At 41.2% G+C, this 53,868-nt stretch overlaps 3 protein-coding genes and 1 long non-coding RNA gene across 7 annotated transcripts; 1 reads left to right on the forward strand and 3 right to left on the reverse strand.

Annotated features, from left to right (window-relative positions):
• Nucleotides 1-11,368: 11,368 nt before the first annotated feature.
• LOC136694924 (uncharacterized) lies at nucleotides 11,369-13,023 on the reverse strand. Its single transcript, XM_066668754.1, has 3 exons — nucleotides 12,579-13,023; nucleotides 12,130-12,443; nucleotides 11,369-11,998 (listed from the first exon to the last, which is right to left on the reverse strand). Exons 1-2 carry the CDS (start codon nucleotides 13,021-13,023, stop codon nucleotides 12,151-12,153), a joined length of 738 nt encoding a protein of 245 aa, XP_066524851.1. The 3' UTR covers nucleotides 11,369-11,998; nucleotides 12,130-12,150.
• Nucleotides 13,024-15,163: 2,140 nt separating this feature from the next.
• On the forward strand, nucleotides 15,164-22,941 carry LOC136695127 (uncharacterized). Of its 3 annotated transcripts, none has more exons than XR_010802254.1 (5): nucleotides 15,164-19,070; nucleotides 19,184-19,748; nucleotides 19,850-20,145; nucleotides 22,083-22,740; nucleotides 22,836-22,941. It is a non-coding gene; the product is annotated as an uncharacterized lncRNA (long non-coding RNA). The 3 variants fall into 3 exon arrangements; XR_010802255.1 differs by having other exon boundaries at nucleotides 19,188-19,748; XR_010802253.1 differs by having other exon boundaries at nucleotides 15,164-19,748.
• Nucleotides 22,942-28,090: 5,149 nt separating this feature from the next.
• Nucleotides 28,091-29,983, reverse strand: LOC136695619 (uncharacterized). 2 transcript variants are annotated; one of them, XM_066669810.1, is made up of 3 exons: nucleotides 29,809-29,983; nucleotides 28,591-29,143; nucleotides 28,091-28,455 (listed from the first exon to the last, which is right to left on the reverse strand). In XM_066669810.1, the coding sequence occupies exons 1-3, from the start codon at nucleotides 29,953-29,955 to the stop codon at nucleotides 28,163-28,165; spliced, it is 993 nt and encodes a 330-aa protein (XP_066525907.1). In that variant the 5' UTR covers nucleotides 29,956-29,983; the 3' UTR covers nucleotides 28,091-28,162. The 2 variants fall into 2 exon arrangements, with proteins under 2 accessions (XP_066525907.1, XP_066525906.1); XM_066669809.1 differs by having other exon boundaries at nucleotides 28,092-29,143.
• Nucleotides 29,984-47,855: 17,872 nt separating this feature from the next.
• Nucleotides 47,856-50,332, reverse strand: LOC136695519 (uncharacterized). The gene is made up of 3 exons (XM_066669640.1): nucleotides 50,181-50,332; nucleotides 48,570-49,481; nucleotides 47,856-48,438 (listed from the first exon to the last, which is right to left on the reverse strand). Exons 1-2 carry the CDS (start codon nucleotides 50,325-50,327, stop codon nucleotides 48,591-48,593), a joined length of 1,038 nt encoding a protein of 345 aa, XP_066525737.1. The 5' UTR covers nucleotides 50,328-50,332; the 3' UTR covers nucleotides 47,856-48,438; nucleotides 48,570-48,590.
• Between the last annotated feature and the right edge of the window lie 3,536 nt (nucleotides 50,333-53,868).

Here is a 53,868-nt window from a genome sequence, read left to right on the forward strand (position 1 = left end):
AAGTTGTGGGTTCAACTCCAGGTGGCAGTCTGTGAGGAGTGTGGTGTGTTCTCTCTGTGTCTGTGTGGGTTTCCTCCAGGTGACTGTCTGTAAGGGGTGTGGTGTGTTCTCTCTGTGTCTGCGTGGGTTTCCTCCGGGTGACTATCTGTGAGGGGTGTGGTGTGTTCTCTCTGTGTCTGCGTGGGTTTCCTCCGGGTGACTGTCTGTGACGGGTGTGGTGTGTTCTCTCTGTGTCTGCGTGGGTTTCCTCCGGGTGACTGTCTGTGACGGGTGTGGTGTGTTCTCTCCGTGTCTGCGTGGGTTTCCTCCGGGTGACTGTCTGTGACGGGTGTGGTGTGTTCTCTCTGTGTCTGCGTGGGTTTCCTCCGGGTGACTGTCTGTGACGGGTGTGGTGTGTTCTCTCTGTGTCTGCGTGGGTTTCCTCCGGGTGACTGTCTGTGAGGGGTGTGGTGTGTTCTCTCTGTGTCTGCGTGGGTTTCCTCCGGGTGACTGTCTGTGAGGAGTGTGGTGTGTTCTCCCTGTGTCTGCGTGGGTTTCCTCCGGATGACTGTCTGTGAGGGGTGTAGTGTGTTCTCCCTGTGTCTGCGTGGGTTTCCTCTGGGTGACTGTCTGTAGGTGGATTGGTAACTCAAAAGTATCCATAAGTGTGAGTTTGTGTGTGTGTGTGCGAGAGAGAGTGTGAGTGTGTGTTGCCTTGTAAAGGACTGGCGCCCGCTCCAGAGTGTATTCTTGCCTTGCGCCCTGTGATTCCTGGTAGGCTCCGGACCCACCGCGACCCTGAACTGGATAAGCAGTTACAGACAATGTACAAATAAATGAATGTACTGTTCAAGAATCCAATCAATGCTCTTTTAAATGAAGGTGCTACAAAAGGAAAGTAAAAGTTTCATATATGTTGCTTCCATGTTATCTATTTTTTTCTGGATGTTAAATACACTAAAACATATTTCTAGCATGACTTGTACAATTTTAGCCATTTAAACATGTTTATGAACCATTTGGGCTCAACTCACCAGTAGGACGTTCTTTAAATGTTTTTGTATTTGTTCTTGTCTTTGTTTATTTAAAGCTTTGATGGCTAAATTTGTACATGTGATGCTATAAATATTTAAACTGTATTTGGTGTGCGTATAACAGGCAGAAATAAATAAATAATGTGGAAGTTAGTCTCAGGAACGTGCTTAAAACTTTTCTTTTCCTTTAGTAGCACCTTCATTAGTGAGAGCATTGATTGGATTCTTGATCAGTGCAGCAAAAAGTAAATGAAAGAAGTTATCAGGCCCTTCAGGGTTTCTGTAGTGCTACAAATGTCCGCTCGTTCTAATATCTGTCATTTAACTGTCAGGTTTGAATTTCACTTTCGTAAATAATTATTGACTGCTTTTAATTGTGCGTTTTCTCAGTTGCGTTTCTCTGTCTCACTTTCAGTTCAAAAACCTGTTACTTTTGAGTTGTGGCCTTGTTATGATGGAGGTGAAGGGTTTCACAAAAGTAAATGATATGTACCCGAATGTTAGCTGCCACTTGAAGTGGAATTAAGATTTAGGTGTCAGAACGTTTCTGCTGCATTGTTTAAGGTGCAACGGAAAACTCAAATTCAGAATCTAGCTCCTAAAATAGAATGTTTTATTCCTTGAATATGTCTGTTCTCAGTTAAGGACGTTGCATTGTGTAAGACGTACAAAACGTACTGTAAGTACACGATGTAATAATATAATTATAATACATTTACTCCATTTATATTTCAGTTGTCAACAGTTTTCATTTTGTTTTCTGGCTGAGCTGTAAGTAAAGCGAAGGTAATGAGAGAGCGTAAAATTAGTTCAGAGTAGACACAAAATGATATGCAAATTAATATCCCGATTGTATTGGCCAATACCACTGTTTATCAATAACAGTTTTGGCTTTAAGTTCATTCATTGTCTGTAAGCGCTTATTCAGTTCAGGTTTGCAGTGGGTCCGGAGCCTACTAGGAATCATTGGGCACAAGGCAGGAACACACACTGGAGGGAGTGCCAGTCCTTCACAAGGCAACACACACACTAACACTTACGAGTCACCAATCCACCTACCGACATGTGTTTTTGGACTGTGGGAGGAAACCGGAGCACCCGAAGGAAACCCATGCAGACACAGGAAGAACACACCACACTCCTCACAGACAGTCACCCGGAGCGGGACTCGAACCCACAACCTCCAGGTCCCTGGAGCTGTGTGACTGACACGCTACCTGCTGCACCACCGTGCCGCCCCTTGGCTTTAAGTTGAACAAAGTAACTGTTTGAACAATGGGAGCTACAAAAAAAGTTGTAGGGCACAGTGTGTGTGACATGAAATAAATTTCTACACCCAAAATGGTGCAGTGTATATATGAATACATTTGTTGTTTGTATATTTTAATGACTTATTTATGAAATGTTTGTATGATAACTGAGTGGGCGGTCTTGCCCTCTCTCTACAGCAGCATTGGTCAGTTTTGGCCATGTGTCCGCATGGGTCTATTTCTCCATAGGATCCAGGAGTTTTTAGCTTTTTGCAACCTCCCATCCATGGCTACAGTTTGGCAGTCTTCTCCACTTCTGTCGGATGGGACTGTGGTTGGTGTCGACCGAGGGAGTGTGTCCTAAGTGCTGTGTCTTCGTGCTGGTGCGCTGCTGTTTTCAGGCGTTGCACTGCTTCTGGTAGACTATGACCTGTGGACTCTGTTCATATTATATATATATATGTGCTCTTGAAAATGAACCCATTTACCCCATGTGCCATTCATACTGAGGTATATTTAGAGCAAAACTCATGAGCACATGTGACAGTGGAACTTTGGGTTGTAGAAAATTTCCTCTCCCACAAATACCTCTTCAAAGTTATACCTTCACAAATTCTTGGTGTTTAGCAAATTTACTGATTATTTTCTACAAATTCCACTGTGACGATTGCTCAAGTGTGTTTCTTGGAATGTACCTGTCATCACTTTCTTTGCTATTTTCAGCCAGAGATATGTTTTGATTTTTCTGAACTACGTGATTTAGGACATTTTCTTTCAAGTGGAAAGAGTAGTTTGAGGTAGTACACAAAGCTAATCTGAAGTTGAACACCATCTTCTTTAGACAAACACTGCTAAATATTTAAACTGGTCAAGTTTGTACACGGAAGGTTTTCTGATTTGTTGTACTTTAGTTTACAGATCATTGTAAGTTCTAAACAGATGAGTATCTTTAAAAATGGGCTTTCTTTTAATGTGGACACAACAAAATGGGAATATATTATGTAGCAGTCCCTCAGACCCAAGAAAAGACGGAGAGCTTCGACGGGTGCAGTAGATTCACGTTTACTTCTTTCAGTCAAATATTACAGTGCATTAAATACACCGTGAAAACTAAAGGAAAACAAAATACATTTACTTAGGACCATTTGACACAGAACATGAATACATTGCATAAAGTGCAAACTTCGTGAACTAATACAGCTCCAAACATGTACCTCGCTCCGCTGTCTAAGGGCTGCAAAGTGTTCACATTAAAGTCCGTGCTGTGCTGCTAGTAGTCCTCATGAGCCGCGTTCTGACAAACATGCGCTACCTGTCTGGTTCACAAAGATGAAGCGCGTTCTTCTCTCCCAATTGTCTGTCGCACAGTCCAGCTCTGAGTAGCGACTGCCAAGAAATGCGCCAAAAAACTTCCCTAACTCTTGTTTATTGGTTCCGTGAAAGCACAGCTCGTTACAACTACACTGCAGCACCCTCTACTGTGCGATACATGTAACAGCATGGATTCAACACAAAAAAAAACATAGACATTTACACTCCCACCAAATCATGTATGACGAGAACATGTTAACAGTGATTCATGCATGATTTTTCATAAACAACATCAATTAGTGACTTTCTAAAAGGACTACAAGTTTTTGAACAGGTCGCTCAATGATGTGAGGTTTGTGTGTTGTACCCTGCTTCTTTGTTAGATTTCGATCACACACTTGAAGCTTGACTCGGCGCACCAAACCATCCTCCTCTTGTGGTGCTTCAACAACTCGACCCAGTTGCCACTGACTTCTGGGAAGCATGTCGTCCTTTATAATGACAATGTCATTGACATCAAGATTCCGACGAGGACGGTGCCATTTTTGTCTTGTTGATATGTTCAGAAGGTACTCCATTTTCCACCTGCTCCAAAACTGTTCAGTTAGATATTGCACCCTGCGCCACCTTTTCCTTGCATAAAGGTCCTCATTCACAAACTTTCCAGGGGGAGGTAATGCAACCTTTGATTTCATTAGTATGAGGTGGTTTGGAGTTATAGGTTCAGGTGACTTAGGATCATTGATTCCATCAACACTTAGTGGTCGGCCATTGATTATGGACATTGCTTCATAAAATAATGTTCTTAGAGAAGTGTCATCCAGCCTGCCTTGTGATTGCACCAGAGTGGCATTGAGAACATTGCGGATGGTTCGAATCTGTCGTTCCCACACACCTCCAGCATGGCTAGCAGATGGGGCATTGAATACGAACTCACACTGCTTATCTGCCAGGAATGCCTCCAGGGCATTTGTGTCACATTCTTTGAGAGCCTCCCTTAGTTCATTCTTGGCCCCAGTGAAATTTGTACCTTGATCACAGTACAGCTTACAGACAGCTCCTCTTAAACTGATAAAGCATCTCAGGGCATTAATGAAAGAGTCTGTAGACAGGTTCTCTAACATTTCAATGTGGACTGCACGAGAAGAGAGACAGGTAAGAAGGAGTCCATACCTTTTTTGCTCTTTGCGACCTTGCTTGGTGGTGAATGGTCCGAAACAGTCCATTCCACAGTAAATGAAAGGATCAGAGACTTCAACTCGATCTTTTGGTAACTCAGACATACGTTGTTCCTCTGTAGGCCGCCGAAGTTTCCGACACTGTACACATTTTCTTATTAGCTTTGCAACTTCTTTGCTCCCACCAATCACCCAAAACCCATTAGCTCTGATTTCCATGAGCGTCTGGCTTCTGCCTTGATGACAAATCTTTGCATGAAAGTGAGATATGATCAGCATTGTGATGTGATGGTCTTTTGGGAGGATAATAGGGTGTTTCAGTCCTTGGCAGAGTGTTGACTTCTTTAGTCTTCCACCAACACGGAGAAGTCCCTGATCTACAATGGGATCCAGTCGGAAAAGGGGGCTTGAGCTTGGGAGGCTACCTTTTGCCTTCAACACTCTCAGCTCTTGAAAGAAGGCTTGCAGCTGGAGGAGCTTTATTACTATGTCAGCAGCTCCTTTGCGTTCATCTGCAGTTACAACATTGCCATATTGGGTTTTGCTTGGTCTAAGTCTTTTTACTCTTGCAACCACTTTAAGAAGCATTGACCAACTAGAAAACCTTTCAAAATGACAGAGGAAGGTTTCTTGTCCGCTTGTTTGAGTTGTAAAGGTTTTGGCTGCCTTAACTTCTGGATCTCCTACCAGCAACTCAGCTGAGGGTGTGGCTGAGTAGGAAATCTCTTGTTCCCACAGAAACTTTGGGCCAGACAACCAGCAGGTTGTCATGATCTCTGATAAACTAAGGCCTCTGGAGGCATGGTCCGCTGGATTCTGAGCCGTGTCAATGTAGTGCCACTGTTTGGGATCTGTAGTTTCCCTAATCAACTGTACACGGTTTGCAACGAAGACGTGGAATCTTCGTGCCTCGTTGTTGATGTATGCCAAGACTACTTGGGAGTCAGTCCAAAAGAACTCCTCATCAATGTTCATCTCAAGCTCTGATTTTAGCATAACGCTCATTTTGGCTGAGGTGACTGCAGCTGAGAGTTCTAGTCGCGGGATGCTTGTGACCTTGGTAGGTGCAACTCTAGCTTTAGCTATAACCAGGCTGCAGTGTACTTTGTCATCATTGCCTTTGCACCTAATGTAGGAGCATGCACCATAGCCTACGTTACTGGCATCAGAGAAGTGATGCAGTTCCACTTTAACAATGTCCTTTAGTTCTGGTGGATGGTAGCATCTGGGTACTATGACTGATTTTAGCGTTTCCAAACCATTTTTCCAGTCCTCCCACCGTGAGCGCAGAATATCGGGAAGGGGTTCATCCCACTCAGTGCCTCTACGGCACAGCTCCTGCAGGATACTTTTGCCACTTAAGGTAAAAGGAGCTACAAACCCTAGTGGGTCATACAGAGATGAGATAATTGAAAGTATGTTCCTGCGAGTAGGGGGCTGGTCCTTTGTGTTTACATTAAAGTTGAAGGTGTCATGTTTGATTGACCACTGGATTCCAAGCACATGACCTTCAGATGTGGTGTCAGGTTTGAGGTTGAGTGACTCTGTTGTGTTGGCTCTTTCTGAGGGTGCAAGATGAGAGAGAGCATCACTTTGGTTAGAGTTGAATTTGTGCAGACGTAAACCTGCAAGTTTGCAAAGGGCTTGCGTTTCAGTGATGAGCTCTTGAGCCTCTTTGACTGAAGGGACACTTGTTAACCCATCATCTACATAAAAGCTCCTTTCAACAAAGTCTGAAGCCTTTGGGTAGTCAGATCTGTGCTGTTGTGCTAGGTACTTAAGGCCAAAATTAGCACATCCAGGGGAAGATCCAGCACCAAACAAATGTACAGCCATTCTGTACTCTTTGGGCTCTGTGTCTAATTGTCCATCTGGCCACCATAGAAATCGTAAATAGTTACGCATTTCAGGGCTAACGAAGAACTGATGGAACATTCTTTCGATGTCACAGATTACAGCAACATTCTCCCTTCTGAAACGACAGAGCACTCCCACCAATGAGTTAATCATGTCAGGACCTGTGAGAAGGGTATCATTCAGCGAGATGCCAAGAAACTTAGCGGAGCAATCAAAGACGACTCTCAACTTTGTTGGCTTTTTGGGGTGGTACACCCCATGGTGTGGGATGTACCATACAATCTCATCATCAGTCAAAGGAGGGGCTGGTTCTGCATCACCACTGCTGATAATGTCATTCATGAAGGCACAGTAATGCTCGTTGTACTGTTTGTCAGCCTTTAGCCTTTTCTTTAGGTGGTGCAATCGAACTGTGGCTAGCCTCTTATTGTTGGGAAGAGCTGGTGGCTTATTGTCCTTGAAAGGAAGGGGCATCTGGTAGTGTCCATCTTCTCTTTGCTTTATGGTGTCACTGAGGAGTTGTAAAAAGTGAACATCATCCTGAGATACGTACTTGTCCTCATAGTTTCTCTCACTGAAGTCTGACTCTAGGACTTTAAGCACATCAGCAGCTGAGGGTGTGGGCATTTCTTTGACTGTAATTCGGTGTACATAACTCTGATTTCCCTCTCTATCTAAGTAGGGATTACCAGCCCCAATGATGCTCCAACCAAGTATGGTTCTTTGTGCAAAAGGCTCGTTTAGCTGTCCTGTGACAATTTCTAGGGGAGCTAGTGCTGATGGACAGTCATAACCGATTAGCAAGCCCACTTCACAATTCTGTAGTGGCTGTAATTGGTTGGCTAGCCCTTTAAGGTGTGGCCAGTGAAGTGCGGTTTCTCTGGTTGGAATATGGGACTTATCAACGGGGATAAAGTCACGTGAGTATGCTTGTTTTATTCTGACATGGGTGTCAGCGTCAAAGTTACGCACCCTCAAGTCATTAGTAAGTTTACTCGCCACAACTGAATCAACAGAGGTCATTGTGCTGAGTTTTAAATGCACTGGGTGAGCATCCACGTTCAGCTCGGTAGCTAAATCTTCTAAGATAAAGGAAGAGTCACTCTGAGTGTCAAGTAGGGCGTATGTGAGTATTTCTTTCTGTGGCTCAGATGCAGCTGACACAAAAACTGGTACTATGCTGGATGTGGCAGATGTTTCTCTTGTAAGTACATGGGTCATGACTTTATGCACTTCCTTGTTCACATTCTCAGCTGGGGGCACAGAGTCCTCAGTTCGCCTTCCTTCTGGTTCCTTTACTCTTTCTGTGTGCAGACAGGTGGGGTGACGTCGACCACACTTACTGCAGGAGTGACGTCCTTTGCATTCTTTATTTACATGGCCTTTTCTCAAACATCCAAAGCAGAGGTGATTTTCACGGATGAAAACTTTCTTTTCATCATTGGTTTTTGCTGCAAAGGTAGGACACTTGGTTATGCCATGTGATTCATCCTTGCAGAACAAACAAGGTGGTTTAGGTTTATGAGTAACCACTGTGGGTAAGGGAGACCTTGTCTGGACCATTGTACTAAGTGCTTTAGCTCTTTTAATGTGTCTCTCCTCTGATTTTTCACTCATTAGGAATGGTGAGGCAACAGGATTGCAAGCTACTCTAGCTTCCCTTTGTATGAACTGTGTGAAGTGAGCAAAGCCAGGGTACTCCTGCTGTTTGTCAAGCTCCTCCACTACAATGCGACTCCATCTCTGTATTATCCAATCAGGCAGTTTCTTAAGAAGCTTGTGATTTTCCTCACAATCATTGAGGATATCCAGGCCCTTGACTTGGGGAATAGCCTCTGCACAGCTTTGGAGAAAGTCTGCAAACTCTCTCAGTGCTAGGGGATCGTTAGCAGCTATTTTGGGCCATGTTGCAAGCTTGGTTCTAAATGCTCGTTGGACAATGAATGGGCTGCCATACCTTTCGTGTAGAACATTCCAGATGCCCTGGTACGCCTGCTCAGTGTTACGGAAAAAATATCCCTCTACTGCCTTTCGTGCTTCACCTGCAAGATAACTCTTTAGATACAACATTTTCTCACATGCAGGTAAGGGTTTGTTGCCAATTAGTGCCATAAAGGATACTTTCCAATCAACAAACTTTAGAGGGTCACCACTAAAGATAGCTGGCTCAGGTACAGGAAGCCGGTTTAAGGTGAGGGAATTTGCAAGAGCTTCAGCCAAGCTAAGTTCTTCTTGTTTTGCACTAGTGTAGCGATGCTTAAACGATGGAGCCAACGGATTTAAAGAGGGCTGTGGTACATTGGCGGGGTCATTTAAAATGGTTTCCAGGTTGTGGCAGGATGCTAGATTACAGCTTTCAAGGTCATTTAAGGTACTTAAAGCTCTTACTCGTGCTGCTGCTATTTTCACTTCACTGTCTGCCTTTAACTGTTGCAGTTTAATTTTTTCCTGCTCAAGCCTTGCCTTTGTTTCCACTTCTTCTTGTTTTAACTTTGCCAGTGCCTCATTTTCCTTTAATATCCAATCCTTCTCAATTTGGTTGACTTTAGTTTGCTGTGCAAGTATTTCTTGCGTGGCCTTTGCTTGTTCTATTTTAGCTGCAAATTCAGCTTCTGCCTCACGACAGCTTGTAGAATCTATCTTTGAGCATGCAGCTGAACCATCTGGGAATGATGTTTCAGTTTTTGTACCACCAAACACAGAGCCATAGTCAATTTTGTTAAGCATTACCCTTACTCTTTCCTTTTCAAGACGATCATTAAAGGGTTGATCAAGATCTTCTTGTCTTTTAGCAATAAGCTCACAAATGTCTGTTGTAAGCACAGCACAGGCATCCATTTTTTTGACTATGTCTGGGGTCATAGTTTGGTTGCGGCGAATGGGCTCATAACATTGTTGTAAAACTGCATGCTTGTCCCTTATGTCATGACTGGCACTGTTTAAATCTTCGGGTGAGCAGAAAGCCTTTAGCTTTGTTCTGATTTCTTTAGCTAACTCCTTCCAAGTGTTATATGCTCCATGAAATGCCTTTTCATTTTTCTTAGCATTCTGTTCATGCATTTCCTTGCCCTTTTCAGTTAGGCATCTTTCACGATTACTGGATTTCACCTCTTGCTGCTCTACGTTATCAGGTTCTTTAGCAGGGCATGACATTTTATTACTTTAATGTGTGTGTGTTTACTCTTTGTGATAATGACTGGACTTAAATTTGAATGAGTGGTGCTTTAACTTTAAGACTATTTGGGAAACAACACTCAGATCAGACAATTAAACCGTGTAGTTACACAAGTTAACGACCACGCCCATGACTGTAAACACTGCTGATATACCACAAGTTGCTTTAGAGGATAAAAGATCCATACAATTAAGGAAAGGCATTTACCTAGTGCACATACACTGTAGCTTTAAGATAGCAAATCACAATGCATTTGAGGCATTAAACTCTGAATCAGCATGCAGGTAGTTTAATTTTGTTATCCTTACGGTGTTTAATACCTGAACCTTTGTGAAAAACCAAGTCAGAGTTCAATATGAAAGACGGTGATGAAGGAGTGATGATAGAGGTGTAATCTTTCTCAGACGAAACGAAGGCCTCACTTGACTGACACGTGGGTTGCACTCGTCTATGATGGAACTAGCTTTCACTCAGCGACGAGTTTTCACTGTAGCAGTCCCTCAGACCCAAGAAAAGACGGAGAGCTTCGACGGGTGCAGTAGATTCACGTTTACTTCTTTCAGTCAAATATTACAGTGCATTAAATACACCGTGAAAACTAAAGGAAAACAAAATACATTTACTTAGGACCATTTGACACAGAACATGAATACATTGCATAAAGTGCAAACTTCGTGAACTAATACAGCTCCAAACATGTACCTCGCTCCGCTGTCTAAGGGCTGCAAAGTGTTCACATTAAAGTCCGTGCTGTGCTGCTAGTAGTCCTCATGAGCCGCGTTCTGACAAACATGCGCTACCTGTCTGGTTCACAAAGATGAAGCGCGTTCTTCTCTCCCAATTGTCTGTCGCACAGTCCAGCTCTGAGTAGCGACTGCCAAGAAATGCGCCAAAAAACTTCCCTAACTCTTGTTTATTGGTTCCGTGAAAGCACAGCTCGTTACAACTACACTGCAGCACCCTCTACTGTGCGATACATGTAACAGCATGGATTCAACACAAAAAAAAACATAGACATTTACATATTATATTTCTGTATGTGGGCAAAATAATATAATGGTTAGACCATATATTTAATCTTTAATGATTTCATAAATATATATTTTATTTAGGAAGGGATAGTCTTTTTTCACCATTAATCTCTAAGGGGCCAATTAAGCCTAGTACACTCCATTAAAGCCCATGTCAGACTTTTGACACAATTCATAAAATACCATTATTTACCTTATATTCTAATATTTACATGAACTAATGCATACAATTTGAAATGAGAGGTTCATCTGGCATTTTATAAACAGATACTCCTTAGAAAAATCATTTATTAAAGACACCTGAAAACAGATGTCAGTGGGCTTCAGTACACACCCTCATAAAAATAACATAATACAATTTAAACTGTGCTACAGTGAGCACTTCAGATGAATATCTGCCACTTTAACCATTTTATCATTTCTAAAAATATTTTGTGCAGAGATGTTTAAAGTAAAGCAGTGAAAATCCAGAAAACAAAGTACAAAACCAGATAAACATTGAATTTTTTAGAAAAACCTTTTATTATAAAACATATAAAATGTATATAAAAAGGTATAAAAATATATAATCTGGATATAAAAATATATAATTTGTATATAAATATATATAATCTGGATATAAAAATATATAATTTGTATATAAATATATATAATTTGGATATAAAAATATATAATTTGTATATAAAAATATATAATTTGGATATAAAAATATATATAAATCCACACGGAGAACTCCACTGTGCGACTGTGCTTCATGCAGAGGATTATCAAATTTGTTTATATAGCCCCTTTTACAACTTAAGTTGTCACAAATCAGCTTCACATAGTTAGTGTCACAACACAACATTTAAATCAAAGCCCAATGTGAGCAAGCCGAAGGCGACAGTGGCAAGGAAAAACTCCCTCGAGCCTGGAGGAAGAAACCTTGGGAGGAACCAAGACTCACAAAGGGGATCCATCCTCCTCTGATCAAACTACAGATCGGATTTTAAATGACCACCAACTAAGTGTACAATAATGATAATAGTCTGGGGGCATAATAATAGTGCAGCAGATTGGAAGTAATTTTTTACCTCAACGATGTTCCCCACAAAGATGTAGGAAAGCTGTTTTTATAATCTTACCCACATCCTGATCAAATGAGAGATGTGAAGTTCATCATCGAGGCATCACAGTCGCTCATCTGTGGAAAAATTCACTCACTCAGTCAGTCCACTGTGTTTCTGGATTCCCAAACCAGGTTTTTTTCAGCGCCAGTTACGCAATGTTCCTCCTTCATTTTTCTGCTTATAAACAGAAGCTGACAGAACTTACCAACACTTCTGTGGACTCTGCTCATCTCCGTTTGTGGAACAGCCTCCTCAGGAACCCTCCAGATCTTCGAGGCGTCCTGGAGCCCTGGTTCTGATTGGGCTCGTCCTGAACCGCTGGTTCAGGTTCACTGTTGCTGTCTCTGGAGGCAGAGCAGCAACTGAAGGCTCTCAATGCCTTCCTCAGACGGGAGCCAATCTTCCACCGTCTGCTGTTTGTGGCAGGAGTTGGAGCACACTGCTCTGTGCTGGTGCTCTCAGGGTGGTCAAGAACTTGAGCCACCACTACTCCTGCCGATGACACGCTCTCTTCAGCACCTGAGGCACTGCCTTCAATGTCCTCTTCACCTGGCTGTGTGGCAGGAGTTGGAGCACACTGCTCTGTGCTGGTGCTCTCACTGTGGCCATTACCTTGAACCACTTCTCCTGCCGATGACCCGCTCTCTTCAGCACCTGAGACACTGCCTTCAACGTCCTGCTGCCGACTGGTTGAAGGCATCTCCTCCTTGACGCTGCTCTCAGGCTCTTCATCCAAGAAGATAAAGGTCCGTGCCTCTAAGATCTTCGGACCTCTCGCACGATAGGTTCGACCTATGAATGTGGTTTCGTCAAACCTCCGCACCATCTCCTCGTACTCCGGGTCATGAATGACCACAATATGACACTCCACTTGTGGCCTATATTTCCGTGCCTCCAGCTGTCGTTTGTGCACCCCTGTAGCGAGAGCGTAGGCTGTGAGGGGCTTTGTCGTGCAGCCTCTTTTTGATAAATCGTACCAAGCGGAAGTCCTCCTGGCGGGACGCAGACTGGTACCAGGCTGCTCAGAGCTGACGTTGCTGTCATCAACCTCATTGGATCCAGAGGTTGATGCAGCTACTGAGGCATTTTTTTTTGTCATGGCCCTGTGAACATAGCAAGTGACATGATGAACATGTGGAAACATGAACTTTGGGGTATATGTCCTATGGCATTTTTATTTTTGAATTGTCAGATTATCAAGAATCTGAAATTGATTTTACAGAAGGTGTAGTACAGATATAATATCCCAAAGTGCAGAGTTTAATTCATAAAGTTTCTTTAAACACTGAATGTCTGTGTGTGTATTCACAATGTCTGGTTATTTCTAATATTATAAATATTTATATAGAAATTTGTGATTGTAGATTATTTATTTCTTGTAACAGTGTTTCTTGGCAATAAATCTTATACCGTTGAAAGGCCTGTACATTTCTCTTTTCAATGGTCCCACATTTGTAAGGAACATGCATTTGTGGGAGGAGCAGTAGAGCTGAGTGTGTGGGCTACACCCATGAAAATCCTCTCTGCCAAACGCCAATTACATTGTACAACCAATGTTTATAAGTAATTTCTTCAGTTTTATTTGTTTAAGCTCCATTTCTTAGTGCTGTTCAAATGAAGGTCAAATGTCCATATGTTTAAATATGTTCAAAAAGACAAAGGTTTCATGGGGTGTCCTAATTTTCACACGCGTGTATCCCCCACAGTTCATGTTTCCACAGATTCTGTCATATCCCATGCTCTGTTCACAGGGCCATTACAAAAAAATCTCCACAGTAAAATGTCTTCATCTTCAGGACATCAATAGTCTGTTATATTGTGTCTTTAGTGAGACTTTCAGATTTTTGAGACACTTTGAAAATAAAGAGATAATATCCGCTGAAGGAAGCTAAAGGTGTAGTTTTTCCACGGTGTGGAAGTTGTGTTCGTATTTCGCCATCTAGCGGCGACAGAATGCAACTACTGCACCATTTAAGGTGAAAGAGAAAATCCTAATGAATCGATTGCTCATCCTTTGTGTCCCGCAGAGGCGATTGCTCTAAGACTGCAAGTGAAGCTCAGCTTCCCCTAAAATGTCAAAAAATAAGTGATCAAATATATACTGTTGTGTGTACATTTCATTGAAGTAATTTGCACTACAACGCGCTCAACTTTTGTTCAGAATCAGCTTCTTATCACTGGTAAAAACGTGGCTTTCCTCTCAATCATTTCCGCAGCTTCACAGTTCTTTAAACAGTGAGGACGCTGAGCGTCCACAGAGTTCTTTAGTGAAGCAGCAAAGTGTCTGATATGTCTAATGATTCCTGATGACATTTCTGGTCACCCTAAACTGGTCACCGTCACAGGTACGTCACTTCCGGCTGACTACTCGCGTGCTTGATTTGAAATTGTTTGCCGTTTGTCGCTGTTTTAGTCCTCTAGACGTTTATTTACAATCTCTATTGCATATTCTTTGGCATTGCTTATCCTAGTGTGCTGTCTTCATCGTTCCTAACCCACCGTGCTTCTTAACTTCATTTTTTTTTTTCGTACATATTATTTCTCATTGTTTATTTTTTTCTCTTCATGGCGCCTGCCGAGGAACGAGCCCTTTCTGAGCTCGGCGCGGAGCTCGAGCAGCTCGGTCGCCGGATTCAGCGTCTCTTGGAGAAGCAGACGGAGCTCCAGCGGGAGAAGACGAGACTCGAGGCAGCCCGCAACGCCTCCTACGTGGCCGTCGCCTCTCCGGCTCCTCTGCTGCGGCGGTTCGCGGGGGTACCCATCTACACGCCTGCACCGGGATGGGAGCGCCAGCGTGGGCGTGGGAAGCCGAGGCCGTCCCCCCCTCCACCGCAGCCTGTCTTCACTTCTGCCAACCGGTTTGAGGTGCTCAGCTCCTGGCCTTCACCTGCTCCAGCGCCGAAGACTAAACAGGACGGTGTTATTATTGGTGATTCAATAGTTAGACATTTAAAAGTGCCGGGGATAAAGAGTAATGCAACCGTGTATTGTCTCCCAGGCGCACGTGTCCTGGACGTTGCCAGGCGGCTTCCGGCGGCGCTTCGGCAGCGCGAGGACTTCCGCACCGTCGTTCTCCACGTGGGAACGAACGACATCTCCGCCCGCCGCAGCGAGGTCCTGAAGGAGCACTACCGTTCGCTTCTGGATACCGCTCGGAAGGAATGGATAGCGAGCAGGTAAGTAATATTAAAATTCCTAATGTTCCTCCTGACCATCTCTCTACTGCTAGTATGATGAGTAGCATGTCCATATCACCCACTCTGATTAACGCTAATAAATTTTTCAGCATTGAGACTGTGTCTGTTCCCCGCAAAGCTTGTTATCACAAATGCCCAAAAATCAGTTTTAACAACCTAATTAGAATTAACACCAAGGCACTGCAGCGAACGCAATATTTCAGCACTTCCAGCATTAAATTAGGGCTTTTAAATATACGATCTCTAACATCCAAAGCACTCACTGTCTGTGATATTATTACTGATAACAAACTCAATGCATTATGTCTCTGCGAAACATGGGCTAAAGCCAATGAATACATTGCCCTAAATGAGTCCACTCCCCCTGGCTTCAGCTATTACAGTTGCCCACGAACATCTGGTCGTGGTGGTGGTGTAGCCACAATCTATGACCCTACCATTGACACAACACAAAAATCTAGTTATGATACTAAATCCTTTGAAGTACTTACTCTTAAAGTCACTGCATCAAAAAGGCAGCTCTCATTTATGCTCATCACAATCTATCGTCCTCCTGGCCCTTATACAGAATTTCTTTGTGAATTTGCTGATTTTCTCTCAAGTGTAGTTATCGTATCAGAAAAGGCCTTAATTGTTGGTGATTTCAATATTCACTTTGAGAAGGACCATGATCCACTTAAAATTGCATTTGAATCAATTTTGGATGCGCTAGGGTTCACTCAGAATGTTACTGGGCCCACTCATCAATGCAAACACACATTGGACCTAGTGTTAACACGGGGCATTGAGATAAAGAATCTATCCAATCTCTCGCTACATGAGACCATCTCTGATCACCATCTAATCATATATGAAATTGCGTTAAACTTTGATATTTGTCCACAACCACGCTATATTAGAAAGCGCACTATAACATCCTCAACAGTTAGTGATTTTATCAACAACCTTCCAGACCTTACCACCATTTCTTCTCCAACTCACCCAAATGACCTTGAGCTCATTACAAACAACCTACAACACTTATTGTGTACAAACCTAGATAGTGTTGCACCAGTCAAGAACAAACAATTTAGAGAGAAAAGGCTTGCTCCATGGTACAGTGACAGCACGCGTGCATTAAAACTGGCTGCTCGTAACCATGAACTTAAATGGAGACACACAAAACTAGAATGTTTCCGAATTGCATGGCAGCACAGCCTCACCGACTACAAACATGCCTTATCTAAAGCCAAATCACAGTACATCTCTTCCCTTATAGAAAACAACAAAGACAACCCTAGATTCCTTTTTAGCACTGTATCAAATCTAATTGGAAACAAAAAGGAAATCAACCCCATTGTTCCCTCTGATTTCTGTAGCAATGACTTTATGATGTTTTTTAATGATAAAATTGATTGCATTCGCCTCAAAATCCAAAATCAGTCCAAAGTCACATCGGCTCCCGTAGATGAACTCCCCGCCAGCTCTGAGGTGCACTTAGACTACTTGAATTCTGTCGATGAAAATGACTTGCTTAGTTTAATTAGCTCATCTAAATCAACTACATGCTTACTGGATCCTGTACCAACACAATTATTTAAACAAATTTTACCTAAAGTCATTAGACCATTGCTCACAATAATAAACTCATCCCTCAACATTGGATATGTACCAAAACCTCTGAAACTAGCGGTAATCAAACCAATTATTAAAAAACCCAATCTTGACCCTCTCGTACTCGCAAACTACAGGCCAATATCAAACCTCCCTTTTATTGCTAAGATTCTAGAAAAATTCGTGTCACAGCAGTTGTGCTCTTATCTACAAAACAATGACATTCATGACATATTTCAGTCTGGATTTAGACCAAATCACAGCACAGAAACGGCTCTAACAAGAGTAACTAATGACTTACTCCTTTCACATGATAAGGGCTATATCTCTATTCTGGTGCTGCTTGACCTTAGTGCAGCATTTGATACCATAGATCATGTGATGCTTCTTGATAGGCTGGAAAATCTGGTAGGAATAAAAGGATCTGCCCTCTCTTGGTTCAGATCTTATTTATCCGATCGTTACCAATTTGTTTATCTGAATAATAAATCCTCTAATCATACTTTAGTTAAATATGGTGTTCCACAAGGATCAGTGCTTGGCCCTGTATTGTTCACACTCTACATGCTGCCACTGGGTCGACTAATCCGTAAGCATGGGATTCAATTCCACTGTTATGCTGATGACACACAACTGTATATATCAGCCAAACCCAATGATGTTGCTTGTCTACATAAAATAACAGAATGTCTAACTGAAATTAAAGACTGGATGATGCAAAACTTTCTCATGTTAAATTCTGATAAAACTGAGGTCTTGTTACTAGGTAAAGATACTCAGATACATTCACTCAGAAATGCTGCTATTAATCTTGATAATTCAACAGTAAAACACAATGCCATCATTAAAAACTTAGGGGTAACCTTTGATTCGACTCTCACATTTGATACCCACATATCCAATACAGTCAAAACCGCCTTCTTCCACCTACGCAATATTGCCAAAATTCGGCATATTTTATCATTAAAAGATGCAGAGAAACTAGTGCATGCTTTTATAACTTCACGTCTAGACTACTGCAATGCGCTCCTGGCAGGGAGCTCGTGCAAAGCGTTACACAAGCTTCAGTTAGTTCAAAATGCAGCAGCCAGGGTGCTCACTAGAGCTAGAAAATTCGAACATATCACCCCAGTTCTCTCGTCCCTACACTGGCTACCTGTAAAATTTCGCATTGACTATAAAATACTCCTCTTAGCTTATAAATCTCTAAATGGTTTAGGCCCGCAGTATCTTACTGAACTTCTCATACCTTATCGCCCGTCACGTACACTTCGTTCACAGGATGCCCATCTACTCTTTGTTCCTCGCATTAAGAAAAACACAGCAGGAGGAAGAGCCTTTTCTCACAAAGCTCCTCAACTCTGGAATAGCCTTCCGGTTACTGTTCGGGGCTCAGACACACTCTCAATCTTTAAATCTAGATTAAAAACCTACCTTTTCAAACAAGCTTTTGGTTAATCACTCACCTTCAGGTTACTCCTTCTATATTGGTGTTCGGGCTGGTTTTCATATTATCACTGTTCTGTGTTAACCCTGTCATATCACCATAGCTACAGCATTCTTAGTTAGCTTTGTTATAACAGCCAACACGCTGTCTGTCGCTGGGTTCTCTTGCCTGACCAGTGGAAGCTTTTTTCGCAGGACAAATTTCCCCGTTCTTTACCATGACCCTACTAACCTCTGTGTTTTTATTTGTTCCCTTTGTCTGGCTTTCTTTCTCCTGTCTCTCTCTCATGCTTTGAGATGTCCTGCTGCTCTCCAGGTGTTGCCCTGATCCAGCCCGTGTCCTGTACAAGATCCTGGCCTTGTCTCATCTACACTATCATGCTTGGCCATGCTGTTTTATCTCAGATTAACTCTGCACCTAATTTTAACTCACACTGAATCCCTGATCACCTCCTCCTTCATCAGACTCATACAACACTAATATCATCATCCTCACCATTTTCATTTCTGCTTCTCCATCATCACTAATATACTACATTTATATTACTATAACCCCTTCATCGGTCATTTCACTTTTACTTCTGTTCTCTGTGTGTCTCCGGTGTCGACCCGAGGAGGATGGGTTCCCCGTATGAGTCTTGGTTCCTTCCAAGGTTTCTTCCTCGTGTGCTGAGGGAGTTTTTCCTTGCCACTGTTGCCCCTGGCTTGCTCATAGGAGTCTTGGACCCGGATCTCTGTAAAGCTGCTTTGTGACGACTTTTTGTTGTGAAAAGCGCTATATAAATAAAATTTGATTGATTGATTGATTGATTTCCCCAGCTTGAAACTTCTCAGACAGCAGCTACTGAGGAAATGCCAGTGCCAGATCCAGTGCAAATGCCACCTTTCCTGGATCACGTCCCCCAAATTAGTACGTATGTTTGAGAGAGTGGCAATGTAGATTCAGACGAAGATTCTTGTCATGTTTAACCTGTGGATTGTTCTATCAAAATCATTGCATTCCTTCCTGTAAATTTTTCCGAGTAAGCGACTGCCCACCTGTCTGTCTGGACACTGATGGATGACTGTCAAGATCCTCCTCCATGCTTCAGACCAGCTGCCCACTCTCCAGCAACCACCAAGTGCCTTGAAGCTGCCCCTACACTGAAGTTCTCACGGACTACTAACTATTATCACCAGTAGATTGACCAGAGGAGGATAGGTCACTCCTTGTGAGATTTGGTTCCTCCCAAGGTTTCTTCCTCAGCTGAGTGAGTTTTTCCTTGCCACTGTCACCCCTGGCCTTGCTCACTTGTTTTTCTTTTTTTTACATTTCATGTCAAATCTTTGTCTTACTGGAAATCTGTGAAGCTGCTTTGTGACAACATGAGTTGTAAAAAGCGCTATACAAATAAATTTGATTTGATTCTTTAGATGAACTGTAGGATAACTTCCAGCTTCATAAAGAGGGGCCAGATCCAACATATAGATTAAAAAACAATGTGCAGAGTAAAGTGTACAGGATAAAAAGATTTCTGAGCTTTATGGCAGAAGGCCAGGTGCATCTTGCCACGTTCCAATTCCTGGAAAATACACCTAAGCTAAGAGAGTATGTATGTGTGACCATTTTTGCTATTTTCACACTAATGTTAGTGAATGTGTGAAATGTGTGTATAAGTGACTGGTGTTTTTTTTTTCTGTGCTTTGCAGATGAGTAAACAGCCTGGTGATGCAGAAGGTGGTGCCAAGCACGCTGGCACATTACCTGAAAAATGTTGCTGAGTTCATGGGTTACATTAAAGAAACCCCTCCTCCCACGTGCCGCCTCAAAAGAGTCTCCCTTATAAACATCACAAGGGAGATAAAAGGCATTATAAGAAAACAGAGACGGTCCGTGGTAGTCCACCAAATTAAGGTGAAGAACCAAAAAGACTTCAAAATCATCTCCAAGGCTACACTTTTAAAGTGCAAAGAAGAAGCCAAGAAAGAGATTCCGCATATTCTTGGTAATGGTGCTTTAATTAACCAGCTTAATGCACTTTTCCACACTGGCGATGCAAATTTGTATTGTTTGCTCTTTTTGTTCACAGAGATTCTTACTGAAAAACGCTCAATCAAGCTGCAGCAGATGTTTTATGGTTACTTTAATGGTTATTTTAATCTTCTACCATTGTCATTAGTTCCTCAGCACATCTGTTATGTGTTTTTGTTTTTAGAAAGTGTAATTTGTTTAAATAAAGGGATAAACAAATTAAGGGGATCTCTGAGGATCTGGCAACCCAGTTTTGGTTGTTCCTGTACCGGTTTCGAAGAAGCTGTTTTGATCGCTCTGGCTTTCCTGTTACTTGTTTCAACTGTTATTTCTGTACCTATTTCTGTTTTTACAACTTACTAACATCCATAGATCTATTTTATAGATTGTCTCCACAGGAAACTTTATTACAGAGGCACTAAAACTGCCACCGGCCCCTGGAGTAAAGTTTCTGGTGTAAGTTCCTAAAATCAACCAAAAGTAGTAAGTACCTGCAATTCCAGGGCTACTACTGGCTGCTTTGCCTGCTCAGAGTGTGGCATGTTTAGTTTAACTCCCTTTTCCACCTCTAGCGATAATGATAGTGGTTGTGTTTGTGCTAAGTGTCAGCTAGTTAGCTCTCTGGTGGATAAAGTGGACCAGCTAGAAGTGCGCATCCGGAGCTTATTATTATCAAGGGATAAACAGCGAGATTCATTGTTAGCAACTCCAGGTGCCTTAGGGAGAGTTAGCACCCCCTCGACTCCGGCGTTAGAGCCCTCACTGCAGGGTGAATGGGTGACGTCTCTGCAACATAGCCGGACAGCTAAGACTGATACTAACGCTGAGGCCAAAGCTAGCCCAGCGGGACACCATGCTCCTCAGATTCGCATGTCAAACAGGTTTGCCCCGCTCAGTGAAGCACCTGCTGAGGAGCCTGTTAAGAGTGCTCTGGTTATAGGAGACTCTATTGTTCGACACGTGAAATTAGCTACTCCTCTAGGGGTGCCGGCAGTAACAGTTAGCTGTTTATCGGGAGCCAGAGCGCCGGATATTAGTGGCAAACTTAGACTGATAGCTAATAGGAGATATTCGAGGATAGTCATTCATGTAGGGGCCAATGATATTCGTCTGCGGCAGTCTGAGGTAACTAAGGGTAATATTAGAGAGGTGTTTAAACTCGCCCAGACGATGTCCGATGCCGTGATCTGCTCTGGTCCCATCCCAATGCGGCGTGGCGCTGAAGCCTACAGCAGACATTCGGCGTTAAACTGCTGGATGTCCAAGTTGTGTTCCGAAAATCAAGTGGGCTTTATAGACAATTGGTTACGTCTCGAGGGCAAGCCTGGTATTATAGGTAAGGATGGTATCCACCCCATGCGGGAGGGTGCTGCCTTAAGTTCTTGCAGCGTAGCACATAGTCTTTTAGTTGGTCAGCAGAATAGTGTAGATAGCTGCTGACAAACCAGAGCTTTGTCTTTCTCCCGAACTTATAGTAGAAAAACAAAATCAGCCTGTTTCAGCAACCTAATCAATATTAAATCATACACAACACGTAGCAACAACACCTCAGAACTAAAATGTGGGTTACTCAACATAAGATTACTAAACTCAAAAGCAGTCATCGTAAATGATATCATAAGTGATCATAAATTCAATGTTTTCTGTCTCATAGAAACATGGGTTAGACCAAATGAATATTCAGCACTAAATGAAGCCACCCCCCTAGATTATAATTATGTACATATCCCAAGATTATCAGGCAAAGGAGAACCAGAACTTAAATGTGGAGGAGGTAGTGCTACTTGAACATGACACAAAGGAAGATTTGTACCTCATTATTTTAAGCATTTTCTTGAATTTCCTACTATCGTCATTACTTCCTCAGCACGTGTTATGTGTTCTTTATTTGCTCTCTTACCATTTGAACAGGTTGAGACGCACAAAACAAACAAAGCGTTTGGTGTCGCCCAGCTCCTCCTCACAGCTAAAGAGTTTGGGTGGATGACAGACTACATAAAAGTCAGGCAAATGCTGATGGGAAATGTTACTTCCAAGTACTACTTCTCAACTTCAACTCTGAATTCCTGCAAAAATCTAAATGAATACATGCAAGTGGCTTGGACAAAGATGAAGCTGCCAGGGAAGCCCAAATTCACAGACATAAGCAGCTCCATCGCCACCTACGCAAGTGAAGCATTGTGTGAGCAGGACTATCATAACACCACCTTTTTTTTCCTTCTCTCCCCTAATGACCTGATATATCAAGATCCTAGGAATGCCCTGGGACCACAGGAAAGAACAAAAGTATCTCAGTCCATGTGTCATGACCTCGCCACTGCCAACAAGTATTATGCCCTAAATGTGAGTGTTCAAAAGGCTGCTGAACATAGGTCATGGTTTGAAAGCCTTGCGGAGGGTCGTGAAGAGGAGCCGCCTGTGTTAGCAGAAGAATCCTGAGTAAAGCAGAAACAAAAAGGAAAATGCACAGGAAAATTCCAGAAAAAGACAGAGACGTGAGGAAGAAGAGACAACAAGTGAAGAGGAAGCCAACATCAAATACCAAGAAAGTGGTTCATCGCATGAAGAGGTATGTCATACTGTGGTGCGCTACTTGTAAAAATATGAAAACCTAAATCTATACACTGTCTCATAGCCGTTTTTTTCCCCTCAATTAAATGACAGGCTGTGAGGAGGAGCAGCAGGAGGCAGAGGAGACGGAGGAGCAGCAGGAGGCAGAGGAGAAGGAGGAGCAGCAGGAGGCAGAGGAGAAGGAGGAGCAGCAGGAGGCAGAGGAGAAGGAGGAGCAGCAGGAGGCAGAGGAGAAGGAGGAGCAGCAGGAGGCAGAGGAGAAGGAGGAGCAGCAGGAGGCAGAGGAGAAGGAGGAGCAGCAGGAGGCAGAGGAGGAGCAGGAGGCATAGGAGGAGAAGGAGGAGCAGCAGGAGGCAGAGGAGAAGGAGGAGCATGGGGCAGAGAAGGAGAAGGAGGAGCAGCAGGAGGCAGAGGAGAAGGAGGAGCAGCAGGAGGAAAAGGATGAAGGAAGGAAAAAGCCCATTAGGAAATTGGTCCCTTGTGTGGTGCTCCAAAAGACTGCAGTTTCACCACTAAAATGATCAGGTGTGTCACCAAGGAGACTTTGGACTAAGAAACATTGCCCACAAAAATCCAAAAATGAGAGAATGAGAAAGGCTGTGAAGAGGGCCCTAAATTATTAATTTTGTATATAGTTTTGCATTATTCTTTTTCGTGTTTTTGTGTGTTTTCCATTGGTTCGTTAGTGTTTGTGTTTTTCAAAGTTCTGCCTATTTTAAATAGTTTTTCTGTTTCACTTGTTCAACTGATGTCAGTGTGAGGTGTTTTTTATTATTTTGGTGAAAGTATTGATACTGAACCAGAGGACGTATAAATTATACAGTACTCTAAAATCTTGTACATTGTATAGAGTTTTTAAGTGTAACTCATTCATTCATTTGGTACACACCCGAGGTAAAAAGCTGGCATTGCCACATTGAATGTGTTATGATAATTGTACTGCACATACTTTTGTAGCTAGTATTTTCTTTGGCTTTAATATTTCTACAGACTCATTCTCCAGCACCTGAGAGAGATTTCAGAAGAGATGAAGGACCTTAAAGTTCAAGTCAGACGCAACACAGACGTCTTGCAGAGTTTGAGTGGTGTGGAAGGAGACGTGTCTGCCAGACAACATGGTCAATGTACTTTTTATACTACTATTTTATTATTTTAGAGTCAATGTGCTTGCTGTTATGGGAGGGACATCTACAAAAGATGCAGTACGGAGGATAAAGGGGAGACTTTTCTCCAATGGCCTTGCTATGCAAATGAATTGGACAGGACTTGGTGGAAAGCTGGCCTTTAAATCAACTGAGAGAGAGAGAGGACATTAAGTTGTTAAAAAGTTTTGTGAATTTGAATGCATGTTCAGAGTCTTAGCATTTTTAACTTAATACACTTCAAAAGGAGTACTGAATACTATAAACATGAATTTGTCTTAAGTGTTTAAATGACAGTTTCCTAATAGATTTACATGTCATAATGTAATTTATGAAATGTGTTGTTGTTATATAAAAGCATTGTTGTATATATAAATAAAACAGACAGAATACACCTTTCTGTTTTATCCCTGATTTCTGGAAGGTGCAGTGTATCTTGCTAGGGTGCCTATAGAAACTTTGTAGGTATTTCTAATAATTCTTAGGGTGTTGCTAAGTACTTCCTTTGTACCCCAAGTTGTTGGTATGCAATTACTGTTGCATCTTTTGTTTATTGCTAGGGTATTTTTGTGTAGTTGTCATGGTAACTAGGGTGTTTCTAAGCTGTTCGTGGTGGTGGAGGAAATAAGTACGAGTATTAGGAATTGAAATCTAACAGAGCATTTGCAATCAGAAAGTAGTTTATTAACCTTAAGGTGGTCAACACACAATAGCACAGAGCACTATGTGAATGTGGACAAAGAAGATGTTTTCACAGAGAGTTTATAAAGGTAGTGCATACGTCATAACCATAAGATAATCACTCTTAAGTTTCTGCAAGTTTAGTGTCCTTAGAGACATCCCAGTTTGATAAACAAGATGAGGGACAGAATGTTTTGTTCTGATAAAGAGCTGCCCTCGAACTGACCTGACATACACTTAGTTTGTGAGTTCTGTTGACGATTAGAAATGAATATACAGACAAAAGAAGCAGACGGTCTTTAACAGAGACATATAAACATTTCCATTACAGTCCCCCCTTGTCTCTAAGGACACTAAACACATACAGAAACTCTAGAATCTGCACAAGGAAACTTGTATTACTACACAGAGGTTAAAGGAGGAAGAAAATATATATGTTTGTTTGTTCAATTTCGATAAAGGAGGTGGTTTTAAAGGCTTCTGTCTCGTTATAGGAACCTTTTTGTAAAGCTAAGAAGATGGATGGAGAATGGGGATTTAAACGTTCCTGAATGAATTTGCTGGTAAGATTATAACTAGTTGTGTCTAAACCAGGGGTCGGCAACCCGCAGCTCTTTGATCCCTTTGATGCGGCTCAGCTTTTGAAAATAAGTATTATTTTTTAAAATGTAATTAAAATTTATTTTATTTTAGTGTGTTCATTTTCAAAATGTAATCCTATGAAGATTATGGCGATGTGGTGATGGTGTGGTGTGTTCTCTCTGTGTCTGCGTGGGTTTCCTCCGGGTGACTGTCTGTGAGGGGTGTAGTGTGTTCTCCCTGTGTCTGCGTGGGTTTCTTCTGGGTGACTGTCTGTAGGTGGATTGGTGACTCAAAAGTATCCATAAGTGTGAGTTTGTGTGTGTGTGTGCGAGAGAGAGTGTGAGTGTGTGTTGCCTTGTGAAGGACTGGCGCCCGCTCCAGGATGTTCTGGATGTTAAATACACTAAAACATATTTCTAGCATGACTTGTACAATTTTAGCCATTTAAACATATTTTTGAACCATTTGGGCTCAACTCACCAGCAGGACGTTCTTTAAATGTTTTTGTATTTGTTCTTGTCTTTGTTTATTTAAAGCTTTGATGGCTAAATTTGTACATGTGATGCTATAAATATTTAAACTGTATTTGGTGTGCGTATAACAGGCAGAAATAAATAAATAAATAAATAATGTGGAAGTTAGTCTCAGGAACGTGCTTTAAACTTTTCTTTTCCTTTAGTAGCACCTTCATTAGATTGGATTCTTGATCAGTGCAGCAAAAAGTAAATGAAAGAAGTTATCAGGCTCTTCAGGGTTTCTGTAGTGCTACAAATGTCCGCTCGTTCTAATATCTGTCATTTAACTGTCAGGTTTGAATTTCACTTTCATAAATAATTATTGACTGCTTTTAATTGTGCGTTTTCTCAGTTGCGTTTCTCTGTCTCACTTTCAGTTCAAAAACCTGTTACTTTTGAGTTGTGGCCCCGTTATGATGGAGGTGAAGGGTTTCACAAAAGTAAATGATATGTACCCGAATGTTAGCTGCCACTTCTCAAATTCAGAATCTAGCTCCTAAAATAGAATGTTTTATTCCTTGAATATGTCTGTTCTCAGTTAAGGACGTTGCATTGTGTAAGACGTACAAAACGTACTGTAAGTACACGATGTAATAATATAATTATAAGACATTTACTCCATTTATATTTCAGTTGTCAACAGTTTTCATTTTGTTTTCTGGCTGAGCTGTAAGTAAAGCGAAGGTAATGAGAGAGGGTAAAATTAGTTCAGAGTAGACACAAAAGGATATGCAAATTAATATCCCGATTGTATTGGCTAATACCACTGTTTATCAATGAGTTTTGGCTTTAAGTTCATTCATTGTCTGTAAGCGCTTATCCAGTTCAGGTTTGCAGTGGGTCCAGAGCCTACTAGGAATCATTGGGCGCAAGGCAGGAACATCCATGGCCGCAGTTTGGCAGTCTTCTCCACTTTTGTCGGATGGGACTGTGGTTGGTGTCGACCGAGGGAGTGTGTCCTAAGTGCTGTGTCTTCGTGCTGGTGCGCTGCTGTTTTCAGGCGTTGCACTGCTTCTGGTAGACTATGACCTGTGGACTCTGTTCATATCATATATATATATATGCTCTTGAAAATGAACCCATTTACCCCATGTGCCATTCATACTGAGGTATATTTAGAGCAAAACTCATGAGCACATGTGACAGTGGAACTTTTGGTTGTAGAAAATTTCCTCTCCCACAAATACCTCTTCAAAGTTATACCTTCACAAATGTATGTTTCTTGTGTGTTTCTTGGAATGTACCTGTCATCACGTTCTTTTGCTATTTTCAGCCAGAGATATGTTTTGATTTTTCTGAACTAAGTGATTTAGGACATTTTCTTTCAAGTTGAAAGAGTAGTTTGAGGTAGTACACAAAGCTAATCTGAAGTTGAACACCATCTTCTTTAGACATACACTGCTAAATATTTAAACTGGTCAAGTTTGTACACGGAAGGTTTTCTGATTTGTTGTACTTTAGTTTACAGATCATTGTAAGTTCTGAACAGATGAGTATCTTTAAAAATGGGCTTTCTTTTAATGTGGACACAACAAAATGGGAATATATTATATTTCTGTATGTGGGCAAAATGATATAATGGTTAGACCATATATTTAAGCTTTAATGATTTCATAAATATATATTTTATTTAGGAAGGGATAGTCTTTTTTCACCATTAATCTCTAAGGGGCCATTTAAGCCTAGTACACTCCATTAAAGCCCATGTCAGACTTTTGACACAATTCATAAAATACCATTATTTACCTTATATTCTAATATTTACATGAACTAATGCATACATTTTGAAATGAGAGGTTCATCTGGCATTTTATAAACAGATACTCCTTAGAAAAATCATTTATTAAAGACACCTGAAAACAGATGTCAGTGGGCTTCAGTACACACCCTCATAAAAATAACATAATACAATTTAAACTGTGCTACAGTGAGCACTTCAGATGAATATCTGCCACTTTAACCATTTTATCATTTCTAAAAATATTTTGTGCAGAGATGTTTAAAGTAAAGCAGTGAAAATCCAGAAAACAAAGTTGTACAAAACCAGACAAACATTGATTTTTTTAGAAAAACCTTTTATTATAAAACATAAAAATATATAATTTGTATATAGAAATATATAATCTGGATATAAAAATATATAATTTGTATATAAAAATATATATTCTGGATATAAAAATATATAATCTGGATATAAAAATATATAATTTGGATATAAAAATATATATAAATCCACACGGAGAACTCCACTGTGCGACTGTGCTTCATGCAGAGGATTATCAAATTTGTTTATATAGCCCCTTTTACAACTTAAGTTGTCACAAATCAGCTTCACATAGTTAGTGTCACAACACAACATTTAAATCACTCAGTCAGTCCACTGTGTTTCTGGAATCCCAAACCAGGTTTTTTTCAGCGCCAGTTACGCAATGTTCCTCCTTCATTTTTCTGCTTATAAACAGAAGCTGACAGAACTTACCAACACTTCTGTGGACTCTGCTCATCTCCGTTTGTGGAACAGCCTCCTCAGGAACCCTCCAGATCTTCGAGGCGTCCTGGAGCCCTGGTTCTGATTGGGCTCGTCCTGAACCGCTGGTTCAGGTTCACTGTTGCTGTCTCTGGAGGCAGAGCAGCAACTGAAGGCTCTCAATGCCTTCCTCAGACGGGAGCCAATCTTCCACCGTCTGCTGTTTGTGGCAGGAGTTGGAGCACACTGCTCTGTGCTGGTGCTCTCAGGGTGGTCAAGAACTTGAGCCACCACTACTCCTGCCGATGACACGCTCTCTTCAGCACCTGAGACACTGCCTTCAATGTCCTCTTCACCTGGCTGTGTGGCAGGAGTTGGAGCACACTGCTCTGTGCTGGTGCTCTCACTGTGGCCATTACCTTGAACCACTTCTCCTGCCGATGACCCGCTCTCTTCAGCACCTGAGACACTGCCTTCAACGTCCTGCTGCCGACTGGTTGAAGGCATCTCCTCCTTGACGCTGCTCTCAGGCTCTTCATCCAAGAAGATAAAGGTCCGTGCCTCTAAGATCTTCGGACCTCTCGCACGATAGGTTCGACCTATGAATGTGGTTTCGTCAAACCTCCGCACCATCTCCTCGTACTCCGGGTCATGAATGACCACAATATGACACTCCACTTGTGGCCTATATTTCCGTGCCTCCAGCTGTCGTTTGTGCACCCCTGTAGCGAGAGCGTAGGCTGTGAGGGGCTTTGTCGTGCAGCCTCTTTTTGATAAATCGTACCAAGCGGAAGTCCTCCTGGCGGGACGCAGACTGGTACCAGGCTGCTCAGAGCTGACGTTGCTGTCATCAACCTCATTGGATCCAGAGGTTGATGCAGCTACTGAGGCACTCTCGGTGTTCAGAGGGGTGTGGTCTGAACTGTGCTGGTTTGCCTCATTGTCCAGCAGGCCAACACAGATATAGCCATCTACCCCCATGTTCAGGGAAGCATCCTGATTGTTTTGTGATTTCTACAAATTCAGAAGGAAAAAAGAGGAGTTTAATGAAAATGGTTAATTAAAAGGACCAATTAGGGTCAGTTAATAATAACAGTAATTAATAACACTCATTTATTCATTGTCTTTAACCCATTATCCAGTTCAGGGTCGCAGTAATAATTAATAATAATAATAATACATAAAAAACAACATATACATTTAAATCCATATGATGAAAGATTAAAACCAAATACAGTAAATGTAATAATTCTCAGTACAATTTAATAACAATGTTATTTATATCCTATTACATTTAAAAATTAACATAAATATTGTTATTATATTCCATATACATTCTTTATTTAACTGCATAATAACACTTTTATTAAAAGAGGAAACAGTTTAAAGTTTAATTTTATCCCTAAAACAGAAGCTTTTTCTTCATTTAAAAGCCCTTATTTTCCCGAAGGACTAGTAGGCCTCTTTACTGACACTAAAGCCCCATTATTAATTTTACCGAGGTGTGATGAAGGAATGAATATATGATGTAAACAGTTCCTTGTACATTCGTGGCCTTTCTATTTAAAGTAATACGATCACATTAAACCGACTGCAGCTCTTTCAAACGGTTATTTCACTCTCTAAAGCAGAGTAGAGCTAGTTAACCCTATAATTCTCCAATAAATCACTGAACTTACTCTTCCCCAGATCCAGGAAAAGCCACCGCGTCTGATACCATAGATCAGAGCTCCGGTGGTGGCCAAAGCCACGGCACCCCTTAACGTGAAGGGGTTAAAGATGTTGAGCATCTCTCTGCGAGACAACAATAGCCAACCTTTCTCCATCGTCGACTTTTGTGATTCTGAGTGTGCCGTGTCGCGGGGTGCTTTTATAGCATTCCGTTCCCCACCAGCAGCCAATCACATTCCTCCTTTTCCTCATCTCTAGAAGGTTCAGTAACGTTCAGGAAAGTTCAGGAACCAGGGTCATTGTGACATCACGGCTCGGCCGCGCGCCGACAGACAGAGCGAGCTATTTTCTCATAAGTGGACGCAGGGCGACTTCTGATTGGTTGCACGCAACTCATCGTCTGATTGGTCGATCGAGATCTGGAAACTAGTAAACAACGTTTTCCCCTGCGCCCAGCAAAACTAACCGGAGACTGAACCTCAGTAAAATAAAAAAAAAAACTCAAAATTTACAATAATCTTGAACTCAGATATATTAAACATTTTAGAAAACGAGTTTAATTTTGTTTTTCTTTTCACTGTTTTGCCTCGACATGTTTAACCACGGAAGTAACAAACGTAGAAGGCGCGGTGTTTTTAAAAGGATTTTCGCGTCTGTGGACAGTTTTGCAGTGGGGGTCTGCAGGTGCAGAAGGAAGCCTCCAGTGCCGGCATGTTTTTAAGCTCGTATCGAGAGCTAATTTTACAAATCGTAAGAGACGGCTCGTCGTGTAGACTGCAGTTAAGCCAGTGTGGACCCTAACTGTACATCCCCGTCCTAATTCCCCTTCCCAAGGACCCCCGGGCAGCTGACGTCACACCCGATTAAAACACGACTGACTTCTCGCTGTCGATAACGTACACAAACCAGGCCGTGTTCCTCTGAGTGCTTTCTGTGCACGAAAGACTTTATTTATATGCAGTAACCTGGATAAAATCAGTACAAAGTGTGATATTCGCTCTGAGCCTAGGACTTTTACATATGGGGAGCAAAACAAAATGGAGTCAGGGGGTGCGCAGTTAGACACTAAGGTTTAAAGGTGTTTTAACGGTGTTATTTGTTGTTGAAAGACCTCTGAGTGCATTCTGTGTGTTAAACAGTCACTGCGGTAAAGTTGGGTTCATATTCGACATTCGTAATTCCGCTTTTTTTCGCCAATTATCAAACGTATATTCATCGGTACAGTTGCAGATTCCTAATGTAACAAAGAAAACCAAAAAACGACATCCATAACCTTTATTTACTAAACTGTACTTGCTGAGATTAAAGCAGAAACGCAGCCGATCATCGCTGTTTTTGCCCCTGCGCCCAGCTCCAGCGTTAGGGACCGTCGCACAATTAGAATAAATGTGTAGTGTTTAATGTTAATGTCCAAATATTAATCTCTTTCCTTATTGTACCTAATGATGTCACATCCACTTGCAAATGTACACACTTTTATTGCTTACACACTAAGGTTAATTTTGGTGAAAAATTGTTATTATTTATTTATTTGTTTATTTTTAATGAATTCAATAACCAAATAAATATTAAACGTTATGGAACCAAATGATATCAAAAACAACCTAGAAAAGTACAGATATTTATTCTTCACACTTTACTAGGCTTATTTGGATGAAAAATTCAGTCATTAATTTTATAATGATTAAAATAACCATATAAATCTATTAATCTCTCATTTTATTTTATTATATTATTTTATTTCATTTTATTTCATCCAATCCTACACGCGTTTAGAAGGGATGGCAGTTAGAAAAATCAAACCTATGGTTACCCTTTTTAATGATAATGTCAGTGCATTGCACTGCTAGTGTGGACACCTGGCCTGTTGATATGGAACAAATGTGTGTGTCCCAAGGTAGAGACAGTGAGTTAGTCTCTGTAATCACTCTATTTGATGGAGAGCAATGGGCGAACTGTGCAGTAAAATTAACCTCACATCAGAGTCAGTGGTTTCGAGGGGAGGTACCTCACATTTCCTTAGCAAAGGGAAAAAATAAACAATGGAAAGACATGTCAAATTTGATTTTAACTTGTTCAACAATCACTGATTGGCAACTGAACCTTGGCTGTGGTCCAAAGGCAAATATGATGTTGGTCTTACGAAAGGATCTCCAGAATTAATAATCGCTCCAAAAAGTGATTACAGGCCGTGCACAACTCAATATCCTCTGAAAAACGAGGCCATCGATGGAATGAGGACAGATAACTGTCCTTATCTTAACTGTCCATGTTTAGCAAAGTACTTTCAATACATTTTCACGTGGATCTAAGTGTTAAATAAATAAAGGTATGCATTTAAAATATGAGAAAAACATTACCATAACAACACACAATTACTTAATAGTGATCTTTCTCCAGTTTTATTAGTGATCTCAGCTTCATCAGCGGGATTAAGTTAAACTTAATCACTTCATTAGTGAACATCAATAAATCATGACCCATAAATAACGTTTTAAAATAATTTCAAAACAACCAATAAAGTTATTGTTTTGTAAACATCCCTAGAACTGTGTATTTCTAAACAAGGAAGCTGTGATATGGATGAGAACATGATCAGATCAGGTAGAATAAGTATTTACTGCATCTGTGACTTTTTTCTGCGCTGCTCTACGCTACGAGTCACACCCAGAGAGAGAGAGAGAGTACACTTTAATGACTCCGCGTGCGCAGCAGCGGGAGAGAAAAAAAGCTTGAGTGTCGATCTTTTTACATGAGTATTGATCAATACCAATACCAGCGTTGGTATCGATATTATCGATGTTTGGATCGATACAAATGGTTAAATTCATTGGGCATTATCTCTTTATTTTCAAAGTGTCCCAAAAATCTGAAAGACCCATTGAAGACACAATATAACAGACTAATAATATCCTGAATATGAAGAAATGTCTTTGTGGAATTTTTGTCATGGCCCTGTGAACATAGCAAGTGACATGATGAACATGTGGAAACATGAACTTTGGGGTATATGTCCTATGGCATTTTTATTTTTGAATTGTCAGATTATCAAGAATCTGAAATTGATTTTACAGAAGGTGTAGTACAGATATAATATCCCAAAGTGCAGAGTTTAATTCATAAAGTTTCTTTAAACACTGAATGTCTGTGTGTGTATTCACAATGTCTGGTTATTTCTAATATTATAAATATTTATATAGAAATTTGTGATTGTAGATTATTTATTTCTTGTAACAGTGTTTCTTGGCAATAAATCTTATACCGTTGAAAGGTCTGTACATTTCTCTTTTCAATGGTGCCACATTTGTAAGGAACATGCATTTGTGGGAGGAGCAGTAGAGCTGAGTGTGTGGGCTGCACCCATGAAAATCCTCTCCGCCAAACGCCAATTACATTGTACAACCAATGTTTATAAGTAATTTCTTCAGTTTTATTTGTTTAAGCTCCATTTCTTAGTGCTGTTCAAATGAAGGTCAAATGTCCATATGTTTAAATATGTTCAAAAAGACAAAGGTTTCATGGGGTGTCCTAATTTTCACACGCGTGTATCCCCCACAGTTCATGTTTCCACAGATTCTGTCATATCCCATGCTCTGTTCACAGGGCCATTACAAAAAAATCTCCACAGTAAAATGTCTTCATCTTCAGGACATCAATAGTCTGTTATATTGTGTCTTTAGTGAGACTTTCATATTTTTGAGACACTTTGTAAATAAAGAGATAATATCCGCGGAAGGAAGCTAAAGGTGTAGTTTTTCCACGGTATGGAAGTTGTGTTCGTATTTCGCCATCTAGCGGCGACAGAATGCAACTACTGCACCATTTAAGGTGAAAGAGAAATCCTAATGAATCGATTGCTCATCCTTTGTGTCCCGCAGAGGCGATTGCTCTAAGACTGCAAGTGAAGCTCAGCTTCCCCTAAAATGTCAAAAAATAAGTGATCAAATATATACTGTTGTGTGTACATGTCATTGAATAAATATGCACTACAACGCGCTCAACTTTTGTTCAGAATCAGCTTCTTATCACTGGTAAAAACGTGGCTTTCCTCTCAATCATTTCCGCAGCTTCACAGTTCTTTAAACAGTGAGGACGCTGAGAGTCCACAGAGTTCAATAGTGAAGCAGTGAAGTGCAGCGAAACGAGTCATTGGATAAATGCTGGGCTTTGTCCCGCCCATCGGAGGCTCAGCGTCTCTGGGGGTCTATGGGGCAGTGGGCTGGCCTCGGCTGGCCCGGACGCTCAGCTTCTGCATGGTGATTGGATGATCTGTCTGAGGCTGAATCACTTTTTGATTGACAGCGAAATGAGCAAATCAGCGATCCTTTGGTGTAGAGATCCGTGGGAGCATTACATTTTCTTTCTGTTCTGAGTTGAACCGGAGACTTTCTTAATCCTCTTAGCAGCATTTTCTTTGTTAAAAACGACTAGCGACAAATCGAGCTTCTATTTCTGTTGGGTTTTTTTGTAGCTGCTTGTGTTTGGAGACTGACTTCTATCACTCTTTCTGACTTCTATCGCAGTTTCTGTCCGGCGGGTGCTGCTGAGCCCCTCCACCGTCACAGATCACTCACAGGCGGACGCACTTCACATGGGCCAAGGCCGTTTAAGTAGCTTAGCTCTGCTGGTCATTGAGAGGACACTAGTCAAGTCCCTGGAAAAGACGCCTTGTTGGTACGACAGGGTCGCAGATCATTTTCTTGAAAAGGAACGGAGGGTAGAATTTACGTTATAAATAAACCGACACATTTTATGATGTAGGCCGAAATTGAGCTTCCCCTCCTTGAAAGACCAGCATCCGCCACTGGTATCCTGGATGTGTTCTCTGAATTTTTTTGTAACTTGTATTTTGGAATCTGAATTTGGGCTATCGAATGTGAACAACTATGAACACTATGTGAACAAATATATTGTCTGAATTTTTTTGAGCTTGATTTTTTTTCATCCTTGAATAATAACAGTGAAAAGTGTTCTTGAAAAAGTTAATTCAAGAGCAATTATATTCAGTAGATAATTCAGAAGCAAAAATATTCAGAGGTGGAAAACTGAAGGCTTAAATTCAAAAGCAACAAAAGTCAGATGCATAATTTCAGTGCAAATAAACTCAGTGCTACAAACTCAAAGGTGGTAATATTTCAAAGTTTGATGAGACAGATTTGTTTCCATAAAGATATCATTTATAGATTATTTAACAATAATTTTTAATAATCAAAATATTTAATAAATATCTATGAATACAATTTCTCCAGATGAATGCTGAGGCTGTGACATATTTTCAGGTTACAGGCTCCGCAGATTGTTAATCAATATTATATCAATATTGTTGATTGCTGTATAGATATTCAATATTAAATTATTACAGAGTTGTGAACGGAGAGTTATATTTTGTGTTGCACTGAGGAGACAAGGGGTGTGGTGCAGTGGACGTTATTAATAAAACTGGCGGAGAGCCGCCGGTTCAGTTGAGATCACTACTAAAACTGGTGGAGAGATCACTACTAAAACTGGTGGAGAGATCACTACTAAAACTGGTGGAGAGATCACTACTAAAACTGGTGGAGAGATTACTACTAAAACTGGCAAGAAATCACTACTAAAACTGGTGGAGAGGTCACTAATAAAACTGGCAAGAAATCACTAATAAAACTGGTGGAGAGATCACTAATACAACTGGTGGAGAGATCACTACTAAAACTGGTGGAGAGATTACTACTAAAACTGGTGGAGAGATCACTACTAAAACTGGCGGAGAGCTGCTGGTTCAGTTGAAATCACTAATAAAACTGGTGGAGAGATCACCAATGAAACTGGTAGAGAGATCACTAATAAAACTGGTGGAATATATGAATTTGAATGTGAATATATTGGGAGTGGGATATTTGGCCCACTAGATCCCACTTACAATCTATTTAAGTCAAATCAAATATATGGTTTGTGGGATCACACTTCCAATCTATCAGAACTGCGCTAAAATTAATTGGATCCGGGACCCCCTCCACCTGGTGCGCGAGGGCAGAACGGAAGTGAAAACGGCCGGACTTTGAGGATTTTTAGCTTGGAGAGGGGTGGAGAGCTCCGCCATCTGTCCTGGAGGCTCCCATGTGCCGCCTCAAAAGAGTCTCCCTTATAAACATCACAAGGGAGATAAAAGGCATTATAAGAAAACAGAGACGACCCGTGGTGGTCCACCAAATTAAGGTGAAGAACCAAAAAGACTTCAAAATCATCTCCAAGGCTACACTTTTAAAGTGCAAAGAAGAAACCAAAAAAGAGATTCTGCATATTCTTGGTAATGGTGCTTTAATTAACCAGCTTAATGCACTTTTCCACACTGACGATGCAAATTTTCATTGTTTGCTCTTTTTGTTCACAGAGATTCTTACTGAAAAACGCTCAATCAAGCTGCAGCAGATGTTTTATGGTTATTTAGTGGCCTACCTGTCCTATATTTATGGACACAGGACAGGGCTGTACCAGAACTTAAAAGTGGAGGAGGTAGTGCTAGCTAAACATGACACAAAGAAAGATTTGTAGCTCATAAAATGTAAGCATTTTCTTTAATTTCCTACCATCGCCATTAGTTCCTCAGCATATTTGTTATGTGTTTTTGTTTTTAGAAAGTGTAATTTGTTTAAATAAAGGGATAAATAAATTAAGGGGATCTCTGAGGATCTGGCAACCCAGTTTTGATAGTTCCTGGACCGGTTTCGAAGAAGCTGTTTTGATCGTTCTGTCTTTCCTGTTACTTGTTTCTACTCTTATTTCTGTACTTATTCTGTTTTTACAACTTACTAACCATCCATAGATCTATTTTATAGATTGTCTCCACAGGAAACTTTATTACAGAGGCACTAAAACTGCCACCGGCCCCTGGAGTAACGTTTCTGGTGTAAGTTCCTAAAATCAACCAAAAGTAGTAAGTACCTGCAATACCATGGCTACTACTGGCTGCTTTGCCTGCTCAGAGTGTGGCATGTTTAGTTTAACTCCCTTTTCCACCTCTAGTGATAATGATAGTGGATGTGTTTGTGCTAAAGGTCAGCTAGTTAGCTCTCTGGTGGATAAAGTGGACCAGCTAGAAGTGCGCATCCGGAGCTTATTATTATCAAGGGATAAACAGCGAGATTCAGTGTTAGCAACTCCGGGTGCTTTAGGGAGAGTTAGCACCCCCTCGAATCCGGCGTTAGAGCCCTCACTGCAGGGTGAATGGGTGACGTCTCTGCAACATAGCCGGAAAGCTAAGGCTGATTCTAACTATGGCCAAAGCTAGCCCACCGGGACACCATGCTCCTCAGATTCGCATGTCAAACAGGTTTGCCCCGCTCAGTGAAGCACCTGCTGAGGAGCCTGTTAAGAGTGCTCTGGTTATACGAGACTCTATTGTTCAACACGTGAAATTAGCTACTCCTCTAGGGGTGCCGGCAGTAACAGTTAGCTGTTTATCGGGAGCCAGAGCGCCGGATATTAGTGGCAACCTTAGACTGATAGCTAATAGGAGATGTTCGAGGATAGTCATTCATGTAGGGGCCAATGATATTCGTCTGCGGCAGTCTGAGGTAACTAAGGGTAATATTAGAGAGGTGATTAAACTGGCCCAGACGATGTCTGATGCCGTAATCTGTTCTGGTCCCATCCCAATGCGGCGTGGCGCTGAAGCCTACAGCAGACTTTCGGCGTTAAACTGCTGGATCTCCAAGTTGTGTTACAAAGATCAAGTGTGCTTTATAGACAATTGGTTACGTTTTGAGGGCAAGCCTGGTCTTATAGGTAGGGATGGTATCCACCCCACGCGGGAGGGTGCTGCCTTACTTTCTTGCAGCGTAGCACATAGCCTTTTAGTTGGTCAGCAGAATAGTGTAGACAGCTGCTGACAAACCAGAGCCTGGACCAGGCCGCAGACAGACAGGCTAAATAGACCGTCTGCGAACTGCCTTGAGGCGTCACCTAGGTTCAACTGTATTGAGACTGTGTCTTTCTCCCAAACTAAACGTAAAAGTAGAAAAACAATATCAGCCTGTTTCAGCAACCTAATCAATATTAAATCATACACAATACCTAGCAGCAACACCTCAGAACTAAAATGTGGGTTACTCAACATAAGATCACTAAACTCAAAAGCAGTCATTGTAAATTATATCATAAGTGATCATAAATTCAACGTTTTCTTTCTCATAGAAACATGGGTTAGACCAAATGAATATTCAGCACTAAATGAAGCCACCCCCCTAGATTATAATTATGTACATAGCCCAAGATTATCAGGCAAAGGAGAACCAGAACTTAAAAGTGGAGGATGTAGTGCTACCTGAACATGACACAAAGTCGTCGTCATTACTTCCTCAGCACATGTGTTATGTGTTCTTTATTTGCTCTCTTACCATTTGAACAGGTTGAGACGCACAAAACAAACGAAGAGTTTGGTGTCGCCCAGCTCCTCCTCACAGCTAAAGAGTTTGGGTGGATGACAGACTACATAAAAGTCAGGCAAAGGCTGATGGGATATGTTACTTCCAAGTACTACTTCTCAACTTCAACTCTGAATTCCTGCAAAAATCTAAATGAATACATGCAAGTGGCTTGGACAAAGATGAAGCTGCCAGGGAAGCCCACATTCACAGACATAAGCAGCTCCATCGCCACCTACGCAAGTGAAGCATTGTGTGAGCAGGACTATCATAACACCACATTTTTTTCCCTTCTCTCCCCTAATGACCTGATATATTGTCATCCTTTACAGGCTAGGAATGCCCTGGGACCACAGGAAAGAACAAAAGTATCTCAGTCCATGTGTCATGACCTCGCCACTGCCAACAAGTATTATGCCCTAAATGTGAGTGTTCAAAAGGCTGCTGAACATAGGTCATTGTTTGAAAGCCTTGCGGAGGGTCCTGAAGAGGAGCCGCCTGTGTTGGCAGAAGAATCCGGAGTAAAACAGAAACAAAAAGGAAAATGCACAGGAAAATTCCAGAAAAAGACAGAGACGTGAGGAAGAAGAGACAACAAGTGAAGAGGAAGCCAACATCAAATACCAAGAAAGTGGTTCATCGCATGAAGAGGTATGTCATACTGTGGTGCACTACTTGTAAAAATATGAAAACCTAATTCTACACACTGTCTCATAGCCGTTTTTTTTCCCTCAGTTAAATGACAAGCTGTGAGGAGGAGCAGCAGGAGGCAGAGGAGAAGGAGGAGCAGCAGGAGGAAAAAAATAAAGGCAGGAAAAAGCCCCTTAGGAAAATGGTTCCTCGTGTGGTGCTTAAAAGACTGCAATTTCACCACTAAAATTATCAGGCGTGTCACCAAGGAGACTTTGGACTAAGAAACATTGCCCACAAAAATCCAAAAATGAGAGAATGAGAAAGGCTGTGAAGAGGGCCCTAACTTATTAATTTTGTATATAGTTTTACATTATTCTTTTTCATGTTTTTGTGTGTTTTCCATTGGTTCGTTAGTGTTTGTGTTTTTCAAAGTTCTGCCTATTTTAAATAGTTTTTCTGTTTCACTTGTTCAACTGATGTCAGTGTGAGGTGTTTTTTATTATTTTGGTGAAAGTATTGATACAGAACCAGAGGACGTATAAATTATACAGTACTCTAAAATCTTGTACATTGTATAGAGTTTTTAAGTGTAACTCATTCATTCATTTGGTACACACCCGAGGTAAAAAGCTGGCATTGCCACATTGAATGTGTTATGATAATTGTACTGCACATACTTTTGTAGCTAGTATTTTCTTTGGCTTTAAGATTTCTACAGACTCATTCTCCAGCACCTGAGAGAGATTTCAGAAGAGATGAAGGACCTTAAAGTTCAAGTCAGACGCAACACAGACGACTTGCAGAGTTTGAGTGGTGTGGAAGGAAACGTGTCTGCCAGACAACATGGTCAACGTACTTTTTATACTACTATTTTATTATTTTAGGGTCAATGTGCTTGCTGTTATGGGAGGGACATCTACAAAAGATGCAGTACGGAGGATGAAGGGGAGACTTTTCTCCAATGGCCTTGCTATGCAAATGAATTGGACAGGACTTGGTGGAAAGCTGGCCTTTAAATCAACTGAGAGAGAGAGCGGACATTAAGTTGTTAAAAAGTTTTGTGAATTTGAATGCATGTTCAGAGTCTTAGCATTTTTAACTTAATACACTTCAAAAGGAGTACTGAATACTATAAACATGAATTTGTCTTAAGTGTTTAAATGACAGTTTCCTAATAGATTTACATGTCATAATGTAATTTATGAAATGTGTTGTTGTTATATAAAAGCATTGTTGTATATATAAATAAAAGAGAGAATACACCTTTCTGTTTTATCCCTGATTTCTGGAAGGTGCAGTGTATATTGCTAGGGTGCCTCTAGAAACTTTGTTGGTATTTCTAATAATTCTTAGGGTGTTGCTAAGTACTTCCTTTGTACCCTAAGTTGTTGGTATGCAATTACTGTTGCATCTTTTGTTTATTGCTAGGGTATTTTTGTGTAGTTGTCATGGTAACTAGGGTGTTTCTAAGCTGTTCATGGTGGTGGAGGAAATAAGTATGAGTATTAGGAATTGAAATCTAACAGAGCATTTGCAATCAGAAAGTAGTTTATTAACCTTAAGGTGGTCAACACACAATAGCACAGAGCACTATGTGAATGTGGACAAAGAAGATGTTTTCACAGAGAGTTTATAAAGGTAGTGTATACGTCATAACCATAAGATAATCACTCTTAAGTTTCTGCAAGCTTAGTGTCCTTAGAGACATCCCAGTTTGATAAACAAGATGAGGGACAGAATGTTTTGTTCTGATAAAGAGCTGCCCTCGAACTGACCTGACATACAATTAGTTTGTGAGTTCTGTTGACGATTAGAAATGAATATACAGACAAAAGAAGCAGACGGTCTTTAACAGAGAAATATAAACATTTCCATTACAGTCCCCCCTTGTCTCTAAGGACACTAAACACATACAGAAACTCTAGAATCTGCACAAGGAAACTTGTATTACTACACAGACGTTAAAGGAGGAAGAAAATATATATGTTTGTTTGTTCAATTTCGATAAAGGAGGTGGTTTTAAAGGCTTCTGTCTCATTATAGGAACCTTTTTGTAAAGCTAAGAAGATGGATGGAGAATGGGGATTTAAATGTTCCTGAATGAATTTGCTGGTAAGATTATAACTAGTTGTGTCTAAACCAGGGGTCGGCAACCCGCAGCTCTTTGATCCCTTTGATGCGGCTCAGCTTTTGAAAATAAGTATTATTTTTTAAAATGTAATTAAAATTTATTTTATTTTAGTTTGTTCATTTTCAAAATGTAATTCTATGAAGATTATGGCGATGTGGTGATTGTAACATCTAAAATATTTTAATATTTAAAATATTTTTGTCGCCAACCCAACGTCTTTTTTTCAGAGTTAAAATGTTTTGTTGCATGCAGAAATGTTATTTCATTTTCCCTGCAGTCGTTCGTTGATTTCATGAATGTAACACAGTATAGTTTGTTTATACATCGACCAAAGGCAAAAACCCTGTTATCTGCAGTGTTATGTCATTAAAAATTTCAAAAGGGTTTTGTGGCTCCCAGTGTTGTCTTTACTGTGTGAAACGGGTCCAAACGGCTCTTTGAGTGGTAAAGGTTGCCGACCCCTGGTCTAAACCCATCCAAGCTTTATTCACTTCATCATATGTATTTTCAGAAAGTGAAGACTCAAAAGGATCAGTGCTGGAATGTGGCATTAGTGAACATACAGTGTACGTGTCATGTGCGTTACCAGTTGTCTTCACTGTGAAGTTTGCATATTGCCAGTAAACATTTTGACTGTAGTCTATGAACCTTTCTGTAGTCTCAGGTTTTGCTTCCCTGCATATTTTCACCGTCATCCAGATGGACGCTGTCAGGACGATGCAGGCGAAGATGAATGCTGTCACCTTGCAGAGGTTGAACAAGATGTACATTTTCCTGCCATGGTGAATTTGTTGTGTCAATTCTGGGGCTTGGGCTCTTTTGCAGTGTGAGATGTGGACCCACGTGTCCCTCTCAGCAACCTTCACTGCGGTGTGAGTAGTCAGGAGCACCTGGAACGGTCCTTGCCAGCGATCCGCTTTCCAGTTTGCCCTCATGTAGACCTTAGTCAGGATCCAATCCCCAGGCTTCACCGTGTGTCCTGTAACTGCTGGGCTTGGTAGAGATTCTCTCACCCTCCTGTGTACATCACACAAAACAGAACACAACGTTGCACAGTATTTTTGCATGTGATCGTCTTCCAAGGCCAGTGTTTCACTTTTGGGGGCACATCCTGTATTTGGCCGACGGCCAAACATTATCTGGAAAGGGAAGAGTTTCGTCCTGGACCACACTCTTTGTCTCAGACTCATGCACACCAGCGGCAGGGCTTCCACCCGATTTAGCCCTGTTTCTTGATACACTTTGATCAGTTTTTGTTTTATTGTGTCCCTTGCTCTTTCTACCGCCCCTGCACTCATAGGGTGATAGGCACAGTGTTTGTGTAGTGGCATGTCAAATACTTAGCTGATGTGTGTTAAAGATTTGAAAACACGTCAACAATCACAAGCAAATATTTCATTTTCAGACGTGGTGTTAATTCAATAAAATCCATTTGTAGGTGATCAAAAGGCATGTCAGGTTCTGGATGTCCATGTGTGTGTTCATATGAAATGGCTCCTGTTGAGTTTACATTCAGAGAGGTGAGACACTTTTGAAAAATTTAGTGAGAAGCCTTTTACAAACCACTGTAGATTTACTGCGTCTACCATTCCTCCCAAGGTTTCTTCTTCCTGACAGGGAGTTTTTCCTTGCCACCGTTGCCAATGGCTTGCTTTTTGGGGACTAGTTTGTGGATGCTGTGATGGACCTTACAGAGAATTTTCTTCATAATTTCGAAATTCTTATTATAGTAAATGGATACAAGTGAAAACATCTCTTTGTCTCCTTTGTCACAGTTCAGCATTTTTTTCTCAATCACATTTAATGAACATTAATGGCCCCACTATGCATGAAAAAAAAAAAACAAATATGATGAAGTTAACAGCTGCTAATAATTTAACCAATGTCTTAGCAATGTAAAATATAGTGGCAGTTTATTTAACAAATAAAAGTATAAACATGTTTAGTTGAACTCAAGTCAATTGTTTACACACAGAGATGTGTGATTAGCTCATGAAAATACAGCTCTAGCTAAATTACTGGTATGTCTATCCATCTCTTTAGGTATTTTATATTTTTGTGTGTACCTGTGTCCCAGAGATGAACGTGCTTTGGTCTGAAATGTGCATCTCAGCCCAAGAACAAAAGCAAAAGACCTTGTGAAGATGCTGGCTGAAGCTGGTAAGAGTGTGTCTTTATCCACAGTGAAATGAGAACATGGGCTGAAAGGCCACTCTGCCAGGAAGAAGACATTACTCCAAAAGAAACATAAAAAAGCCAGATTACAATTTGCAAACGCACACAGAAACAAAGACCTTAATTTTTAGAGACATGTCCTGTGGTCTGACGAAAATAATATTGAACTGTCTGGCCATAATGACCATCATTACGTTTGGAGGAAAAAGGGAGACGCTTGCAAGCCGGAGAAAACCATCCCAACTGTGAAACGCGGGGGTGGCAGGATCATGTTGTGGGGTTGTTTTGCTGCAGGAGCGACTGGTGCACTTCACAAAATAGATGGCATCATGAGGAAAGAACATTATGTGGCAATACTGAAGCAACATCTCAAGACAACATCAGCCAGGAAGTTAAGCCTTGGGCACAAATGGGTCTTCCAAATGGACAATGACCCAAAGCATACCGCCAAACTGGTTACAAAGTGTCTTAAGTATAAGAAAGTCAAAGTTTTGGAGTGGCCATCACAAAGCCCTGATCTCTATTGAAAATGTATGGGCAAAGCTGAAAAGGCAGGTGCGAGCAAGGCGGCCTACAAACACGGCTCAGTTACACTAGTTCTGTCAGGAGGAATGGGCCCGAATTCCTACCAACTATTGTGAGAAGCTTGTGGAAGGATATCCAAAACGTTTGACCCAAGTCATACAGTTGAAATGCCATACAGGGAAATGGTACCAAATACTAATGAAATGTATGTAAACTTTTGACTTTGCAGAAAGTAATAAAAACGACATCAACCACAGGAAACCAGCGGAAGGGGGATTAGGACGAGGATGTATGATTAGGCTTCACACCGCATATGAAGGAGCTTCCGAAATGGGACAGCCTAGTCATGCCGCTGTGACATAATCGGTCTACAAATGCGTTCTTCGAAGGATGCAGCCTCTCAAATCAGACGCAGCTACTGCCTCAAAACACTATTAATGATCTTTTCATTTTCCTTTGTGTTGTACTGTGCAGGTAGTGTCACAGTCACACAGCTCCAGGGACCTGGAAGTTGTGGGTTCAACTCCAGGTGGCAGTCTGTGAGGAGTGTGGTGTGTTCTCTCTGTGTCTGTGTGGGTTTCCTCCAGGTGACTGTCTGTAAGGGGTGTGGTGTGTTCTCTCTGTGTCTGCGTGGGTTTCCTCCGGGTGACTATCTGTGAGGGGTGTGGTGTGTTCTCTCTGTGTCTGCGTGGGTTTCCTCCGGGTGACTGTCTGTGACGGGTGTGGTGTGTTCTCTCTGTGTCTGCGTGGGTTTCCTCCGGGTGACTGTCTGTGACGGGTGTGGTGTGTTCTCTCTGTGTCTGCATGGGTTTCCTCCGGGTGACTGTCTGTGAGGGGTGTGGTGTGTTCTCTCTGTGTCTGCGTGGGTTTCCTCCGGGTGACTGTCTGTGAGGAGTGTGGTGTGTTCTCCCTGTGTCTGCGTGGGTTTCCTCCGGGTGACTGTCTGTGAGGGGTGTAGTGTGTTCTCCCTGTGTCTGCGTGGGTTTCCTCTGGGTGACTGTCTGTAGGTGGATTGGTAACTCAAAAGTATCCATAAGTGTGAGTTTGTGTGTGTGTGTGCGAGAGAGAGTGTGAGTGTGTGTTGCCTTGTAAAGGACTGGCGCCTGCTCCAGAGTGTATTCTTGCCTTGCGCCCTGTGATTCCTGGTAGGCTCCGGACCCACCGCGACCCTGAACTGGATAAGCAGTTACAGACAATGTACAAATAAATGAATGTACTGTTCAAGAATCCAATCAATGCTCTTTTAAATGAAGGTGCTACAAAAGGAAAGTAAAAGTTTCATATATGTTGCTTCCATGTTATCTATTTTTTTCTGGATGTTAAATACACTAAAACATATTTCTAGCATGACTTGTACAATTTTAGCCATTTAAACATATTTATGAACCATTTGGGCTCAACTCACCAGTAGGACGTTCTTTAAATGTTTTTGTATTTGTTCTTGTCTTTGTTTATTTAAAGCTTTGATGGCTAAATTTGTACATGTGATGCTATAAATATTTAAACTGTATTTGGTGTGCGTATAACAGGCAGAAATAAATAAATAATGTGGAAGTTAGTCTCAGGAACGTGCTTTAAACTTTTCTTTTCCTTTAGTAGCACCTTCATTAGTGAGAGCATTGATTGGATTCTTGATCAGTGCAGCAAAAAGTAAATGAAAGAAGTTATCAGGCCCTTCAGGGTTTCTGTAGTGCTACAAATGTCCGCTCGTTCTAATATCTGTCATTTAACTGTCAGGTTTGAATTTCACTTTCGTAAATAATTATTGACTGCTTTTAATTGTGCGTTTTCTCAGTTGCGTTTCTCTGTCTCACTTTCAGTTCAAAAACCTGTTACTTTTGAGTTGTGGCCTTGTTATGATGGAGGTGAAGGGTTTCACAAAAGTAAATGATATGTACCCGAATGTTAGCTGCCACTTGAAGTGGAATTAAAATTTAGGTGTCAGAACGTTTCTGCTGCATTGTTTAAGGTGCAACGGAAAACTCAAATTCAGAATCTAGCTCCTAAAATAGAATGTTTTATTCCTTGAATATGTCTGTTCTCAGTTAAGGACGTTGCATTGTGTAAGACGTACAAAACGTACTGTAAGTACACGATGTAATAATATAATTATAATACATTTACTCCATTTATATTTCAGTTGTCAACAGTTTTCATTTTGTTTTCTGGCTGAGCTGTAAGTAAAGCGAAGGTAATGAGAGAGCGTAAAATTAGTTCAGAGTAGACACAAAATGATATGCAAATTAATATCCCGATTGTATTGGCCAATACCACTGTTTATCAATAACAGTTTTGGCTTTAAGTTCATTCATTGTCTGTAAGCGCTTATTCAGTTCAGGTTTGCAGTGGGTCCGGAGCCTACTAGGAATCATTGGGCACAAGGCAGGAACACACACTGGAGGAAGTGCCAGTCCTTCACAAGGCAACACACACACTAACACTTACAAGTCACCAATCCACCTACCGACATGTGTTTTTGGACTGTGGGAGGAAACCGGAGCACCCGAAGGAAACCCATGCAGACACAGGAAGAACACACCACACTCCTCACAGACAGTCACCCGGAGCGGGACTCGAACCCACAACCTCCAGGTCCCTGGAGCTGTGTGACTGACACGCTACCTGCTGCACCACCGTGCCGCCCCTTGGCTTTAAGTTGAACAAAGTAACTGTTTGAACAATGGGAGCTACAAAAAAAGTTGTAGGGCACAGTGTGTGTGACATGAAATAAATTTCTACACCCAAAATGGTGCAGTGTATATATGAATACATTTGTTGTTTGTATATTTTAATGACTTATTTATGAAATGTTTGTATGATAACTGAGTGGGCGGTCTTGCCCTCTCTCTACAGCAGCATTGGTCAGTTTTGGCCATGTGTCCGCATGGGTCTATTTCTCCATAGGATCCAGGAGTTTTTAGCTTTTTGCAACCTCCCATCCATGGCTACAGTTTGGCAGTCTTCTCCACTTCTGTCGGATGGGACTGTGGTTGGTGTCGACCGAGGGAGTGTGTCCTAAGTGCTGTGTCTTCGTGCTGGTGCGCTGCTGTTTTCAGGCGTTGCACTGCTTCTGGTAGACTATGACCTGTGGACTCTGTTCGTATTATATATATGCTCTTGAAAATGAACCCATTAACCCCATGTGCCATTCATACTGAGGTATATTTAGAGCAAAACTCATGAGCACCTCTTCAAAGTTATACCTCCACAAATTCTTGGTGTTTAGCAAATTTACTGATTATTTTCTACAAATTCCACTGTGACGATTGCTCAAGTGTGTTTCTTGGAATGTACCTGTCATCACGTTCTTTTGCTATTTTCAGCCAGAGATATGTTTTGGTTTTTCTGAACTAAGTGATTTAGGCCATTTTCTTTCAAGTGGAAAGAGGAGTTTGAGGTAGTACACAAAGCTAATCTGAAGTTGAACACCATCTTCTTTAGACATACACTGCTAAATATTTAAACTGGTCAAGTTTGTACACGGAAGGTTTTCTGATTTGTTGTACTTTAGTTTACAGATCATTGTAAGTTCTAAACAGATGAGTATCTTTAAAAATGGGCTTTCTTTTAATGTGGACACAACAAAATGGGAATATATTATATTTCTGTATGTGGGCAAAATGATATAATGGTTAGACCATATATTTAAGCTTTAATGACTTCATAAATATATATTTTATTTAGGAAGGGATAGTCTTTTTTCACCATTAATCTCTAAGGGGCCATTTAAGCCTAGTACACTCCATTAAAGCCCATGTCAGACTTTTGACACAATTCATAAAATACCATTATTTACCTTATATTCTAATATTTACATGAACTAATGCATACATTTTCAAATGAGAGGTTCATCTGGCATTTTATAAACAGATACTCCTTAGAAAAATCATTTATTAAAGACACCTGAAAACAGATGTCAGTGGGCTTCAGTACACACCCTCATAAAAATAACATAATACAATTTAAACTGTGCTACAGTGAGCACTTCAGATGAATATCTGCCACTTTAACCATTTCATCATTTCTAAAAATATTTTGTGCAGAGATGTTTAAAGTAAAGCAGTGAAAATCCAGAAAACAAAGTTGTACAAAACCAGATAAACATTGATTTTTTTAGAAAAACCTTTTATTATAAAACATATAAAAATATATATATATGTATATAAAAATATATAATCTGGATATAAAAATATATAATCTGGATATAAAAATATATAATTTGTATATAAAAATATATAATCTGGATATAAAAATATATAATCTGGATATAAAAATATATAATTTGGATATAAAAATATATATAAATCCACACGGAGAACTCCACTGTGCGACTGTGCTTCATGCAGAGGATTATCAAATTTGTTTATATTGCCCCTTTTACAACTAAAGTTGTCACAAATCAGCTTCACATAGTTAGTGTCACAACACAACATTTAAATCAAAGCCCAATGTGAGCAAGCCGAAGGCGACAGTGGCAAGGAAAAACTCCCTCGAGGCTGGAGGAAGAAACCTTGGGAGGAACCAAGACTCACAAAGGGGATCCATCCTCCTCTGATCAAACTACAGATCGGATTTTAAATGACCACCAACTAAGTGTACAATAATGATAATAGTCTGGGGGCATAATAATAGTGCAGCAGATTGGAAGGAATTTTTTACCTCAACGATGTACCCCACAAAGATGTAGGAAAGCTGTTTTTATAATCTTACCCACATCCTGATCAAATGAGAGATGTGAAGTTCATCATCGAGGCATCACAGTCGCTCATCTGTGGAAAAATTCACTCACTCAGTCAGTCCACTGTGTTTCTGGAATCCCAAACCAGGTTTTTTTCAGCGCCAGTTACGCAATGTTCCTCCTTCATTTTTCTGCTTATAAACAGAAGCTGACAGAACTTACCAACACTTCTGTGGACTCTGCTCATCTCCGTTTGTGGAACAGCCTCCTCAGGAACCCTCCAGATCTTCGAGGCGTCCTGGAGCCCTGGTTCTGATTGGGCTCGTCCTGAACCGCTGGTTCAGGTTCACTGTTGCTGTCTCTGGAGGCAGAGCAGCAACTGAAGGCTCTCAATGCCTTCCTCAGACGGGAGCCAATCTTCCACCGTCTGGTGTTTGTGGCAGGAGTTGGACTGTGGCCATTAACTGGAACCACCACTCCTGCCGATGACCCGCTTTCTTTGGCACCAGAGGCACTGCCTTCAACGTCCTGCTGCTGACTAGTTGAAGGCGCCTCCTCCATGACGCTGCTCTCAGGCTCTTCATCCAAGAAGATTACGGTCCGTGCATCTACGGCCACTGGACCTCTCACATGATAGTAATTTCCTAAGATTGTGTTTTCGTCAAACAGGCGCACAAATTCATAGTACTCCGGGTCATCCAAGACCATCACACGATACTCCACGTGTGGCCTATACCTCTGCTGGGCCTCCAGCTCTCTTTCATACACCCCTGTAGCAACAGCGTAGGTGATGATGGGCTCTGTCATGCAGCCTCTTTTTGTGAGATCGTACCAGTTGGAAGTCCTCCTGGCGGGACGCAGACTGGTACGAGGCTGCTCAGAGCCCACGTTGCTGTCATCAACCTCTCTGGAGGCTGCAGAGCAGCAACTGAAGGCTCTCAATGCCTTCCTCAGACGGCAGCCGATTTTCCACCGTCTGGTCTTTGTGGCAGGAGTTGGAGCACACTGCTCAGTGCTGGTGCTCTCAGGGTGGTCATCAACTTGAGCCACCACCACTTCTGCCGATGAGCCGTTGTCATTGGCCCCAGAGGCACTGCCTTCAACGTCCTGTTGCTGACTGTTTGAAGGCGTCTCCTCCATGAGCAAAAAAAGAGAAAAAAGGAAAAAAGGGGAGTTTAGTGAAAATGGTTCATTAAAAGGACCAATTAGGGTCAGTTAATAATAATAGTAATTAATAACACTCATTCATTCATTCATTGTCTTTAACCCATTATCCAGTTCAGGGTCGCAGTAATAATTAATAATAATAATAATAATAATAATAATAATAATACATAAAATACAACATATACATTTAAATCCATATGATGAAAGATTAAAACCAAATACAGTAAATGTAATAATTCTCAGTACAATTTAATAACAATGTTATTTATATCCTATTACATTTAAAAATTAACATAAATATTGTTATTATATTCCATATACATTCTTTATTTAACTGCATAATAACACTTTTATTAAAAGAGGAAACTGTTTAAAGTTTAATTTTATCCCTAAAACAGAAGCTTTTTCTTCATTTAAAAGCCCTTATTTTCCCGAAGGACTAGTAGGCCTCTTTACTGACACTAAAGCCCCATTATTAATTTTACCGAGGTGTGATGAAGGAATGAATATATGATGTAAACAGTTCCTTGTACATTCGTGGCCGTTCTATTTAAAGTAATACGATCACATTAAACCGACTGCAGCTCTTTCAAACGGTTATTTCACTCTCTAAAGCAGAGTAGAGCTAGTTAACCCTATAATTCTCCAATAAATCACTGAACTTACTCTTCCCCAGATCCAGGAAAAGCCACCGCGTCTGATACCATAGATCAGAGCTCCGGTGGTGGCCAAAGCCACGGCACCCCTTAACGTGAAGGGGTTAAAGATGTTGAGCATCTCTCTGCGAGACAACAATAGCCAACCTTTCTCCATCGTCGACTTTTGTGATTCTGAGTGAGCCGTGTCGCGGGGTGCTTTTATAGCATTCCGTTCCCCACCAGCAGCCAATCACATTCCTCCTTTTCCTCATCTCTAGAAGGTTCAGTAACGTTCAGGAAAGTTCAGGAACCAGGGTCCTTGTGACATCACGGCTCGGCCGCGCGCCGACAGACAGAGCGAGCTATTTTCTCATAAGTGGACGCAGGGCGACTTCTGATTGGTTGCACGCAACTCATCGTCTGATTGGTCGATCGAGATCTGGAAACTAGTAAACAACGTTTTCCCCTGCGCCCAGCAAAACTAACCGGAGACTGAACCTCAGTAAAATAAAAAAAAAAACCTCAAAATTTACAATAATCTTGAACTCAGATATATTAAAAATTTTAGAAAACGAGTTTAATTTTGTTTTTCTTTTCACTGTTTTGCCTCGACATGTTTAACCACGGAAGTAACAAACGTAGAAGGCGCGGTGTTTTTAAAAGGATTTTCGCGTCTGTGGACAGTTTTGAAGTGGGGGTCTGCAGGTGCAGAAGGAAGCCTCCAGTGCCGGCATGTTTTTAAGCTCGTATCGAGAGCTAATTTTACAAATCGTAAGAGACGGCTCGTCGTGTAGACTGCAGTTAAGCCAGTGTGGACCCTAACTGTACATCCCCGTCCTAATTCCCCTTCCCAAGGACCCCCGGGCAGCTGACGTCACACCCGATTAAAACACGACTGACTTCTCGCTGTCGATAACGTACACAAACCAGGCCGTGTTCCTCTGAGTGCTTTCTGTGCACGAAAGACTTTATTTATATGCAGTAACCTGGATAAAATCAGTACAAAGTGTGATATTCGCTCTGAGCCTAGGACTTTTACATATGGGGAGCAAAACAAAATGGAGTCAGGGGGTGCGCAGTTAGACACTAAGGTTTAAAGGTGTTTTAACGGTGTTATTTGTTGTTGAAAGACCTCTGAGTGCATTCTGTGTGTTAAACAGTCACTGCGGTAAAGTTGGGTTCATATTCGACATTCGTAATTCCGCTTTTTTTTCGCCAATTATCAAACGTATATTCATCGGTACAGTTGCAGATTCCTAATGTAACAAAGAAAACCAAAAAACGACATCCATAACCTTTATTTACTAAACTGTACTTGCTGAGATTAAAGCAGAAACGCAGCCGATCATCGCTGTTTTTGCCCCTGCGCCCAGCTCCAGCGTTAGGGACCGTCGCACAATTAGAATAAATGTGTAGTGTTTAATGTTAATGTCCAAATATTAATCTCTTTCCTTATTGTACCTAATGATGTCACATCCACTTGCAAATGTACACACTTTTATTGCTTACACACTAAGGTTAATTTTGGTGAAAAATTGTTATTATTTATTTATTTGTTTGTTTATTTTTAATGAATTCAATAACCAAATAAATATTAAACGTTATGGAACCAAATGATATCAAAAGTACGGAGCCCCTAAAGGGACATGGAAAAAAAAGGCTATTGATTTTGTGTTCCCTCACAAATACTTTGTGGGCTCCGTATGGTACAGTACTGTGCTTGCTGTTGATTGTGTACTTGCTGTGTTTGTCAGGTGAACTATGGAGCAGCTCGCTGAATTTTACTTTGATCTTGGTCTGAAATATAAAGACATTGCATCTCTTCTCAGCGGTAAACATGGATATGTTATTGGGGAGCGCCAACTGAAACGTTTGTTGCGGTCTATGGGACTTTCTAGAAGGAAGGATTACTCTAATTTACATAGTGTTATTACCTTCGTTCAGTCGCAACTGCAGAGCTCGGGACAACTCCATGGATACCGATGGATGTATGCTAAATGTAGATTAAATGGGCTTCGAGTGAGAAAGGAGGATGTCCTTTTGATTCTCAAGGAGTTAGACCCCAGAGGGTTTGCACTCAGAAGAGCAAAGAGGCTGTGTAGACGGAATTATTTTTCAAAAGGACCAAACTTCATCTGGCACCTAGGTTCCTATGATAAGCTAAAGCATTATGGAATTTGCATCAATGGATGTATAGATGGGTTTTCCAGGAAAATATTCTGGCTGAAGGCTTATACTACCAGTAGCGACCCAAGGTTGGTTGGAGGTTATTACATCCAAGCTGTTCAGCGCTTGGGGGGCTGCCCAGAAATCGTGAGAGGAGACTGTGGGACAGAAAATGGACACGTACGTGATTTCCAATTTTTCCTCAGAAGGAATCACCATGGAAGCATAGAGAGCTATCTGGATGGAGCAGGCACAGCCAACCAGAGAATAGAAAGCTGGTGGGGCTTCTTAAGGAAAGAATGCATGCAGTTTTGGATAGCTCTCTTTGCTGACCTCAAGGAAAGGGGGCTCTTTGATGGAGAATTTCAGGACAAAAGCCTTCTTCAGTTCTCCTGCATGGGCCTCATACAGGTGAGTTGATGAATTAGCTATTTGATGGGTGTTGATTTGATAAGTGCTAAGATGGTGTTTGATTAAAGAGGCTGAACAGTTTATACAGACTAAACCATATCCTAATCTGTTAAACATAGTATAAATTCATTCATTCATTATCTGTAACCACTTATCCAGTTCAGGGTCACGGTGGGTCCGGAGCCTACCCAGAATCACTGGGCGCAAGGCAGGAATACACCCTGGAGGGGGCGCCAGTCCTTTACAGGGGTTGTTAAGCTGGTTATTTTTTTTTTATTATTTATTTTAGGGAGGCTATAAATAAACAACAAAATATGTCTAATTGTTTGTGGACACTTGTTTTAATGAATACATTCAGCTACTTTAACTTGCACCAATTGCTGACAAAGATGTGCAAATGTACACAACTTGTCTAGTCCCTGTACAGAAATATTGGAAATAGAATGAGACTCTAAGGAGCAGATAAACACAAACCTGTTGTCACCATAAATAAAGCCATATGGGAACTAGAAGGGTATAAAGCCCCCAGCATTGAGTTCTGGAAATGTGTTTTCTGGAATGATGGTGTTCCACCCAGTACTTTTGGGATGAGTTGGGGAGTTGTGGATGAGGCAGGGTGCTGAAAATCCAACATCCTTATCTCACTGCATTGCTTCAGATCATTGTTCCAGTAGGCAACCTTCTCTGTTCAGTAGACAGTTACTTCAACAAAAGCAGAGAAGCAGAGTCTTTCAGAAGTAAAAATGGGGACAACATATATATTATAAAGCTGAGTAATAAATATACAGGTTATGGAGTGACTGGAAGGACAGTCCACATTTTACATGTCTCCTTTAGTGAAGAGTCCAGGAGCTAAATTAATCCAGACCTGTTACCCACTGAAAACAATTACAACAGACACCCAAACTGTTAAGCACCTGAAATCCTAGAAAGAATGGGAACGTTTTTATTTCACAACTACAGAACTTGGTCTTCTCCGTTCCCAAGCATACAGCGTTTTGGGATAAAAAAAAATGATGCAGCACAGTGGTAAATGTGCTCTCATACCAAATTTTCTGTAACCCTAAGCTGGCATCAAATTCAAAATAGGTGAATGATTTGCACAGCAACCCCACATTTCTGGAAATTGTGTTTTTCAT

The sequence above is a fragment of the Hoplias malabaricus genome, chromosome 4 (assembly GCF_029633855.1).
Source record: "Hoplias malabaricus isolate fHopMal1 chromosome 4, fHopMal1.hap1, whole genome shotgun sequence".
NCBI lineage: Eukaryota > Metazoa > Chordata > Actinopteri > Characiformes > Erythrinidae > Hoplias > Hoplias malabaricus.

Coding starts and splice junctions, on each gene's coding strand:
- LOC136694924 (XM_066668754.1), bottom strand. CDS start 13,023: ATGACAAAAAAAAATGCCTCAGTAGCTGCATCAACCTCTGGATCCAAT. Junction 12,444..12,578: donor CGTTGAAGGCAGTGTCTCAG/GTGCTGAAGAGA, acceptor GCAGTGCCTCAG/GTGCTGAAGAGAGCGTGTCA.
- LOC136695619 (XM_066669809.1), bottom strand. CDS start 29,955: ATGGAGAAAGGTTGGCTATTGTTGTCTCGCAGAGAGATGCTCAACATC. Junction 29,144..29,808: donor TTTCCTGGATCTGGGGAAGA/GTAAGTTCAGTG, acceptor CTGAATTTGTAG/AAATCACAAAACAATCAGGA.
- LOC136695519 (XM_066669640.1), bottom strand. CDS start 50,327: ATGGAGAAAGGTTGGCTATTGTTGTCTCGCAGAGAGATGCTCAACATC. Junction 49,482..50,180: donor TTTCCTGGATCTGGGGAAGA/GTAAGTTCAGTG, acceptor TTGCTCATGGAG/GAGACGCCTTCAAACAGTCA.